Source organism: Helicoverpa armigera, chromosome 4 (genome assembly GCF_030705265.1).
Source record: "Helicoverpa armigera isolate CAAS_96S chromosome 4, ASM3070526v1, whole genome shotgun sequence".
Lineage (NCBI taxonomy): Eukaryota > Metazoa > Arthropoda > Insecta > Lepidoptera > Noctuidae > Helicoverpa > Helicoverpa armigera.
This window is the reverse complement of record NC_087123.1, coordinates 3641772-3703919: the sequence shown is the minus strand read 5'-3', so window position 1 is coordinate 3703919 and position 62148 is coordinate 3641772. Positions and strand designations below refer to the sequence as shown.

Sequence of the window (62148 nt, the reverse complement as noted above, 5' to 3'; positions counted from 1 at the left end):
CATGTTTCATATCTTTTAAGTAACTCTTTCAGTCTATCAACTTCATCTTCACTAAGTTGTTTGCCATAATTGAGTGTAAAACTAGGGTCAGTTTCGTCAAAATTCAATGAACGTATATTTAAACAGTCATCTGTACATACAGCTCGCGTAACGAGTGTGCCCTTCTTTAAGGTAACTGAACTATCACAAAAATTTTGAACTAATATTCGACTATTTCCATTTTCTATGTCGTATTCACCTGGCATCAAATAATATTCACCTTTTGGCGCACCACGTAAGGAACCACTAACACGAACCACACCTGAGTAATCTATTGTTGAGGTACACGGTAATGCAACCATTTCCTTAGGTGGTATCACAATATCGACCGTCAAACACAACTGTAATTTAAAAGTATGATCACGGGCAAATATCAATGAGTTTGTTGTTTTCGTTATAACTATACCCGGTTTCTCGGTAAAACTATGTCCAATTAAAACAGAATATTTTATGACCGTATCATCAACGATATACGCGTTGACTTCCTCCACAATATTTTGAATTTCGATGTTAACGTTAGAGACGCCTAACGGTATTACTATACTATTACCTATACCTCGCATACTCGGTAAATTCTTATCAGACCATGTGATTCCTAACCTCATTGCCTCACTATGACGGATCAACGTACATTGGCTCCCCAAATCTACGTAACCTTGTATGACTTCTCCATTTAGCTTCAAATACAATAAATACTTGCTATCGCCTGAATTGTTCGTCTCAACACGCATGACATCTTTGTCCTTGGGTAAATCATGTTTATTTGTCGAGTCAGAAGGCAACCTGGGACAGTTGATAGACAAATGGCCTAATCTGGTGCAAACGTTACATTTTAAAATCTTTTTTGTGCATCTAGAACTAAAGTGTCCAGGTTCATTGCAGTTAAAACATACAATTGGCATATTATTTTGGGGTTTGGGGGTCTTCGTTTCATTGCTATTTGGAGTCTGCCTATAATTATTGTTGGGTAAGGAAAAGTTAGTGACGTTACGTTTATCAAAATTTGTTCTAGGCCGGTCAGGTTCACGAGACTGTTGCTTGATTGATAAAAAGTATTTTAAGACTTGCTCCGGTTCGTTACATTTTGCTGCCTTCGCGCCTAGTCGTAATGACCTATCCTCAATTCCATATAAAAGACAGTCTACCGCACGTTTACCGGCTATTTCACATCGATTTAATAAATTAATTTTCTCATAATAATAATGTTCTAAAGAATCGTTGAATTTAACACGTTTCGATAACATCTCGGTGAGTAATTCGGCATAATCGTCGCTACTTGGAAATGATTCCTGGAGTTTAATTTTCCACTCGGACCAAGAGTAAGACATGGATGGGAGGGCCTGATACCAGGTCTTTGCAATCCCTGTTAGTTTTGGTAACGCATAATGTATTATCTGGTCATCACCCCACCCATAAAGCCTAGCACACTCATCCACTTTGTTAATCCACATAAGTATGGTCTGGTTCTTGTTCATGGGGTCGAAGTCCGGAATCACATTACCCAACATAGGAAATTTATTGCCCTGAGGTCGATTATTCGTTAAGGCTTCCACTAAATTGGCAAAAAACGCTTGCGTGTCATTATTAAGAATATTGGGGGTACTCACATGACTCGGCGCTGGAGGTGTATGTCGCTCACCACTGGATTCACCGCGGCTTCGCCTCCCACGTCTCCTACTCTGGCTCCGCCTGGTCCGATGTCGACGATTTTCCTCGTAGCTGCTGCTCCGACTTCGATACTGGTCACGACTGCTACTCCGATGTCTCCGCCTCGAAGATAGTTTAGGAGTACTGCGGACCACACTGCGCGCACATTTCGCCGAAACATCGCTCGATCGCTGCTTTCTATGTCTCCGCTCGCGATTACTGCTTGAACGAGATCTTGAGTTTCGGCTCCGGTTGCGTTGGCGTTTACGTCTATGGCGCTCGCTAATGCCACTAGTTTCCTCCATTTTTACTCAAAGTATACTCGCAATCTCCGTGCACACCAAAACACGTGGTTGATTTTTAAGTAATTTCTTCAAAATCGTGGGCGTAATAGGCTTATCCCACTTCTGAGATGAAGGATCAAGGCCTTATCTCAGAAATCAAACAAGGATCGTAGAGATATTAAAGGATTTATTTCGACACAACTGATTTGTACAATCGTTCAAAATGAAGTGACCATCTTTTCAATGTCAAAATGCCAGTTAGACATCTGTCATAGTGTTACCATAGCTAACTCATATTCGGTATTCAAATATAATCGGATATTTCTACTAATGTCAACTAAAGCTACTAAATCAAATATTTATACTCTATACACCTTGCGCAATATTTTGTGACAGTACCCACGTCTTAGGGCTGATTTTTCAATCATCAGTTAACTTCTATCTGAAGAATAAATATGGCGGTTTGACATATTTTCCATACAAAAGCTGTCAAAACGTCAAACATATACCTCAGATAAAAGTAATCTGGCGATTGAAAAATCAGCCCTTAGGTAATTAACCTTACAGTTAGGTGTTGGTCTGCACGATATGAAAACTTTTTAGAGAAAATTCATGAGTGTGTTTTTATAAAGCTGGTTTTACTGAGTTGTATGTTGTTGGATTAGAGGTACCATTTTCTGGTTCCTAGTGGAAAAATAATATTAAATTAAGGTATACAAGACACAAAATAAAATACTTTTTATTTCATCTTTAAAATAAAACGTTTTATAAATATAACTTTATTATAATTAAACGTGTATGTATGCACGGGGTACATACAATCGGTAAACTGTAATTCATAATTACAGCTGTGTTTGGTAATGTAACGCGTACTGGTGATTCAAAATATACAAAGCATAAATGTCAAAGTGACATCGTTTACTTTATCATTATTAATTATACTTTAAATCATAATTAATTGTGAGTTTTTGTCTTAACGAACAATGATAATTTACGTAATACAATGCGTACACAGACATAATTGGGTTTCACGACACTTTATGGTTCGTGTTCGTTGTTTATACTTCAAAATTACCTAATTTTTACCCTGTAATACTTCTCTCGGCACGCGGGTAAAACTGCGGGCAACAGCTAGTACAACAATATTCTATTCGCATACAAAAGCCTCCAGGGTAAACCTTTTACTCGAGCCGTATGACAGAAGTTAGTCATTGTTCGCTGCGGCGGCGTGACGTCATTTCACATGGCCGTTTAGAAATTGGATTTGAAAATGGAATGCAACTGATTTACATTTACAAAAGTGTGCTTGAGCGCAAAATGGTCTGCCATTTTGTATTTGTAGTTCGATTTCTGCCTCCTCGGAGAGCAAAATTATTTTTTAATTTCATTGCTTTATGCGCCTTATATCAGTGATGTTTTTTTTTAAGATATTGCGATACTTATGGCTAGTTTTAAAGGTTACTGATAAAGCCTATCAGAAACTTATCTGACGGATGGAAATATCTGGCAGAAATTATAAGTATCCTTTAACTGGCGGATAGCATTAACTATCAGATAACTAACTGAAACTTTACCAGTAATCAGTGAAACCGGGACTTAAAGTCATCATCATCCTCCGAGCCTTTTTCCCAATCATGTTGGGGTCGGCTTCCAGTCTAACCGGATTCAGCTGAGTACCAGTGCTTTACAAGAAGCGACTGCCTATCTGACCTCCTCAACTTAAAGTCATATAAACTTAAATTCAATAGATATTGATCTATCTAGTAACAGCTTTTGAGGCGCTTGTGTTCTAAAATCATGTTGAACTTCAACGTTTTCAGTCCAAGTTCGCGTTTAAGAGGTCATAAATCGGACTGTAAAACAAGTCGTAACTGAAGTTTGATTGAAGATAGAAGATATTAAAGTCGTAATAACCCTGGATGTGGAGGTCATAATGTACGTATAATATACAGTTCTTATCTAATAAGTTTGATGATCTTTTGTCATGGTGGCCTAGTGGTTAAATCACCAGCCTCTCAAGCATGTGTTCGGGGTTTGGTACAAATACGTACTTTAAGCTAAACAATATATCTATACTAATATTATAAAGAGGAAAACGTTGTTTGTTTGGTTGTAATGGATAAACTCAAAAACTACTGGACCGATTTAAAATATTCTTTCACCATTAGAAAGCTATATTATCTGCGAGTAACATAGCCTATATTTTATCAAGGTGCGGGCAGTAGCTCCCACAGGAAGCGGGTGAAACCGCGGGAAAACGGCTAGTAAGTTTTATTTTGTACTTTTTATGTATATCTTGGAACCCAATCACTGATTATTGATTAAAGCTGAAGGAAAGCAATTCGAGGGGAATTTTATAATTGAGAAATTTTGAAAGCTGAAATCGCCCTTAACAGTACAATTATTCTGCTGTATGAATACTTATAGTAACGTTATTACTTCGCTATGCAGAAGTTGAATGCAAAATGGAACGTAACTAAAGTTAGACTGGCAACAATTGAGACTGACAACTTTGATGTGGGTGTTGCCATTAATTCAGCACCAACTGTTGGATCTGATGTTGTATTCATTAGTTGATTAAAGTTTTAATAAAATGATCTGCTAAAGTGTATTTAGTATTAGACCTTCCGCTAGCGATTTCTTCCGCTTCTTGACAGACCTACTTCCCGCATCCGGATAAAAGTAGACTTTATATTATTCTGATATATGTATAAGCTGTATACTACTGACATGTTTCATTAAAATCCATTCGGACGTTTACGTGTGAAGAAATGACAAACATACACTATCAATCACACATCTATATTCGTCATCTGTTATTTCACTGTTTCTGGCAAAACCTATCAAAATTGCACAGTTAGGAATTTCTACTTCAAATATTGTCAAAACTAACAAACAAGACTCAACTGCACATGCACATGCACATATCTTATGGCTACAGAGGATGTCAGAGGGCACAGCTATTTGCTCGTCGACTATGTAATATCTAGAAAAAAAAAACACTGATATTATTCCAGGCAAAACCTATCAAAAACAACATGCTACACCGTAGGCATTATTACTTCAAATTTACCGTCGATTGGCTGACGCAGCACTTCCACAGCTAAATTCAAACATAATGCCGCCATTTTACGACTACCAATAGCGTAGTTGCAAGTTAAACAGTAAGTGAAGCACTTAATTGTGTGCAGGCAATAATTTAAGCCTAAACACACGCCGGCTCATTATTTACGAGACGCAAATTTGCTTTATCCGGACTATTTAATTTATGTACACGGTCTAATATTTCTTACTCCACCTGCTTGGGTGACACACGGATGGACGTGTCTTCTGACAACGTATATAGAAGGAGAATTGTTACATAGATAACTTTATTTACATAGATATTTACAATAAATATCATAAACTATCCTAGTAAAACAAACAACTAAAAGCGTCAAAAAATTTTTAAGTTAGACAGTAATTATAATCAATATAGACATCTTATCCAAGAAGAAAACTCAAGCCGGATGGGCGAATTTTATTAGGTACAGTGAGTGTGTTTATGAATAGTAGCGTATAGAGTATTAGAAAGTAGTGATGAAATGCACTGAAAATAAAAGCATATATGTATTTTCTTCTTGAAAAATATAATGTGTAAAATTTACTTTTGCTTTACTACAAATCGTTTCATAGTGTTTGGGTTTACTTTGGGAAGATACTAGATGGAGAAAAGCGTCAAAAGACATAAATTTTTCTTTCTGCAGACATTTTTGTCTTCCAAAATGTTCGTCAGTGTGTAACGAAACATATTAATTAGATTAAGACGCCGGTGACGGTTGGAATTCAACGTTTAGTTGAGAGCTGCACCGTTCAATGTAATTAATTTGCTCGTGTTATATGAACAGACTATCCTGTGTGTGTGAAATAGCTGAAAATTAACTATGGATATTTGGTAGCTAAGTAAAAAAAGTCTTTAGAATGTTCGTTTCGGTCATGTAGATTATTGGAGATATATCTACAGGTCAGATAGGCAGGTGCCCTATTCGCTCCATGATAAAAAATTGTAGTCAGCTGTTGAGATCAGGCGCAGGACCGACATTTACGTGCTCTCTGATGCACGGGTGAATCAATCACCAACTTCCAGACTACGGGCTGCTTTGTGAAAGTTTTAAGAAAACCCACAAAGCGGTTTCGGCTCGACCCGGGATTCGAACCCGAGACCTCGAGCCCAGCAGCCGCGCTTGCGACCACTAGACCAACGAGTCAAAAAAAATACACAGTTTGTTCTGATACACTCGTCATAAACAAGGCTAAAAACGATTCTGAATTAAATTAAGAACTCGCCGGAGAACCAATGTCAATAATGACGAAGTTGCTAAAAGAAAAGTTCGTTCAGAAGTAAATCAGCAGAACCTAGACTCGGCAAAATGCCAATACCTGAAACGGGAACAATAAACTGTTACTGTAAAAACAACAAACCTATGTGAAATATTCCTTATTTGATAACAGACGATTATTCAAGCTGATTTATAGGCTGCTTTCACATGGCCCTCCCCATGGAGAACCAACTGACTAGCGGAGATGTCACAACGAAAAATCTCCTGAGAAAGTAGCGCGCCAATATGTGAGTGTTCGATGCACGAAGAATGTTACTAGCTACGCCCTTACAATGAAACCAGCCCATTATGTAATAAAATCACCAATCAATCAACACTAATCTTTGATAGATTGGTTGGTTGGCCTTGACCTACAAGAACGCTCCTGACCTACAAGCCTTATGGCATCTCCGCCATATTTCCTTCCTCCGTGGCCCGACCATAATTCACGCTTACACCAGTATTACGATTGGATAGAGGAATTTCTTCTATCGTATTTACATTCGTTGCAAACGGTCGGATAAGTTCTGAACTTAGCCATTTGGGGATCCCTCTTTGCATAAAGTTTGCACGGGCCGGTCGGCTCCTGAGTCCGTTATAGCTGTATTGGGACCTCGGATGTGTTACATAGTTTTTGAAAGAATAGAAACTAGTTTTAGCTTCAACGAGAACAGTTGAAGTTGCAGTCAGTATCTAAGTTCTGGTTGGCTATTTTTAGACGCTCCGTTTTCTTAGAAGAAGATACACGTGGATCAGTTATGTGGGTTATATTGATTTAAAAAATAATATTTGCTGACGACATCGTGGCATAAAATAAAAGCGGTGGTTTAGGTAGATTAGACATTGCTTAAGTTTAATACATGCAATTAGCTTCTAGTAGAACACTAAATTATATTTAAGTATATGAATACACACCATTAAAAATATGCCATAAATTAATTAAATCGATATTCTGCAAACTCTTTTCATCAGAATTATTTATATCGCATAAGTTGGAAAATAATAATTATGTCGGATCCTTCCACAAAATATAATGTACGAGGATTATCCGTGTAGCACTTTGGTATTTACGGGACCCTATAATAGACCCACAAAGTCGGATTATACTAAGCCGAGTTTCAGTATATTGAGAGATATATTATTCATATTTTTGGGATAAGTACGTTAGTTCTTTATCTACGAGAATCTTCAGTGTGATCGGTAATGTTCAGTGAATTACGTATTTTGTATCTTAATTTAAAATATGTTTTTCAGATGCAATACAAATAATTTCCTTAAAATATGTACATGCCTATGTATTTAGTGTAAACATATAAATATGTATGTAATTTTTTTATTATCCGAGATTATAGGCATACTTAAAATTGCAGCCCTAGCAGGTCTATGTATTAGTAAATACCTAAGTAGGTCCTAAAAGTATATGGACACAAAGAATAATTAATTTAAAAGTAATTTAATTACTTACATTCAAGACTTATTTATTTATCTGATCACAGTAAATAATTTTACAGATGTATTAAGTATATTCTCAGACACAAATACAAACACTGCAATGTAAATTTATTTTAATCGGGTATTTTTACAGACAAGCAGCAGCGTAGTAGGTATATGTATATGTAGAACTCTTTACATACTTAGTGGTATTCTACTGCACCAACTAGGTCATCAAATTAACAAACCATTGTCTTAATCCGTTTTCCATTTATTCATTTAAAAGTATACATAACATTAATTGTACTTACATTTATGTTCGTTTGTAATTCGTAATTTTCACCCATAGGTATAGGTATGAGCTAAATAGAGAAAAATGTATATTATAGAGAACGCACACCTGTCAAAATCAAACGCTCGCTGCGAAGGAGTCGAATAAGTGAAATATCATATTTTGTGATTCTTTCAGATTCAAAAAATTCGACCGATTCGTCGCGCAAGCCTGTGAGGTATCTTACGTAAAAATAATTCTACGACCATGTTTTCTCATAAATGTTCATCATCTTGCGAGCCTTTTTCCCAACTATGTTGGAGTCAGCTTCCAGTGTAGATTTTTGTATAAATTAAAGTGACAATATAAAGTATTAGGACTACAACGGCCACCAATAGTATTTCCAATCGGAGTTTATATTGGATCCGGCACTCCAACTTCCGCGGTTGATCCACTTCGAGTATTAACATTCAACCGAGTTTCAGCTCGCACGAACATTAGTCATGCATTAGACATTGTTAGTAAGTTTCTGTACAATAGTTGCCATCAACTAAGTATTGGACATTGAGTTGTAAGTCTTGCTATGTACCTATTATCAAGTGACTTTGAACTTCTATGGTGCAGTGGTTGCAATGCACGTATGCTGCGCACGGGGTCTCGGGTTCGGTTCTCGGGTCTGGTAAAAATTACTTTGTAGGTTTTTTGGAACTTAAGCGCAACTACATACCTACATAATCTTTGACCGCACGCTAAAACACCTGCATCTACTTTTTCCGCGTCTTAGTATTGCGGCTTAAAATATACTGAAAGGAACACAATAGGTATATGTTATTGACAAAGAAATTAAGCTGCTAAAAGGACGGCACGTGTAAAATATAAGTAGATGCAAGCATTTAATACTGTCACAGGCAGCTTAGCAACACCCTCATAAGTGGTTACAGCGCACAGATCCAAATATTAATCTGCCCCAAAAGGTGTAAAATACTCCTTGGAGAACCCTTATATATCAGGAGAACGGTAAAAGTAGCTCAAGAGTGGCTTAAACAGGTAATAACCAGGATTTAATATCCGGCGGTTGGGCAACCAAACACGTAAACCCGTATATTTTATCCATATGAATCTTGTTTGGAAATTCAGTGCTTTAGAAAAGAGACCATGTTAAAATCCGTTTTGTAGTAAAAAAGATGATATGTAAGGTTTCATAAATCCCCAAATAAAATCAAGGCTCTATGCATTTTTGTAATATCGTTATAATATATCTTTTTTGTACGAACTTACACGGGTCTCAGGAAAGTCTTAATGTAAAAATAACGTTGCTATATCCAGCCAGACATATTAACAGTATGTAGAAATTCCTAGAGAACTTTAGTAATAGGAACTACTCAATAATGATAATAAGAAGTAAGGCACACAATATTACAAAGTTATTAAGATCACAACTTAACTAGCTACATTTCTATGACTATCCCATGAAAGCCTATTTGAAATAGACGGAAATAGACCAAAACTAAAATGTCACCATAAAAAATTCAAAGCCGAAAAAATGCACAGATATTTGCAATTCCGATTCGTAACGGAATAGATTCGGCCTGACTAGTTTAGTCAAGATAAACTAAGTTATGTTCGTAAGGTCAAACCCAGTTAGGGTCCGTTGCTAACTTAGTAAGTCCTATGACTTGCTACTGGTAAAGTGCGGGCTAAGGCTCTCTGAAAATTATTGGGAAGATATCAGACTATCTGTGTAGGTATAACTCATTGAATCACTTCATACTTTACTTACTACATAATAACTAACTTTGGTGGCTCGTCTGTTATATGAGATATGTACATGTCTTTATTTCATTTATATTTAATTACAATTTATTTAAGAAAAATATAGGTACAGTACTATAAAATATACTTTGGTTAACGTGATTGTCATGGTGTGGATTATTGTCATGTGCTCGAAATAAAGAAGATTCTAAATGTCTTGCAAGTATGTATGTCTTTTCGAGTGACGGTTCAGGGACACAAGCGATTCATATGCACATTGATACCCCGTTCCCTTTAAAGGGATTTGTTAATTCACATTTTGCATAGAAGTAGTATGCATGCCGTTTAGCGAGGCCCACAGACGTATGTTACGTGTTATTATAAAACGGGAAAGTATGCCGCTTTGTTTGAACTTCCGCGAGAAAATGCGTGTTAAACTAAATGTAGAGTGTAACGGTGTAGTAGAAAATGTTATTTTTTAATAACCACTCTTGCCATTGTTAACATTAACATTGTTCCTTAGAAAAGACACCTGTCTGCATTGAAATTCACAATTAACTAGCTGAAAAGACAGAAACTACATACATGGTTAATAAACACAGTTCTGGAACTTCCTAGCTAAATAAGCAAGTGTTACATAACATAATGTATATTAAGCATTGAAATGTCGAGTATTTTATGAGGAACGGTCTTCAACTTATCCCGAGATTTGGCCGGGAAACAGCATAGTAATTAAACTATGTAATATCAAGTACAACCGTTCGGGACGGGAGGCATTGTACAGTTTGTAGGCAAGGTTAACCATTCATTTATTTATATTTCAATTTAGATTAGATTGTTCCAGTATTTCATATTGATATCCACATTTACTTAATACAAATGAAGATGAAAATAAAGAGGTAATTTTAGTCATTGGCAGCCTCTCTTCTGAAGTTTTTTGTTTTGTCAGTATCTATGCATTAGTATTTATTAAAATGTAAATGTTTAAACACAGAGTGCTTGACATCAAACTAAATATACAAAGCTACATTCTTTGACGTTAATTTAGACACTGAAGTATAAAATGTGGCACAAAAAGTCCTAACAGCGATGTAAAAATAAAACATCTTAGAGAATAAAAAGAACAGCCTGAAATATTACAATTCCGCGAAGCGCGGAAGCTTTTAAAAAAATTTTACACAACACATAAAACCCTGTTGTAATTTGGCGGATAGTCGCCTAAAATGTCAGCAGCAATTCTACATAAATTACTGCACAAAAGGAGTCGGTGGCGAGCCGAGACGGCTGTCGTTCGACCGCGCACCCTGAATTACGAGCTACTATTAGTAGATGCCGCCAAGAATCGCTTTCATTAACAATTCGCGATAAAAGACCCCTCGGCTCAACGAAAGAGATTTGATGTGGAGCGTGTCCGCGTCACGCCTGCTTATTAATTAGGGTCCCACAAAAAGGTGTCGAGGTCCAGTGGTTGTGACGCAGGCTCCTGCGGCAAAGCCAGCATCCAGTATCCACCCGTCAGTGGGAGCGCGCGCTCGCGCCCGAGCCGTCCCGGCTACGTCGCCAGCCTCGTTCCGCGAACATCTAATTCAAAAATCGATCTTAATTCTAATTTAGGTTTTCTATTTTTTGTGTGATACTCTGTCGTGCCAGTACTCTCCGATTTTAATTGATGGATTCAAAACTTTTTGTTTTCCCATTATGTAACGGATTCAAACTTTAATTGCTGGTATGTAATAAATTATAAGTAATAAATATTCATGAGGAACTATTTGTTTATGCGAGTAGCATACATAATCTGAAAGTTTGAGGAATTTTAGCGAAGTAATTTATTATATTTCATGGCTCTTCCTGTTCAAGATGCAAATAACGAGCGTTCGTTGAACACGAGTGCTCTGGTAAAGTTTTGTGGCAGGAAAGTGTCATAATGCGTTTTTGGGGATTATTTTCAGGCGAGTCACGTCATGTTGCGGGCCATCAGGGCTTAACTGTAATCCTGATTAAAGTCATCGATGGCTCGAGCCCGAATCGGAAAAAGGGATGTTAAACACGGGGTTGTGAGTCCTGTTTATTTAAGGATGACATTGACGATGATTTAAGGCTTATGTTTATTCATACCTTCCTCATATTTTCAATTAAAACTAGCGTATTTAAAAGTTAGTTTGTACCTAAGTGGAACAGTCGGCTGAAAACTCATTTCAATGTATGCGAAATGAAAATTCAAGTAATTTCATCTAGCTTACGTAAATGTAGGAACGAACACAGCAGAGCATAATAATTAGACGTTCGTATGCAGTTAACCTCAGCTTCCTTACGGCCGCAGTAAAAACTAATAACCCATTAGTAAGTTCACTCCAAGGAATTGTCTTAAATGTTGGAACGACGACAGAAAAAAATATCTTAAAATTTTTGGAACAAGGCGCAGGAAGCAGATGTTTACAATCGGCCGCTTCGGGAAAACTCCCGACAATTATAAGAAGCTTGGCAAGGGTCCTTGGCAAGGATCGGCAGCTTGGCCGCTCGGTAAATACTTGGCGAGACTTTCCCGCCAAGTCATACGCCAAATTAGCGCTGCGTTCGTATTTTAATCATTATCAGAAACCGATAATCGATTTTAAATTATCTGCTAATTAATTTCGTGGTGGCGGCGGAATGCCATTAATTTGCTAAGGGGGGTTGGACGCGAGTACATTCCAGTTAAGAGCATTATGTTTAATTAAATGCTTCATCAGGACATTCCATATCCAGTTGATAATTGCACTATAGTATAGACCTTAACATATTGTTTTATTCTAACACAAGTATTTAATTATTCGACAGTCGTTATATTGGTCTGTCTGGTGGAAGCCTGAAAGTCTGACAAACAGTACATTTACAATGAGGTATTGACCTGATGAGATCAACTAGGTAGTCGTTTCGTGTAAACCCCTGTAAAGGCTAGGCAAATAATAATAATGAGGTTGTAGAACATAGAAAAGTAAAACAAATTGAGGTAGACAATAAAAGCGATTGCATAAGCTTCAGGTTACGACAAAAACTTCATGAAAGTGAAATGTATACAAACAAGAGCTTATCTGTAGTTGGTTTTATAAAAGCTTGCATACGAAATACTACTACTATCTTTGTTCATTCGATTTATACACGAGAACTTTTATATTTTTAAATAATTTAGTTTTTTCTACAAATCTATTAGTAATCGATTATTCGATCTAGGAATGAACCCTAGAAATAAAGAAAAAAGAATAAGAATAAGAAAAAAAAATTAGAACAATTTACCCTCACCATGTAAATTAACTCTTTGTATAAACAGTCTTCAGTAAACCTCTTATCTCGATTAGTTCAGCCGTTTTAGACTGAAAAAGTAACAACCAAAGGAACTAACTTAAAAAAAAATAAGATAATAGTGCTCCTATCACAGTTTTACGTAAGGATGCAGTCTTTCTGGCGTCATGACTTCAGTATAAATATTTTCATACATTTCTTGTACGAAGAACATTATCATGTAATATGCGTTGCGAGTCATTTGTCTGTTGGGCGTCGGGATGCCTATGGCGGCGTAGAGGGTTTTCGAAACTATACATCATGAGAGTTACGCGGTACTCGTAAAAATTATTCAGCAAAAGAAAACATTGGAACATGTTTTTTTGTCTAACAATTGCTTGTTTACTACGTATAGAGGTTTGGCTTCCTGAAGGAAGAAAAACCTTCTTACAAACAGAAAAATATCTAATACGCTTTTCCAGATTTCAAAATATTTTCACAATACCAGTAACACCAGAAAACAGAGGAAATCGAATAAGTTTAAATTACATTTCCAACAAAAGTGGCTATAGATATAGCCCACACAATTAAATAACAATACAAATAAAACATATGTATCCCGTAACATATACGATGTTAATTATCCCATTCCTCTTTTATTGAGAAAGGTATAAAGGATACAAGGATTTCATTTCATATAATATCCTTTTGTTCATAACAAAGTTTATAGCAATTGAGGGTCGCGGGATAGTTATAAAATGGGTACTTAAAGTTTCAACTGCTTTGACCTGAACCCTAATAAAATTAGGATTATATTGTACGATTAAATCGTTAGTTAAAGGTCTGGTACGTGAATGAGTTTCAAATACGTTTCAGAAGAAATATTTTGATGATTTTTGCTGACATTCGATTTATTAAACTCGTTCAGGTGTAATGAGATAGATATTTTTAATGAACTACAGATTTTATTTCTGTTAAAGGGAATATAAATTAAGAATACCTTTTTTAAAATTCAAAAATAAATATTACAAATACATCTAAGTTACATTTAAGTTGACTTTGAGAGTTCGATACTGCTTGAGCTTTTTCCAAGATTAAAATATTCGACAGAGCGTAAAAATCTTTGAAATAAAAATTTTACTTAAAGGAAAAACTTTGTTATAGAAAAATGGTGGACAGAAATAATTTTATTCTAAAAAGAAGAAAGCAAAAAAAAAAGTTTACAAAATGAGTTTAACTTTTATTTATATTTAGTACATATCCTTTTCTCAAAGGATATGTACTTATTCATATAGAGAATATATGAGTTATATTTAGCTTTTAAACGACTTTTTGCATATTTTACTATGCACTTCAATTTCAGATTTTTTCTTCATCGAAATAACACAGCAACAACACTGAAATTAAAACCCAAAGCAATGTTATTTTAAGTTTTCATCAAGACACTAACAAAGCCTAATTAGCTAAAGAGCCTAGATTAAGTTACAGCTGCTTTTTTCGTACCAATTAATAGTCCGCCTCACTTTTTGCGGAGAGGCCGGCCGTGACGTTCTTTTGTCGCAAATTGAGATTAATTTGTATTCTGAGGGTCTGATCTTCATGATCCTGGACGAGGAAATGAAATACAAATTGCTTTGCCCTTGTGAAATAATTACGGTACAATACGGGTATAAAATTGGCGGGCCGAAGCCGGCGAAGGGGTGGCTGGATTTGTACGGTTCTCAAAAAGATTAATTGGAGAAACTCCCTCAAGTATAAAATAATAATTAAGTACATAATGTCGTGCGTGTTTTCCCCGAAGAATTAAGTAAAGCTTTACCTCTCGAAATACCCGCATTCTGACAGTTGTTTGAGTCCCGTGTAATGCGAGCTTTTTGCATCAGCCGAGCGTAAATCGGGGATTCGAGCAGCTTTCGCAAAATTGTAGGTATATGGAAAACAATAACATTTTATTGGGGTATGGAACCTGAGACCACGTGCGCATTAATTAATTTGAAATGAAGGCATTAAATAAAAAATTAAACTTAATTTGATAATCAGTTACTTATATGCGGTACTTGCTGGGCCTATTTGTAGATTCCGTAGGTTAAGGTGTGAACTTTAGTATTGTCTTTAGAACGTCAATGTCAAGAAAGAAGATAAGCTATGTATCTTTTAATTTGTATAGGACAAATAACAGCAATAACGTATGAGTATTAGGGCCTCACAAATAGCCCGTTATAACCAGGATTTTAGGAATTTATAGCAAAATATAAAATGCCTGCAATCCGCACTCAGCTTCCTGGCTGTAACACTTGCACGGCAGGTTTGTTCTAGATCTCGATTTATGTGTGTAATATCCACCAGGACGCGGAATTCTGCCAAAACGATTGCACTATGATTGAAACTTTTATAACTTTTAATCATATTGCTAGAACCCTTATATTGAACGTTACGTTACGTTTTGTTTGACCATAATATACAAGGGGTTCGTGTAATCATTTATGGGATTCTCAAGAGAGTTGCTTTGTTTGGGATAGAAAGGTCTATAAAAAATCATTGTATGAAGGTTATGTTTCTACTGACTCTTATTTAGGTAGTAGTTAGGTAAAAAACTTTTCTAGATAATTCTATAATAAACATGGTAGCTATGAAAGAAGATCCAATATCCATATTTGTTTGTCTATTCTTAAAATAGAGTGTAGATTTAAGCAGATTCCACATTTCCATCCTTCCATTTCAACGTGCTAACAAAAATAGGAATTTTATTTTGGGATAAAAATTAACAATTCAGTTGGGAAATAAACTTCGAAACGTTTCGTACTTTTCGTTCGTACGTTAGGCAACTAATTGAAGGACGCAGTTTGAACATAAAAGCTCTTCCATGTTTAACACATTCTGTTTTAAACTTTATGTCCCGATCCTCCGACATTGTATCAATATATAAGACTTGGAACGAAAATACATTTTATTGTTACATATACACAATATTGGCATTATCATATAAAGTTGTTTTCATATTTTTAAAACTAGCCGTTTTCCGTAACAGTGAAATAATTTTTCAAATCAGTTCTGTAGTTTCGGAGCCTTCAGCTATTTTTTGTTTGTATTTTTTTTCTTTATTCCTTTGAAATACCATTGAATATCGTAAACCATTTACTCTTGCAATTATTCTCCTCAATATAATGTATCTTATATTCAAGAATTTGATACGTACGTTGTACATTTTCCCACACGTTTCTATACGACATCTACGATCATGAATCTTTCATCACTCAATCACTTTACGCTGGAGCCGACACGCCGTTATCGATGGCATTCTCAATTCAAATGTTTGTTTTTCTGACATTCTGTTTTGTGTGTGCCAGTGTTTTGTGACGTTGAATGAGCAGGATTTAATCAGTTAATTCGAATTTGGAAGGACGCTTTTTTAGGGTTCCGTAGCCAAAATGGCAAAAACGGAACCCTTATAGTTTCGTCATGTCCGTCTGTCCGTCTGTCCGTCTGTCCGTCTGTCCGTCTGTCACAGCCGATTTACTCGGAAACTATAAGTACTACAGTGATGAAATTTGATGGGAATATGTGTTGTATGAACCGCTACAAAAATATGACACTAAATAGTAAAAAAAAGAATTGGGGGTGGGGCCCCCCATACATGTAACTGAGGGATGAAATTTTTTTTTTCGATGTACATACCCGTGTGGGGTATCAATGGAAAGGTCTTTTAAAATGATATAAAGTTTTCTAAAAAACATTTTTCTTAAAGTGAACGGTTTTTGAGATATCAGCTCTCAAAGTCGTAAAAAGTATGTCCCCCCCCTCTATTTTTATAACTACGGGGTATAAAATTCTAAAAAAAATAGAGGTGATGCATGCTAATTAACTCTTTCAACGATTTTTGGTTTGATCAAAGTATCTCTTATAGTTTTTGAGATAGGTTGATTTAACTGTAATTTACGGAACCCTTCGTGCACGAGTCCGACTCGCACTTGGCCGGTTTTTGTTTATAAAAAAAGGTTTTGCTCATTTCGTATGGCATGTTGTAACTTTTTTTGGTTTGATGTACAAAGGATAGAGATAAAATCTGCTTGTTAAACACAGCATTTCTAAAAATCCTTTCATCAACATGTTGATACACATAACTTTAACTCGAACTGAGAACAAAGCTAGTACAAAGCCACAGAAATCTAGGATGACAAGTTTAATTCAGGAGCTAATCTAATTAAGCAGACCGCGGTGACATTTTTGGCACAAACAACGTTCTACATACAGCGTGTTGTTTGGCAAAAATATAACAAAAGACTAAAGATTCAGGCTCATACATTATGCGTTTTGGCATAATGCTCTCTACTAAAATGCTAATAATATTTGCATTGGCGGCCACATTTTGCGAGGTCTAATGCCCTGAATTACTGCGATTGCCCACTACGGCATTTGCCAGTAATATTGCTATTTTATGAACATCAAGCTGTTGTAGGCTAGTTAGTATGTGGATTACATTAGGCCATAAATGTGATGATGTATTGTTCTGGGAGATCGGGTTAGAAGAAATAATGCTTGTTTTTGGTATCCAATCCATATTCATTTATGATAATATTGTTGGTCTTGTAATCTGAATCGCAGATGGCTGAAGTATGTAGGTATGTAAATGGCGAATCTACGTAATTAAGAGTATTTTGAAAAAGAATGGGATGTATTTGAAACTACTCTCAGTAGCAATATTTTATTGTTAAAATTTCAATCATTTTATGAGAACTAACATAAAACAAATGTTGCCAATGTTATAGATAAGTTGAAACAAACACAATAGTGAACAAATAACGCTGATCGCGAAGTTTTTTCAATGAAAGAGAGTTACCGAGTGGAATTCTCTTACTAAGAAGTCGTGAGGATCCTTACTTTGGAAAGTTTTCGACGCAATACATCCGAAGTACGTGTGCGGAAGTTTATTATATATTGATGGACTTGTACCTAATTATATATTTTTATTACGAAATCGTGATATATTTTATGTTCTTAAATTCAAATTCTGAATAAACTTTCATCCAACCTTCGGCCGACAGCTTAGTCGGCTGTTTGCGGAGAATTTTAACGTACAGACACCAGCACGCCAACCTACTCGAATTGGTCTCAATTGACGTTTAACCTTTACATATTGTGATAAGGTTAAAAATCTATTGAAGAAATTTGACAGATTGAGGAAGGTTGATGTCTATACAAAGTCATTAAAAAAAGCAAAAATAAAAAACTAAAATCTTTTTCAAATAGTGTAACCGACCAAGTTAATAAAACTGTAAAGGCAAAGAGGAAAAGATTTTCGCTACAAAGTATCGAAGGCTTCTATTAGCTCCCAGGGGTATCGAGAGAGGCTGTTCAAATAGCTTGGACGGAGATATTTACAATTTATTAAAGAACAACCGAGTTGGTCGTTATGTGGTGTTTACTGGGCTTTTCTGTTATGCAATCGGGGTTTATAAGTAAGTTATGTTTATGTGTTTTAAAGGCTATGTAAAGTTGTGGCCTTTTTCGATGAACTTATGTAGGTACTTATGTTGGAATGGATGTTAATACTAAGTTAAGTAATTGAGACCTTTTTTGAGGAAATGAGACCTTATTAAAGATAGGATACGATGAGAATATTATAGTAATTATAATTGTGTTAGAATATTAATTAAACTGTGTATAATGAAACTTAAAATGCACTGTAGACAATAAGATTTTAAGTACGTTAAAAAATCACAATAAAGATAACTATCTCCGCATTTAATTAACTATTTAGTCACTGAAAAATGACAAGCCCAACGAACCGGGCGTGACCCGGGCAGCGAAGGCCCGAGTTTCGCAATTAGGCGTCGGTCGGTTAAGCTAGTGGGCTAATTAGGTACATCACTAGCTTATCGTGTGAGGAACAAGTTTGTTTGGGTGTCACGGGTCAGCTGTGGTTTGTTCTGGAACTTGAATGTAACACGATCGTTAGTAGATAAGTACTGGATATAAATTGATGTTAAAAAGGTTTACTTCTTGGGCTATGAAATACCGGCCCCATCTAATAAAAATATGTTGACGTGTAAAAGTGTTTATTTCAACCAGTTAGCAAAGCCAATATAATTTATTTATTAAACTTATAAAATAATCGCACTTAACCTCTTTCAAATCTCCACTATCGCTTTAAGGTCGACTGTGAGAGAACCCAATTCTGGGTAAAGCTCGCCATTGTACATAAACTTTTTGTGTTGGTATTGGTATTAAATGTGCCATAAAGAATAAGAATAGGACCCAAATATTCGTAATTAGGCGTCGGTGGGTTAAGCTAGTGGGCTAATTAGGTACATCACTAGCTTATCGTGTGAGGAGCAAGTTTGTTTGGGTGTCACGGGGCAGCTGCGGTTTGTTCCGTTCCGTATATTGGTGTATGTAAGGATTAGATTGTGTGTTACATGATCATTTGTTATGGTATCTACTACATGCACGTAGTTATATGGTGGTTATTGTGATTGCTAGATAATTTGGCCGATTGACGTCGATAAGATTAAAAAAATTATGTGAAAATCGCATGAGGAACCAATAAGTACATAATTTGCTGTAGCTTTTGCAACCTACAGGCTGGATACCTACTTATAGTTGATTCCGATTTCAAGGAAGGTATCACGATTGCGAAGTTTTTTGTTAATGAAAACACAAAAAAAATCCTTAGGATGTGTAGAATAGTATCATTTACTTTTGTTATACCTCAAACATTAGCTCCTACACGTTACTGAATAGACGTGTCAACAGGCTTACACACGTTCAGATAAAAGGTCATCTAAAACGACCTTAAAGAGCAAGCTGAATGCATACGTCAGATATCTTAAGAGCGGTTTATATACCGCTTAGGAACCAGGACTTGACAGACGCTTAGCAAGATTAATGACCACGCGACCCGACTGTTAGTGAAACAAACATCTACATTGGAGCTTATGAAATTCAAATGAATGATAATATACATGGATAAACAGAAATTTACTCGAAATAAATGTTCACGAGAAATTGTATAGGAAGACCTATTTTTGACCTCTCTATCGCTGAAATAGGTGTTATTGAAATAAGGTCCTATTTATATTTTTCCATTCATATCAGTTGATAGGTCATGACAACTGAATTTATTTATTTATCAAAAATGATTACCAACAGCTTTCGTACCAACAACTTATATAATGCATAAAAATAGAATTAGATACTGCACTGAAAATAGTTTATTTTCCACCTCATTTTCCAACCTACTTTTCAATACACGAGCGTTATATTACCTTTATTTCTGTTACTTCAAGTAAAAATAATCGCATGATATTTCTCGTTCCATATCGATAGAAACAATAAGATCTTCAATCTCCCGATAAATCAGGAAATGAGACCGCACGTATATGTATCTATAACAATAATAATTCCTCTGATCTTTGGCTCGGAATAATACTTAATTTCAACTATAACACGCATCCTTTGAACCGAATATATTGTTAAGATTATTGTCTTTGAAGTACTAACTTGAAACTAACAAGTATGTAGCCAATATGCGGTGTATTGTAAATAGTTAGTGTTTGAGCGGTCCCTTTGTGACTATCTCTGAGATAAGTTAATAGTTTAATACAATGTGGAGACATTGCAAATCTTAATTTAATTGAAGTAGACTAAAGTTTCTTAACTGTGTGGAATGTAAGGATATTTGCTTGTGCAAAACCGCTTAAAACCATTGGGGCAAATGAAATTGTCTTCTTACTTACATTTGTGGAGCCTAAGGGAAAGGAAAAAGTACTTTATGAGTACTTTTGTTACCAGTAAGTGTGCAATGAGCAAAACAAATATATTGTTATAAATGAACTTATTCAAAATATTGCAATATCTTGAATTTATGTGACAGATATAACACGAAATAATAAATTCATAAGCAATTACAATAATTGCCAAAATCATGTTTATTTAATTGTTAAATTATGTAGGCATGGCTTTGATAATTGTAGCATTTAATTAGTAATTTGAATAACGATATTACCAAAAAGGTATTTACGGTGTAACCACAGAACCAAAATTACATTAAAGTTAATTGGGGCTCTTCAATGTTCACTCTGCCTTTTCTGAAACAATGTAAAAAATATTTTTATATTTATGAGTATGTGTACACTTAGTATATTGACTACGAGAAAGTAAATACAGTGCAGAATATTTTTTACTGTCCGTGATTTTTTACATATACTTAGAAAAGCAGTGAACAGTTCGCTGCCAAATTCTGGGTTTCCTGACAGCTATAAACTGGGAGGTCATAAGTCAAGATTGGATAGGCTATTTCTAGACAAGCATGCTCCATCTTAGATCACATCACTGCTTACCTTACAATACACAGGACAATAAACTTCAGTATCTACCAATAAATGATTGTCTTAATAGACACCTTAAACTGACTTCCTTATCTTAAACTCACTGAAACTCAGTTACTGTTTTTCACCAGTTCACATTCACAGTATCCAGCCCAAGATGCTGAGTGATGCAAATGTTTCGCCCATAGACTACAGCGAAGCGCGCACACAAAGCGACATATTCGGCATAATCGTACAAAACGAGGCCTTATTATAATTTCATAACGTGCTCCCGCGATACACGAGTTTCCTTATGGCTCGGTTTGAGGGTGAAACGGTTCTGATGAAAAAAGGAGTCCGTTTTCTTTGTTATACTAATCGGAGTGGTACGGAAATTGCTGTCTAACCAAAATGTTTTTTTTTGCAGTTTTTGGTATTGTATACATATTTTGTGTTATTTAAAAGACCAAGTAAAAATTGAATAAAATGTTATAGTTTTAATTAAAATATTTCTCTTTACGGCTAAAAACATCGAGATGAGACACGCGAAATGAAGATCTCATCATAAATAGAACGTTGCACTGGAAAAATAGTTGTACTCGTGTTGTTCTACAATAAGTTGTATCTCCAAATAGAAGCAAAAATAGCGAGAAAAATATTTAAAACTATGACATATTTTGTAACTAATAATGATAACTATGTATGTATGAAAAGTACTGCACGTATGTAAATGTCTTTAACACACATTAACACTTTACAAAACTATTCTTAATGACTACGAGCTACGAGAATTGCTACGAAGTACTACGCCGTAGCATCTCTAGGTCTTGTATTCTGCTTATAATTTCGCCAGAGACAATTTTGCTTTGTCAACGCAATTTCGTGGCTCTGTCGACAATAAGATGTTAGCGTCAAACGTAAGCTGTTTTCAATTTCGTGAGAAGAATTGCTGATTTTGTACTGTCTCACCAAAAAGCTGTGTTTGCGAGTTCATTGTTGAAGCAATTATTTATTGTTGTTAAAGATTTATCTTTGAAAGATGAACTTAAGGGTCGTTAAATGTCTTAGTGTTTTTGAGAATTCTTGTGAAAAGAAATTAAGTACTACAAATATAAGTGTCTCGAAAAACTTAAGTTAAGGGTCTTCAAATACTTAATTGAATTTTTTTTTTAAAATATTTGAGCTTTTAATTTCCAGACTTTACCAAAATGCTTATTATGAAGTTGTAGAACTTTTTGCCTACATCATTGGACACCAGTGTGGCATCTCGAACTTTTGGGTTTAATTAATGATTTCGTAAGAGTGATTGGATGTTTTAGAAGCTACCGTAAGTTTATATTACAGCTTAGTCATGGCAATACCTTCCTTTGGATCAATATTATCTCAGTCATGGGACGTACTTAACTAACGGTGTCTTTCTATAACTGATCCATCCGTTGTTTGACGATTAGAGATGTTTGAGATACATAATTTATGTGAAGCTTATTTCAAAATTTAAGCTCGAATCGTGAAATAGCAGATAGGTCGATTATAGAAACCCGCAGTAAAAAGCTGTAGAATGTTGGATGTACAGTCAACTTCAGGTCAGTGGTAACAGTTTTATAGGAAAATCGTACTTATTACTATTGAATTAAGGTGCATGACAGTCACCACTGATGTGCGGTCTACCGTACAATCTTATTTGTATATGATAGAATTTTTGATGGTCAGTTTGAAATGATTTTGATTTTTTACTTTTATGATTTTGTAGGCAGCAGGTTTAAAGTGGAAACTAAAATCTGGTTTTCCTCTTCTACGATCCATCCCTCACATAAAATACCCCATAGGCATATATGTACTTCAATGTAATCCTTTAACTAAAACAAGGCTCTTATCATGAATACCAATAGTAAGTGCTTAATTTCCAAATCACATAGTGTTAGTACATTAGCATGTTCATTAGCCGGCGCATGCGTGCTGTGTGTTCTATCTAATGCTGAATACAGCGCGTATTTGTTCAGCCGGTCAAATTGAATGTCATTGAATTTGTGGGGTTTCATAACATTTTCAGTATTGAAGTATTCAGTGAAAGTCGGCTTGACAGTGAGGGTTTTTATTTATGGTAAAAATGAAAAGTGGGTTTTGAGACTCACATTCAGCTATTTTTGCAAGTGCTTAGCGAAGTATTTGGTCAGTTTGTATACGTATGTGTGCGAAAAATTTGCCATGAGTGTTAGCTGAATCGAGGGTGGGGGAAAATACGCCAGACTGAAAAAAATAGTACCACTATTGTTATATTGAAATCTGATTTTTTCAATTGAATCCATTAAAACGCTGATTTCATAAAAAATCTAAGCGTCTGTAATCTAATTCAGTTTACACTTCGACAGTCATTTCAATAAAAACCAAACATTCACATCAGTATAAGCCGATTAGAAAATGATTACAATGGAAATTCGAAATGATAATGACGTACTTTCGGATATTTATTTGATATTTTGTTTTATCAGCTATTGGCAGCGTCTATTACTCGCGACATTGAAGGCAGTTTCATCTTCTGTAAGGTAATTTTATGTACCTTATTTAACAGAACATTAAATCGTGTTCGATTTTTTATACTTTTTATTGATTGTTCGTATGATGTACTGCATTATTTTAAGATTTATAATCAATAAATAATAAATAAAACGCCCTTGTCATCAACATGAACAAAAAACAGACAATAGAACAAGAAGTCCCCTTATTAATCTCCCCAACCAATATTAGCACTTAACATTATTTTACACGGATACAAAGAGATAAAATGATATTTTAATTGGCTTCATTAAGCGTCTATTAAAAGATACCTAATAACCAAATTATGATGGTCATTAGGTGAAACGTTTTAAGATGGCCGAAGATACGGGAATAATCGTAACGTTTTGTTAATTAGCACAATTTGTTATAACCGGTAATAAGACGATTATTATAAGGATTAGTCTGAGCCACTGAATTTATTAACGCTATTTAATCAATCTTTCAAAGGCTTCCAGAGTCGTATTTTATTGAATACTGGTTATAAAAATCGTCGAGAAAAGTCGAGAAGAAAGTTTTCGTGGCAAAGTTTTTATTTTGATATCTGAAGTTTAGGCTATTTTTTGTTGCACAACATAATTACTAAGTACATGTCAATATACAACAGTCAATAATATCTTGTTAAATTCCATACATTAAACAGGTTAAGACATTGCTACAGGACACATAAGGCCGTAACCAAATCGACCAACACAGGAGCGTCTGAAACAGCCTAATAGCCTATAAATTCCCCGGGCAAGGGTGAACTTAGGCCGGTACATCACGATCGTTCCACGGAGTTTATCATAATGAAATGGTGGAATGAGCTTTTTACCGATGCCAGATGGGAAGAAAAAGAAGGGAGGTTCGAATTTTAAATGTTAGAACTGTGAAAATGGCCAGTAAGCATTTTCTCTCTGTGGGTAGATTGACAAGTAAGAGTGGTCATGTCTAGTCGAAGAAAAAAAAAATGATTGAACAATCCAGTGGCTGTTTATAAGTATTGGGTTATAAGAATCCATGAGTGTTTACCATGAGAATAATAAATAGTTTAATTCAATTCGTGCTTGGACGTTAAATGCGGGGCGCCATTAAGTTTGGCGAGATCTATGGTAGGAGGCAGCTTTAGAAATTAGAACAGTATTCAAAGGATAAGTAGGAGACTAAAATGTTAAGTATACATGTTCAGTACCTTTTCACAATACAATTTTGTATCTGATGTGATTTGAAAATGTTAAATAAATACTACAACTATTGTGTAAGCTAGATTGTGTAGCGCTTTAACTGTCTGAATTTCAATGAGAAGCTGAGGAATACAGTGTTTCCTCTGTTTCAGTAAATGAACAAACGCTTGAACGTAATGCGACACAGTTTTGTTGCTTTGAGAGCGAACAAATTGTCTCATATTCTTATAATGGTATATTATGAATGTGTTATGTGACAGTACATTATGTAGGTATAATATACATAACATAATGTACAGATATGAATCTGTGTGTAATATTGAAATCTGATTTAATACTTTGGAGACGGTTGTGAGCGGCTCCAAAAATGAGCTAGTTTACTAACAAATCCCGTCCAAGACAGAAAAAACACGGCCAATTGCGAGTCGGACTGCCGTACCCTGTGGCATAAAATATTTATTATATCCTAGTTTCCAGTATTTTTTAATTATAGCAACGGAAATACAACATCTTTGAAAACAGCTGTCTAGCTATAACTCATGGTTCATGAAATAGGTAGGTACAGCGTGGTGACTGACGGACGCCCGGACGGACGGATACATGAACAGCGAAATCTTAATAATAGTTTCCCGTTTTACAGACCTCTTAAAATAAATGCCAAACCGCTTATATTGACTGTCGTTAAATACCTATTTGAGAATACCGATATTAATATCTAAAATATTGCATACATGTACCATAGTACAGCTAACTCATTTCAGCAGAATAAGAGCAGGTGAATTACGAAATATTCTTTCATGAATCTGAAGCGTGTGAATTTAATTCAAAGCAAGAAAAAGTCTGAATAGTCTGAATGTATTTCAGGAATTTGTGTGAACGTGAGTGAGCGCCCAGATTTCTTTATACGATTCTGATTTGTGTGTGAAAATGTAAAATGTTTGTGTGAAACTTTTCTAATATGGCTACATATTATGTTTTGACGTGATTTTAAATTAGCGGGAAGGTTTGATTAGACAACAGAAGTCACAAAATTGTTTGTCATTGATTTGCTCTTGTTGATTAATCGCCGGAAGGCAAAATATTATTAAGTTCACTTTTCAACCGAAATATGTGTAATTTATACTATTTTAAAAAGTAACATTAGAAAAAATGTGGCTAAAATGAGAGATTTAGATAAAGCTTATTCTTGGCTAAAATAAGAGTGGTAATCTCTCATTTTAGAAGAGGAGAATAAAATTAAACATTAAATAAATAAATAGCAAAACCAAAAAAACGCGACAATTCAGTTACAAATCGTTTTAATTCAACACTGAACAATTGCGTTTCAGGCGTTCAATTCAGTTGCGTTTATTGCGCTGAACAACGAACTACAAGAGATATTGTTTTAAACCACTTTTGCAACGTTATTGACCTACTAAGCTAGGTTTTGGCAGCGGGTTTGCCTCTTTAGAAGCTAAATGACTCGTAAATTATGCTCTTGGCGAGAAAAGTAATGGACGTTTCGCTTTTTATTCGGTCGAAAGTACCTTATTTGGCGACGTTTTGATTTCCTTATGGACGCCTGCTATCGTGATTGGTGGCAACAATCGAAAGATCGAGCGGTGTAGAGACAAAATGGAACGGCCTTTGCCTAGTAGTGGAAACTAAGAAAAAATAATGATACGTTGAGATATCGCTGCCCTTTGGGTCTATTTTTCTGAAAGTTATATGGTTTGAGTTTATTAACATTTGTGATTTTAGTATGACATGTAGGGCAAGATATTCACCATATTTCTAAACAAAGCTATAGTAAAGAAAACCACAAAACACCAAGCTTAAAAGCACACATCATAGCTCAAACGTTTACTTGCAAGATATTTCTGCGGCGAGCGGGCTAATAAAGAAGCCACGCGTTCGCTTTATCGTCCCTCTGAGATCAGACGCCGATGCCGCCAGACATTCGCGCGAGCTCGCCATTAACGCCGCCCGGGTTCCGCACTCACTTGCCGATATCGACGAGTCGATTATCGACAGTCGAACGTGGTTTCTTGTATTTTATTTCTTATCTTATGTAATGAAGTTTTAATGTGTAAGTGAGACGTGATTTAAAACTGTAAATATGGTTAAACTGAAGAAAACGAATGAACTTTTCTGTTGACGAAAAAAGGTGTGTCGTACAGTAAATTAAAATACAGTGTTTTTTAGATAACACAGATAAATTTTGATTTGATTTTTACAAAAATGTTATGTTTAAACTAATTTTATAAACAAAAATAACACAGTAAACGTTACCTATTTCCAAAAAAGCAATAAGCAAAATTACGTTCCATTCTCCATTATATTAAATTACACACGAAAATTCAAGAAGAGCGAAGGCTCATGAGATTACAATATGATAAGAGCCGAGATAAAATTATGAGATATATTATATTCAACATCAATTTCTTTCATCCTCGTCTTCGAAGAGAAATCTACGAGAACGGAAGTAAATTTCGAAATGGCTCGCTCTTTCGGTACTTTATCTTTTAACCTATTTCGCGAATTGGCTCTGAGAAGGCATACATTTAAGAAAGGCTTTGAAACGTTTTTTAAATTACGATTGGCTCATTATTCATGTGGATATGTAATTTGCAAGGAGGAAGGAAGTTACTTGTGAAATTACTTTATAGAGAGAGAAGGATGGAAGAAGAAGACGTGCAGTGTCCCAATGAAATTGGAATAAGCGCAGGAGGATTATAGTCTAAACGATGATTTATAAAATGGGTATCTATATTTTATTGCTATTTACCCTAAACCTAATTACTTTACGAAATCCGGAAGTAACTCTGTCTGTGTGTAGTGCTGTAAATGAAAGAATGGATATACGCTACTTTTTTCCGGATATAGTTTCTTTAGGTGGGTGGGAAGTAACATAAAATTGAAAGTTTTTATTTTAAGTAGTCGTAACCAACTTTACCTCTATTAACGAACATAAAACCTTAAACACTAGCCTCAGGCAAAAACATCTCTATAACACAAAGACAAGATTATGTAAAGCAGTCATCCCTTCAAGACCTAAGTACTAACACATGTAATATTACTTCGTACAAGTCGTAATGGCTTGCTCACGAGTACTGTTGAGCTAAACGGTTTACCTTCAGAGCACACTGCAAACTTTTAGTCGGCCGATAGTTTGCTTGGGCTCGTGAATCAGTATGAAGATGAATGGTGGTACACACACACACATAACAAAGATCAGACATTTAGCCGGAATTCGGACCAACGTACGACCTCGTTGGCGCAATGGTCACCATGCTGGAATGCCGAATTAATAGCCCCGGGTTTAATTCCCGGTACGATCAACATTTGTGTGATGATCATCATTGTTGGCTGTTTTCTGGGGTGTTATTGTATGTATTTTTATAGGAATACATATATGAAGTGTATGTTATTTATCAGGTGTGTTAGCTCCCATGACACAAGCAAAAAATTGCTTATCATAGGGATAACTAAACATGCGCGAAGGAGTCGAGGTATAAAAAAAAACTGAAATATTTGATTGGAATCAAGAAAGTTTTAGATATTTTATAGATTTAAATATTTTTTGTCTACCATCGGATCAACAGCTGTTGGCCGACTAAAAGTCTGCAGTGTGTGTACCTTACCTTCAGGCGTCCAAGGTACATAATGTTGGTTGTTTTTGTTAAACGCTCGCCGTCTAGTTTTGCTATACGAGTGTTTACCTGAGCGTTTAATGCTCGTAGTTCTTGTGTTTTTGTCATTTGAAGCTTTGTTTTTGTCATTTAAGTTGGTATGTAATTGTTGTTGTAAGTAGTTTGATAGTTTGATGGAGGTACAGATGTTGATGTATTCTGGAATGAACGATGAATGTATGCTAATAAAATGCAATCCGTACGAAACTGTATTACTATAGTTCTCTGAAAATTATGAGTATCTAAAACTTGTGCAAAAAAAATATATTATCCACTCCCTATTATTCTAGATTATAGTCAGCACAGCAATTCTTCAAAATGTGTATTTAAAATAGACTCTTATTTTGTCTGCCTGTTCCTTATAGTCCGAATGACTAAAACTCTTCATTAACCTTAAATTATAAATTGTGTGCCCATTTTTAAATACAAAACAGTTTACTTAACAAACGTTCGCACATTCAAATCATAACTTCACTCACTTCTATTCATCACTATAAACTAAAACACTATAATAGGTGTCAAAAGATACCTCGATTTAGTCCTTTCACGTCCCATTCACACGTGCTCACAAAGTACCACATGATATACAATAGGGCACAGGTTGGTTAAGGCGTGGTAACACGCACGATTTACGAGTACTATAGTCCTTCCCTGGTGGTACATTGTGGGTACGGCTGTAAATTGTCGTAACAGTGCGTTTGGGTAGCTTTGTGGTGCAACGAATTAGTGGCACATGTTATTTATTGTATAAGGGCAAAAGTGCACGAACAACATAATCGACAGTTTTCCTTAAAACAATTGTTTACTTAGAAAACGGATGTTTTCAGAAAACTGTATATTGCCGATGAACTTGGGCCCGAATGCGAGCTTCAAATAACATCTATGCATTCGGAAGAATGTAAGTAGGTATACTGTGCATGTAGTCCAGAACACAAAAACCTATATGCTGTGCTAATCCAGTAGAGTTTATAAAGTAATGGCATATTCCTTGGTATATCAGTCGATAAGGAAAAACTCATTAGAAAACTTGTAAAAGTGGTTACACACACACGCACACAAACTTGAAGGGTGCGCCTAGCCTTCGGGTATCGATTTACTATCTTGTTTGATACGATAACTAAATTCTTCTTTCAGTGATATAGTAATACTTCTCATTACTTAAATGGATCATAATATATTCCATTCATATACAGTGGTACAGAATGACATCTCTATTCAGTAGCGTAATGTTGGTTCTAAGTATGTAAAATACTAGTTAGTTCAGCTGATCACGTATCTTCAGATCATAATAACTTAAACATCAGGACGTTGTTATCATGAATACAAGTTGAAGATTAAGTATTGTGGCACTAAACTGAAGTGGGGACTTAAGTTTAATGTACAATACTCGGTGTCGCGTAGTTAAGCTGGGCCATTAACTTAAATAACTTAGTTTAAGGCCACCAGCTGCAGCTATTTATTTTTAATTGAACTATAAAGACTAATGAATCGAATATCTTATTTCATGTTTAGTATCGGGTGCAATTTGAAATTAGTTATATGGTGCATAAACAAAGGAGAACTTGGGATTGTTACGACTGCGTGTCAATGGTAAACTTGATATTTCTCTTTGACTTTGACGAATTATGCCATAATTAAAATATGTGATTTCTATACTCATAATTCAGATTTTCTTTAGGATCTATGTATTTAATTCCATAAATCATTTTCCTTTAAACAATGAAAGATACATATTAAGACTCCTTGCCTCGCATTTAGTTTAAACTAAAAGACTTTTATATTCTGAAAGACAATAAGTTGAAATAAAATTTCATATCAACTAACACAACAAATACCGTTTGAAAACAAATCCTACCGACCCGAACTCCAAATATTTTTGTAGGTAACTTGATATCTCTACCCATAAGTTTTCCGAACGAGTTTGTCCAAAACGGCGCGTGTCCACATCGTACCAGATTTACCACAAGGAAGACAAGATAGATAAGGAGAGGGAGATGTCAAAAGGGTAGGTAGGGGGTAGGTCAGGCGCCTTCTTGTAGGTCAAGTAACGTACGGTAGGCGTGATCAGTTACTAGAACTCGCGAGGCGTTTGAGTTCCTCAAATCAGTACCAATTTACCTAAGATTGGTCTTAACTGATTGGTGATTTGTTTTTTTTTTTTGTAAAGATCCTCGTTCCCCGAACACACGCATTTTGGCGCGCTACTTTCTTAGGAGATATTGCGTTATGACACCTCCACTAGTCATTTTATTCTCCATGGCACGGGCCGACGTCCCTCCGCACGGTCTATATGAGTGAGTTCCATTTTCCTATCACGTACGTACTTTATTACAGGCGCTATCTACAATTTGCTTTGTAAAATATTTCCCTGATGTATTTTGTTTAACTATTACGCCATATGAATATACGTTGTTGTGTATTGTTTTTCAATTTGAGAGGTTTTGGTCTTAATATACTTCTTTACAACAAGCAATAAGCTTCTGGTTTATAATGATAGAGAATTAAATTGTTTGAATAGCAAGAATTAAGTTTTATTCAAGTAAATAATTTCCCAACCCTCTTACCACTTAAAATCTCAACCTCAAGGTCTATACAATTCACAGTGCTAACAAGCAACCAATTGATACTGGCATAAAAGACAAAACGGCAACTCAAACTCCATTCACAAGACATTTGGCACGAAACACCGCCGTTCAAAACAAGGCCGTATAACACACAACCTCCTTCGACATGACAGATACGAAAAACAAATGACTGCAAAAAATATGGCAAAGGAGGTAGGGACCTTAGAATGTTTGAACAACCGGAGATGCCATCGTCTCTGCCAAAAGGCATCAGGCCGGTCATACTCGTATGTACTTACTGTGTTTATGATAGAGTTTGTAATTTTTTTCGTATGCGTAAATAATGATCGTTGTGATCAAAAATGCATAAATTAATGAGCTTAGCTATTATAATTTATTTCATTGTCCCGCCCATCACGCGTAATTTTGAAAGATATCGTATAGAGATTAGTGCTCAGGGCGGTTCCAGTTGGTTAAACCGGGTAAAAACACTCCCCTTTCACAAATTGTGAGGAATCCGTTTTATCGTCCAGTGATTTGTTGGAAGGTCCCTCAATTTGAATTTCTTTCTCGTCTCACGGTTTCGTCTCGTTAAATTGCAGATTTCAAGATTGCTCGGCGTCCTTTTGCGGGCTTTCTTAGCTCAACTCTAATGTATCTTTATAACTTTTGTATTCAATTAACACTGGGCTGCCTGGGAGATCTTCAGTTTTGGCTTTCATTCGATATTCATGAGATTTGAATAATGTTTTGGTTTGAAGTACGCCTTTCTTTTCTTTTATATCAAATCTCATTGTTGTAACTTATAGATAATTATGTATCGAAGTGCAATATTGCACTATTTACCTTATAATATGTTATTTATTAGTGGTGACACATTATGATCGCTATAGATACCTACATGCGAATTAGTAACCTACGTAATATCTATTTGACAGCAATGTCAATCAGTATGATTCTGTTATTACAGCTCCTACCAGGAAGAGATGGATCTGTACAATCTATATTACACCATCCCATTCTAATAAAGAATTTATAACTTACAAAAGTGTTCTTATAGTTTAGTACTTATCCTATTTTGTTGATTTATATAAACACTTTATTTCATAATAAAGAGTCTAGACTACATTACACGAAAAAAAAAAACAAAATAAATCACATTAAAACTACATTTTCATAGTTTCGAAGTTCTTTTGTTTCCATAGCAAGAACTAGAACACTAGTATTCATACTTAATACAAAAGTAAGTCAATATTTTCTAAGCAAACACGAGAGCCGGCCATTTATTATGCTCGTGCTCTAAAAGTTAACTAAGCATGCTCTGAGGTTAACTGGAATTTGCATAAGAGTGTGAGAGACAGCGAAGTAGCTTTAAAGATCGTATCTTTTTATCACTTTATATGTGTAGAGTCAAGATAGTGTAATTGAGCAGAATGTGAAAGGTTTACGTTTTATATCAAACTCCAGTTAAAGGCAAGGAGAAAAATACTGATTTTAATGCTATTTTGTTTTATGAATCGTTTACTTTTTCCATTGAATTTAGTTAGTACTTATTTAGCAATCTGTGATTTACAAATGGAGAATTTCAGAGGTAAATATCATGCTAAAATAGATTGTCCTGTCTTGCAAATTAATTATAAAAATAAAAGAATACCCTTAACACCAAATGGTACTTTTAAGACCAAATGGTACGGCTTTTTTAAGTTATCGACTTCTACGCATACTCGTACATGCTACCATTTTCCATCAGTGAACAGTTTAAAAGCAAAACCACGTTCAAGACAGACATTAAAATCTTAAAACTTCCAACCTTCTTGCTAACCCAGTTTGTTAAGACATATTAAAATCTTAAAACATCCATACTCCATGGTAACCCAGTTTGTTAATCCCGCCCCAGTTATGATAGACGCCTCACCGTCTCATGGCTAACGACTGGCATTACCATACGATGACATAGCGAACTGGGGAGATTAGTTCAGCTATTATCATTATGTCTATTATTCTCCATTGTTCTTCTTATTTATATAGTTTCTTAGTATTTTAGGAACTGTCTAAGATAGACTTGGCTTGATGGTTAGGAGATCTTTCTTATATTTGTAGCTTTTGTTTCTCTTTATAAAAAAATTTGTTTGTTTTGTTTGACACTAAATTATTTTTCTTTCTACTAATGTCTTTATGAATTGGATCTACGGATATTTTTAGCATTTTAGTAACGCGTTGGTAAGCTTTTCTGTGTTGTTTGTTACTATTGTTATTTTGTTCGTTAATATCTATCGTATGCCGGTTTATCTAGAATAATACCAGTTTTCTTTGTAAAGAATAGACGAACGAAATTAGGCCAGCTTCAAGAGAAAAATATGTAACATCGAAATAGTCGTCACAATTACTCGTATATGTGCTAATGGTGCTGTCCTTTGCAATCACACTATTGTATCTTTGTGCTATTTTTACTAATGGACACAACTAGTTCAAGTTAGAATAAAACAAAAAATACGCTCATTACAACCCTTTCATATAACAAAAGTCAGCTACTTTGTTCACGTAAAACCCGGCTTAAATAAACTTGTTTAGCGAATAGTAAAAGTAATGTATATAGAGTAGGCTTATGAAACATTCATGGGGCTCCGTATTTCACCTTACATTCAAACTGCCTTCACATTTGGCGAGAGAAAAACTATTGACTTACTAAATCTAACGCCGGGAATAGATTTTTGTTAGAGGCAGACATGTTTGGGAATTTTCTTTTGAGGTTATTTTGAAGGAAAATAATTATTTTTAGTCTTGTATTATGTCGTAACTGGCTTTCAGTAATGCTTTCAAGATGAATCGGAGCAAAATAATCAGTAACTATAAAACAAATGCTAGTCAGCCTACACAAAACACGATTTGAAACGAGAAGAAAACGGTCTCCTTATTATTTCAATCACTCTAATTAATCCTATTAGCTCTCAAATACCCTTTCGAACAGGAGATTCACTACACCTATTACCACTACACAAGTACCTATTCTAAAAAATATTCAGATACATACACATACGCGCACGCACACACATTGTCAATTCGTTATTCACTGCACCCTCACAAACAAACATAGGGTAGAATATATCTGCGTGAAACCCTGTCGGGACGCTAACAGGTGCAGAGTGCAAAAATAAACATTTTAAATCGGTGCTATCGAGCAGCCTAGTCGGGTGTCTTTGAACTCTGTCCCACGTTTACTTATGCACACACAGTCTAAGTTAAATGGAGCGACGTATAGATTCATACCTGTGGTTGGTAGGCACATCTCGGTATAAAAAAATGAAGTAAAGCTTGGATTGGTCTGTAAAACATTAACATTTTTATCCTGATCTGCTCAACCCGTACATCGACGTTCTTGCTCGGTGAAGTATAAAAACTGCTATAATATAAATAACTCTTTAGTAGATACCTACTTCAAAACATTAGGTAAAAAGAAAAAGTCTGTTTACCTATAGATACTCATTTACTTACTATAGATTTGATACCAAGATGCATTGATACCTTTTTCGTTCAAATCGGACTACTAGTTTCCGAAAAATACACCTTACAACAATATTGTGAAGATAAACTCCTGTACTAAGATTACACCTGTATCGTATCGAATTGAATCTCAAATGCACTTCTAAATCTGCATCCAGACGTGACAAAAATACTTGTAGAATGTAGGGCATACATTTTATGTGTGTCGGGATCGAAGCTGTGACCCCTTGGCACAGAAAGAGGCTTAGCCACTGTGCCAGTCTATTGGCAGTGGCAGTATGTAAGCTCTCAACATAAATTGGTTTAGATTGAAATAATAGAGTGATACTGGACTAACAATATTATGGACCTAAAGAGTTTGGGTGCTCGTGCTAATCGTGAAAAGTAATGTTCAGGTTTAAAATGTTCTTTCGGTGTTACATAGCTTATTTATTGAAGAAAGGTAGGTACTGTTAACTACGGTTTTATGTATTTGAGATTGGATTGTATAAAAGCTCTTTAAAGGCCATCGAGGATGATGAAACCTACAAACATAAATAAAATATACAGTAAGAGATATATAAAATGAAATACTACTAAGCTTATTTACTTCAGTAATACTATTACTGGCAAAAAAATATTTTCAACGTCATGTCTCTTGGGAAATACCTGAAAAGACTCGAGCACTATAAAGATCAGATCAAAAATTAATCAATTGTCAAAGTCAAGTAACATAAAAAAAATATTAAAATATAGTACTAAAGAAATGTTGTGTTACGAAAAGCCTTTACCTAATAGAAACATAGTGCATAAGCATAAGGTAGACTTTTAGGTACCTGCAATTTAAATGGTTATCGAGCAGTGTCGAGCATTTTCTCAACTACATTGGGATTGGCATCCAATCTACAAAAATAACACCACGCATTAAACAGTTATTAAGAACACTGTAAAATAAATTAATTTAAAAATCTCTTACCTACATATATGTGTAAATTCGGTACATTTCCACGTGCAAAAAGTCAGTCTGTAGTAGTTCTTTCACCATTCAGGTGTAAGTTCAGGTCACTAGGTCGAAAAGAGTGGCTCTACGCGACTCGACGGATTAAAAATTTCCCACATTTTTAATATTCAATTTTTGAAAAGTACTTAGTTACCATATTTCGTGAGAGTGAGCCTTTAACGAGCTGGATAATGTGTGGTGTGTTATTAAACGAAAAACTGTATTTTTATGCTGCTAAAATTACTGTATTTTTAGCGTCACCGCCAATTTTAAACTACGCCTTTTTGAAAGCACATAATTTAAATGCTACGGCAGTTTTATAAAACCAGTATTTTATAGGTAATCAACGTATGTAGATTGTCATTTGTTTCTAATACAAAAGTTTAATTTAGTACTTTTTTTAAGCTAACATATGTAAGATAAAAGCTATGTACAAATTGATGTCATCTAACCGACTCGAAAGTGCATAAACAGAAATCCATCCACCTTGAAATTCTACACTAAAGCCACAAAGAGTTTACACAGATAATGGATCCATAATAAGTCAAGATTAGCCTCCTATTGGATGCAATACCCCTCTTCTAAAGTGAACCAAACCAGTTTAAAATGGCGGCGACGGCAGTCAGGCTAATGGCGTAGTCAAGTTCCGAAAGGATAACCCCCTAAGTGTTTTCTTTTTACTTAGCCATTTCAAAATGGGGTTACGAATAAGAGTATCCGCATACTACTCAATTCTAGTCGGCCGATAGTTCAAATCAAATCACATCAAATAATTTTATTTCCAGGGTTCATTGGCATATAGAGATATATACCTTAAAGACTAACATACATATTATATTGTACAAAATTGTTAGTATATAAAAACTTAAAACTATGTTAGTAGCACTTTACTATGCACCATGTCACTGTGAGGTTGTGTGTTGTTGGGTGCAGTTGGATTGGGCTCATAATTCAGTATGAAGATGAGTGAAAGTACGTAGGTAAATGCAACTACAATCAGGTCCGATATCAGACAGCCTAAAAGCTATATTTAAATTCACTATTTGCTAGGAAAAAAACTTTTTTCGAACTACCGGGCCAACAGTCGGCCTACTGTTTAATCTACAGTATGCGCGTAGAGTAAAACCTTTCCACGACCGCACTTAGGCTTTTTATTGCATTCCCAGGTTGTTTAATCAAAGCAAATTGTTGGAAATATTTCTTTCTGTCGAGATAAAGGTCCACTTAATCAAATTTTCTGTCCGGTCCTTAACCTTGTTTTAACTCATTTTGTTCCTAATTCACTTAATCGTCGTTCTTGCTTTGTATTTATTTTCACAATTTACGTTTTGGTAAAGATTTTCCTGCCGACCGTGTTATTTTTGGTGCGGTCTTTTATTCCAGAAATCGAACGTTTTCATATTTTATTACATTAAACCTCTTCAGTAATTTGAAAAAAAAATAAAAAAAAAATAACATGGACTCATGTACGCAAGCTATAAATCGAGATAATTGTAATCGATTCTTTATCGAAATGTTCCGAATGATCCAAAACATTAGTTCTAGTATTATCGCACATGAGACGGGAAATCGAACGATAACGATATATCGTCGAAGTGCCAAATAGAATCTTATGTACATTTGTTTAGGACGGCAGCTGGGCCCATATTAGCTTTCGGCTGCTCTTAATGCATACAATATAAGTTGTTTGAAGGGCTTATAAGGTTAATATTTGAGGTATCGAATTACTTTTTCTGTTTTAGTTATGATTGGCAAAAGTTTTGTTCCGTCGTATATGTTTTGTTATGAAATATACTTGTTATGGTTTATTGCCAGTTTTATTCAGTTTATATTTTATTGGCATTTATTAGCAGTTTTTAATAAATAAAAGACTCATCATCGCATTTTTATCTCCTCAAAAGTTAATAACCTGCAAACAATTTCATGTGAATTTATTTTGCGATTTTCAAACGTGTAAATGTTCGCACATCCCATTTATCTTAACCAATTGGCTATCCACCCGAACTAACGACCTATAAAACATGTACGGCCTGGGAACATTCCCAGCGTATCTATATGTGAAGTAATACCACCCAACGGGCTGGACCACGGAGTAATCAAAGATGATCAGAGATGCCATAATTAAGGTAGGTCAGGCGCCTTCTTCTAGGTCAAAACGATCAGTTACGAAATAACTAACGAGGCGTTCGGGTTCTTTGAGACATTTGTCAACGATTTTAGGTATTACAAAAAATCGGGTCCAAAAAAGGCCTGTAAGAGCGAGAAAGTAACGGTCCTCGTTTTCCGCACACCCGCATTTTGGCGCTCTACTTTCTTAGGAGTTTTTCGTTTTGGCACCTCTGCCAGTCATTTTATTCTCCATGGGCTAGACTCACCCCATACATTTTCCACTTAAGAAATATATCAGCACTACAACAAATGCATGAAAAAATATGGTTGTTTTTCTACATACACGCAGATAATATAAATAAGATGAATGTTTATTATATTCAGTTGCCATGGTTACCCCGGCTGAAGAATTCCTCTTACGATGTTATGAAATAGAGAGTCGGTCTATGATAGGATAGGTCATTCTAATAGATGCGCATCATAATGGAATATGAACGTATAAAAATCTCAGTATATGGTTTACTGGGTTAATGGGAGAAATATTAAATGGGAGAGCTATTTATTCTTGTCAATTAAAGCGATGGTAATGAAGCAAACATGATAGCACAATTTATTCACTTGAATAATTTCTGTGCATGGTCCAGGACAGATAATGGTAGTATAAGATAAGTGGTCTGATAGTTGGATGACAATTTATTTGAAGATAGACATGAATTCAATCAAACTTACCGATACCGATACCGGTTCTACACAGATCTTTGTAATGTGCGCTGATCTGATCTTTGTACCTTTCATATCCGTACACATCAACTGGCCCGATCTATCGGTGAACTAAAAGTTTGCAGTTAACGTGGCCTTTGAATAATCATAATATCACTAATTCTTAAATATTGTCTAAGTGATTTGGTCCAAGTTACCACGACACAGTATCGAATCACTCGGCTCATTACTGAGTCATTCGCGTGTGGTAAGTGGTGTACCACACTAGATAATGTCTCGTTACCATGCCAAGTAATTGGAATAATGGCAGCTAATGTTACATTGAATATTTATTGGCTTCAGCAGTTTTCAAGACAAAGTTCTGATATTGTCGTGTTAGGTCATGTTTAGATACTTTACGTCTCGTTTTACTGACAAACATGTCAATGTCCATTTTGGTGTATCCAGGGACCATCATATAAGATCAGTCATCAATACACGTTTGATCTACAAACTGATCAATCACGACTTCTACTTCTGTTTCCAAAAACAAAATCTATAAACAATGTATTAAGATAATTGACTGCTTAACAATTTCACATATAGACATACGTATTGTATATAACAGCACTATGCAACCGATACCAATACAATAGGTTTAGCGAAGTAGGAAGTAGCACTGTCTAGAGACAGATATTACAGAATACATATTCGAATAATACCTATGTTCAAACCATTATAATGTAGGGGTAATCGTTAAACCGACACTTAAATTCCTGGCCTTTGGACTGGCCATAGCTACTACTATGAGTATTAAGAGCTCTCTTCCATGACATTACTGTGGGGAGAGCCTCGTTAACCCTTGTCTGCGCTGTGGGACATTTGTAAAGGCAGATTATTTCGGAACAATTTGTTTAGTGGACGTGGACTATCTACGTGACATGAGGTGTAAGCATTAAGGTAGGCAAAAGGTACATTTTTCAAGATAACTTCTTTCATACTAGTGAAAGAAGTTCTCTTAGAGGGTTAGATGTCACACGCTATGTTTAAATGATTTGTAATAATGTATTGTTAGAAGAGGACCAACTTGGAAGTTGAATTGCACACAATTGTTCATACATCGCAAAATTTTTTGGAGATGGGAAATAAACAGAAGACATGCCCCTCCAGTGGGAAAAAGTGTCAGACTTTAACTTGAACCACCTTTGTTCCTTAAGGATATGTTTGTGCACCCGGGATGACTCTTTCTCTTATAACTCTTTCTAACATTCCCAGTACTACTATTGGGACCTGGAATTTACCATAGTATATAATATCCATTTGAAGCCACTTAAGAGCACATACTCATAGGGTATATTCCTCCCATAACGCGTTATTTAAGGCATTACACTGCGGTGTCGCTCCATGCGGTAACCGTTCTAATGTGCCAAGTAATTGTTAACTTAATTGGCATAATGCTAGTTCGTGTTACGCAGAATGTGCCAGTTAGTGCCACTAATTGGCACAGAACGTCGTTACGATATGATGGAAGACTTTGACGTTCAAAGCGATATTTTAGCGCATTATTGCATACATTTTGTGGGACGAGTAGCTAGGGAGATGTGTGGGTGTGCTTTGAACAGTAACTAATGAAGTGATATCGAGAGTGAATGTCATTTGTTTTATGTCATTTAATGCAAACAAAAAACAATTGAAGGCAAGGATGGAAAGCTTCAATAACATTATTCGATTTCGGGACCGTACTATCTGCAAATTCATGCTTTCAATTTGTACTTACGTAAAATTATAAGTAAGTCCTTTATTTTTATAAATTGAATACTTTGTTTGTCTACTCTTAAAAAGTCTATTATTCTCGAGTGTTGACTTCTAATGGAAGTTATTAACGGCTTTATTTACCAGCTTTTCATGAAATGGCCGTGATATAAGGCTGAAGCCTAGTCGTAACTATAATGGGTAACACTAAAAGCGTCATAAAGTCGGCCAAAAATGGCGCGTAGATGAGACCGAGTTTCGAGATAAGTCATCATACTTGTAATATCAGTATAATGTTAATGTTGGCTTTTAATACACTGTTTTTCTGGAGAAATACTCCGCTTTATTACAACTATTTGTGCTAAAGTATAGGTATTTGGTTATTTGTCAATTTCTACATAGTTATATTTTTTGCTAACTGCAATTTTGCCGTTTGAATTAAATAGCGAAATATTTTGGACAATTTTTCCAAAATATTTCGCTATTTAATTGAAAACTGACGCGTAAGCAAATTAAAATCATCAAAAATTACCAAAATGCTAAAAATAAGATGCCAGATTATTATTGAAATGAATATTACCATCTTATTTTAAACATTACAGAAAATCGTTGCATATTAACTAGATGTTCAGCACATCTATTAAAAGTCTTACAGCCACGGCAGTCTGAAAGCGCCTTTCATTCCACCATAATAGGTTCTATTGTACCCAGATTAAACACTTTAGTAAAATGGTTCATTCAAAATTAGATCGTCTAGCATGAAATTCAGTCTAATATTAACAAAGGCTTTTGTAACCGTTTGTCTGTTTTGCTTCTCTATGCTAATGTAGGGCAATTTATTCTAGCCTATCTTTTGAAAGGTGTGAGATGGAATAATAATTGAAAATAGGCTGCTTTTGTATTTTTAATAGTCTGGGTAGGTAAAAGTGTAATGTTTATAACAATATTGAAACTGTTACCTATAACTTTTGACTATTTATTTTTCTTTCGTAAATGAATCATAGATCTCCTGATATTTTATATTTATTTTCTAAACGTATCTACTTAAGCCAACGTGACAAAAAAGTTCAGTATCATAAATGTCCTCGATAAAACCATAAAGTAAGATAGAATCTTGAAATTTCTTTGTAATTTTCCTCTGAGAGACAGTCACCTAACTTTAACACACCTTGCCAAACATGTACCTACGTACTTGTAAAACTACCAACCTGAAAGAAAAACATGTCCATTAAACGATTACTTTTGAAATCGACAAGTAACCGTGTTAGCACGACCACATAGCTACCGTGGTTGTGACGTCAGCTGAAACCGAACCACAAACGTTTGTTATTTTTAACACGATCCGCAGAAATAATGCTGAATGGCCACTATTGGCTAGTTGCGAGATTTCAGATCAAAGCAGCTATTGGTTACTGAAATTATTAATTCTTTTGCGGTACAAAGGGGCAGTAGAGTGTCGTGTGGGTATAAATTACAGTTGAAGGAAAGATTTTTAAAATATGACTAGTTTTCTTTCTCTTATGATTATTTTAGTTGTCCTGATCTATACTTTCTCGAATAATTAGGATTACCTCTGGTATATGATTAACCAAATAAAGTCACTATATTTTGACTGCTTCTAATGATTGTATAATGTGTCTAATTTTAAATGTGTGTATGCGTCTTTTGTTGCGCAATAAAATTTACTTTCTTACTTTCTAATGATCGTAAAACATTAGAACTGCTGAATGTCTGGTTAGAATGAGCCAACCATAAATGATGAACACAGTTCGTGACTGATGACGTAGCGCTGACATCATGACGTCACATGAACCGTAGAATCAATCCATACACTGATTTTCCCATTCAATTTTGGAGACACATATAAATATATTATTCTACTGTATTTTAACTACTCGACATAATTAAGATACAGCAAAGGCAAATAAAACGCCACATAAAATCTCACCTTTTGAAATTCAGCATCAACCCCACAAAAATTTTAATATCACACCACCATGACACGACACCGTAAACCTTTAGTAATTCTTTACGCCGTCAATTGTAAGGCAGCGACACATAACTTGCGAAAGATTGCTACACCCTCATCAAATTTGATATTGTAGGCCACATCAATAGAGGTTGCTCTATGGTAAATAGGATGCGGCGTGAATATTAACCTTTTTATTGTATTCTGCTTGCGTTTATTGACAGGGAATTGAATTGTGTGAGTGCTATTTACATATTATAATTTTGACGAGATGATTTTGGGTCCTGACAATTTTTTTGGCATTAATTTAGTTTCACACGTTTTATATGAACGTAAGTTTAACTACTTCAAATTCCTTCCCCAAAGAAGTAATTTTCGTAAAAAACACTGCCCTATTATTTGCCACACTAGGTAGAGATTACTTCTCAAGTGGAAAATTCATGAACTTCACGCGTATTATTAAGTACTTATTTTCAAACTACGCAATTTGATCTAAAATTAATATCTATAAGATCATGAAACTTCACATTAACGCAATAATACCCATCAAAGATAATCCCCGTCAATAATAGCAACACTAAGTTCCCGTATGTTGGCGTAACAAGTTACCAGGGAAGCAGAGGTTTACTGGACGTCGAACGTAAAGGGATTTCGCATCGACTGCAACTGAGTTAGACACCCGATGAGTGCTGTGTCATAGGAATTATGTAGAAGGTTCACTTCGTGGCCACAGCTATATACAAATGTTTTTCACTAACAGTAACTTGACAGTGTGCTTACATTGACGTTGAGCTACAAACTAAGCACAACTTATATCTTGTGGATATGAAATGCACGATTAGTTAATTTTTAGATACGTTTTTACACTGTGGATATTAAGGTGCAATTTAATAACGACTGCAATTTATAAATTTTATTGAGAAATAAGGTATTGATTTATCTAGGTATCTATATATTTTGAAAAAACTTGTAGATCAAATCGTCTTTAGTAAAATCTTATTTGATCTCGGTTCTCCTACAAAACTTTATTTCATGGTGTATAATTTACAATTACACAAGTAGTTAAAAATAAACAAGCCTATAGAACAATTTATTGTAGTACTTCTGTACCTTTACTTTTGTATTGCCACATACGCAACTCCAGTTTGAACTATTCATTAGTACGGCGTTTGACATGCTGTCGGCTTATACATGCGACTCGTCACTGCCGGCGTAATCACATTAACTGGGTTATTTTGCTTGCATTTAATTGAGAACACGCGTATTCTAGCTAGAATCGAACTATCTCTATTTTCTATTACTAGGCCATTTTTCAAACTTGGAATACTTATTATACTTTGGTAATGTCAGTAGTGTTTTGTTTTCTAATTTGTATGTGACAGCTAACGTTCTTTGTATGTTTTCAGATAGTGCCAAACCTTGTCTACAAAATCCAGTGCTTATTGAACTCAAGTAAACTGACGTTCATCAACTGATACAAAAGATATTGAAGGTCCAAAAAGTGCACGAAAATACAATCACAGAAAATCTGCAAAAGTTCGCAGCCGTTGGCAAATAGTGTTCAAACTGAGTGACAAACGGCACGGTGTAATAAAATAAAGGACTTAAGCCCCATTGTAATGTCAGTGAATAGCAACGTCATTGGTGCAAAAATGCAATGGGCCGGTGGGGGGGCGGGGGGCGTTCTGATTGGCTGTCACAGTGATTCATTGCATTCGATAGTAAACTTCCATTAAGAACGAACGTCTGAACGCCAAAATGTCAGCAGGTAATTCTATGGATGTTGTGACGTGATGTGTGTAAATGTATGTGTTCAATGTTGTAACTCGATGTTGTACAATAATTGGAAATAGCAATTGGCTTTTTATATATTATTTAAGAAGTCCAAAATTCCGAAATTACCAATTTTATTTTATGAACAATCTTTGTCGTTGATTAAAAAATAATCAATCGACACAGATTCCACTTGTTTTGTCTTTTTACTGTTATTTGCAATGTTGTTTGAACGATATTAATTTCATCTTTCAGATCACGAAACTAATAGCAAAATAACAATAGGTAACTATTCGCCTATTTTTATGTTCATGTTGAATTGTTTTCGTGATTTTCTCACAGGGGTCATTTCTCAAGCAGGGTCGGCGGTGGCCATGATCGGAGCGAACCTTCGCTTCGGTTCGGCAGGGGCTACAAACTCCTCGGTGGTGAACAATACTCGCCACTGCCCGCCAGGGGGCGCAGCGAGCGCTGCAGCATTGTTAGCACTGTCCAGTTTGGGAATGTCTGCTAATCTGGCACTGATGGCTGTCATACTTAGCAAAAAGCAGCTACGAAGGTGAGTTCGCCTCAAAATAACATTGAAATGAAATTGTCTGTAGGGAAAAGACACGCTTGTACTGACAGATCTTTATGAATACCTATTCATATTTTGATAACTGTAGCTATTGAAGAATTTTTGTGGGAATTTCACAAAGACCTGAATAAGAATATTGGAATAACATTAAAGGACGTAAATCACGATAACTGGTTCCATTCGAATATCCAAGGCGTCCAACAACAATATTATCAACGAAAAGAAAGACATAAAAAAGCAAACATAAATCAAGCCGCAATACTTTGGAAGAAATAAAGGCCATAAATTTTAGGCAACACAGAATGAGAAAAAGGAAAAAATGAATGTTTATCATTATTCAAATGTTGTTTATTTTACGATCCTGCGGTTCATTTACAACCGTCGCAATATGTGCTTCACGAAGACGTTACAGAGGCAATAACGTTAAGGTTATATTATTTGATACGACACGTAAGCTATGTTCGCATTATATGTCTTATTGTCGGCTCAGAGATCGCCACCGCAGATTGGGCACGTCTGTATTCGCCAACACGGAATACTGCTTAGCCGAGAATACTGAATCTACATTTTATATTGCGTCAATCTGATAACTGTTTAGTTAGGCTTTCAGGATTTTATCCAATTTCAAGTTGAATCTCCAAAATTAACTTCGGAGTTGACAAAATTGGAAGGTTCGCACATAATTAGATAATATCAGGCTTTTCTTGTTAAAAGGTTTCTTATTTGTGAATCGAAAAAGTTTTATATAAAAAGAACGTTGTATAAAGAACTTCCATTAAAAGTTCACTTCATTTTGCTAGAATAAACATCGTTTCGCTTAAATAATGTAAGGTCTGATGAAAAAGTAAAATAAATATTTTCAAGAGACTCACTGAGAAGAATATTCTGCTACCAGAAAAAGTAACGTAAAAATCTATCCATCCATAAGATTTGTGAAAGTTCTATCTATAAATAGAGAGGTCTGGCTAGGGCTGCCATCTTGAATTCCGCCAAACCCGGACAAACATTAAAAAAACCCGGACATTTGGCGTAAATTGCATTTTTTTCCCGACCGAGTACGATTTTTTAAACAAAATAATAGCTAATTTGTAATCCATTCACTATTAACACATACTTAAATTCAATGAGGTACTTCCTTACATGAAAAGTGTCCGGGTTTTCCCCGGACGCTTCTTGAAAACCCGCCCGGACGGGGTCAAAACGAGGACAAATCCGGGGAAACCTGGACGGATGGCAGCCCTAGGTCTGGCTGATGTTGATTCGGACAATGTTTTCTAAAATAAGTCAGCAGTGGAAGTCCAATCGACAGACCAAAGAACTTATTAAGGATTAATTTCACTAGATATTTTCAGTTTCATAAAGCTAGTTGCAAAATAAATAAAACATTGACCACTCAATCCTAACTCTTAAAAAACGTATAAAATTCTGATTGAGCAAAAAGTTATGTGAGTTCATTCTGAAATCCACTTTGAAAGTACTTACGAGTACTAAACACATATTTATTTTAGTCTGCTCTGCTCCCAATTTTCTTAAGTACCTTTAGCCCGAATCTAAGATATAAAGGCTACAGAAAATATGATTTACACTAGAGGGTTCAATTCTAGCGAAATCAAATTACCGTCAGACTATCGGTAGTAATTCAATAAGATAGGATCTACTTAAATATATCGGATTGAAGGTGTCTTTAGGTAAAGCTGGAGCTAAAACTGTAGTGATTTAATAAGGCTTATTGATTCATAAATCTATTAGTGTGTGTCTGAACGAATTATTTTTTGTTTCTTTCAAAATAATGAAGATGGACTATCTACTCTTATTTAATTTCTCACACCGAGAGTCCTTGCACAGCAAACTTTTAGTTGGTCGATAGTTTGACTCATAGGTGCACACATTACTACGATGAGGTATCCGGGCGGAAACTTTTGAAAGAAAAGAGAAGTGAAAGAGAAACCAATTTGAAATATTGTATCAGATTCATTTATAAGGAAAGGCTACAGCCTACTTGGGATCTGAGTGGGCGGAGTTGTTCCCAGGGGAAGCGAGTGAAACCACTGGCAAAAGCTAGCTATCTTATAAAATTCTGTTTGACTTTCAAAGCAAATAGGTTTTGGGACCGATTGTAAAGGTCATTCCAATGGATAAGGGTTTAATTAAGATCTGTCAGATTGTAGAACCGTATGTGTGTACAAACAAACTAAGGTTATTGGTTGGATTTAATTTAAATCTCTGACTCGCAATCTTTGCTTAGAGGCATGTTTAATTAACATATTAATACGCTTGTATTCCCAGTTGATGAAGGCTGAGTTGTATAGCATACTGTCATTTTGCAGATTATACTTTAGGTCCTTGTAGTAGAATTGAGGAGGCCACAGAGGCAGTCACTTAGGAAAATATTGAAACTCGTCCTTACTTGATTAGACTGGACACTACAACATAGTTGGGAAAAGGCTGTGTTAGGTAATAGGAGATGGAAGAAACCTCACAGTTATCAAGGAACTCCTACAATGTTAAAGAAAATGCAGATTTAAAAATTTCATTCAGTGTAGGCCACCGGGCGCGGATTACGGAATGGCTTAAGAACCATTTGCCAAGCATATCTAAGCTGAAAAAAATATACTCCAGATTTAATTTTGGAACTACCTATAGATAACTTTTCACTGTTTGTTACGGAAAACTGGTCCAAGAAGATTGGTAGACCAATGTACAAAGTATTTTGGACGAACTATTCTAGTCTTGTAAGCCAGCCGACGTGGTTACATGTACATTTGTACAAAATCCAAGTCTGGGGCGCTAGATCGATATTTTCTGTAACTTTTATAGAAGCAAGGTAAGATGTATCGGAGTTAGTAATTTGGGAAGAAGTTAGAAGTTATTTTTACATACTGTAAAATAAACAGTTCTGGCACAATATGTGTATGTTACGTGTTATAAAATTATGGTTCACTTTTATATACATAGATATTTACAATACAAAAAAAAACTATCCTAGTAGAACAATAAAAAAAAAAATTATAGTGTTGTTACTGTTGTAAAATTTTCAGATCTCAAATCGACGATTTGACCAGTAGGTAGCACTTTTACGGCTGGTTATTATTTGGTTATCAATATTTAAAGAGTTTTAAATGCTTCTCACCTTCAGAATTATCCTTTTTCGGTTATGTTAAACTTACACGAAATATTTTGGGCCGTACTAGAATGTTATCAAACATCGAAATCTAATTGGCAACAAGTGACTAACATGTTAATGAACAGACTAACATTGTTGGCCATAAAACTAGTTTGAACAACATTTAGTTAGGAAAGGTGCACACTATTGTTGGTTACAGTGTTGCCAGCAAAATGGCCAAGTTAAAGTTGCCACATGTTGATCGTAAAATGTTTTGAATTTTAGAGGTACACTCGTATGTTGTAAATGTTTTACATTGTAGCGTTTTATTACGATAATGTGTCTACTTGGTGTTTTATTGGTGAAACATTGTTTATTGAATATTAGATAAACGGAACTGGAAGGCAATTGAAAATAGGTTTACATGTAAGTATAGATATATCAGTTACGTTGGTATGTATAGGTACTTACAAGAATTTTAAAGTTCAATTGAGTTTATTTAATACTCTTACCACCTAACTACACGACACAACTAATTAAATTACTAACTAAATGTCTGAAGTCATCAAAGAACTATAGGTACGGTAGACCGCACATCAGTGGTAACTGTCATGCACCTTAACTCAATAGTAATCAGTACGATTTTCCTATAAAACTGTTACCACTGACCTGAAGTTGGCTGTACATGTTTAGTTTTTTAACGTTCAGAGAAAATTTAAAAAAATAAACATAAACTGCCTTACCTAAAAATACCCAGTCTCGCCTGCAATACATATTTACGTCACAGATTCGAAGAAAATTTCCCCCTCCCCCCCGAGCCTCCGACCCCAGCCCTCGGGTCCTAAGTATGTGACACTTTGTATGATTGATAAATCGCTTATCGATGTTACGTACCTGTTTCTTGACAGGATGAATTATATCGTTTACGTCATGAGGAACGTTGGTCATAATGTTGGCATCAAGTTGGTGTATTTGGTCCAGTATTTTTGTAATGTTGTATTACATGGGAAAGTAAAATGTATGTTATTTGTAGTGGAGATGACTTTTAAAATAGTACGAGTTATTTAAAAATGCAATTAAATAATAAATAAATGTTTATTTCTCACCACAAATTGTCTTCTTGTTGGTGATGGATGACCAATCATTTCTTATTGAATTTTTAGATTGCTTGTAAATTGTATGTGGCAATCGCCAACACATTTTAGATTATTTTTGTAGGTGAACCCAATTTATTCCCAGAATCATTAAACCGGAAGGCTCATGGAAGAATTTAAGCGGCCATTGTTCTTACAAGTATACATTCTAATGTTTAAGGTCCATTTCTAGGCTCCGTACTAAATGGGTTCTTAACCCATAAGTTCACCATGTTATACGTAGTTATAATTGAACAATCTAGAAGCACCTATAGAACAAACATGTTAGCAGGTACAATGAGAACCTATTCGCTCCAAGATTGCTATTCAATTAAGTCTGTCAGTTACCTGAAATAGGTGTTACACTAGATGATTCAATTTAGTGCTAACACTATTCCATTAAGTGTTCATTCAGAGCGGTCTTATTACAAAGGGTATGCCTGAACTGAATATTTGATTAACAATATGTTATATGATTTTTCTATGGTTTAGCTTTTGTATATACATCGTGGATTATAATACAATACGGTATTGTTTCATTGTGATAAGAGATTGTGTAGAATGTGTATATAAACATTTTATTTAAAAAAAATGAAGTAATTGAAGAAATGATCACGATCTGTATAATAATTATGATTCAATTTAGTAATTCTTCCTCATTTAAGGGATGGTTCCACAAACAAACGAAGTCTCTGACATTTATTATATGCACCTTTTGTCAGAAAATCTAACCTAATGATGTGTAATTATAAATTTAAAAAAACCCCCGACCCAAAAAAAGTACGTAATAATTATGACATAAGGTTAAAAACGCTAAACCCTATAAAAAGCAAAAAATAACTTTTATCACTACGTAAACTAAATTTTGTCGTGTCGGGGGACCGCTCTAATTCATTACTTTAGATAGGTACGTGTTTTTTTTAAACGAATGTTGTAATCAGGTAGGTATCATTTGCTTTATGTAAGTATTTATGAAGGTAAAAAGCGGTCCCCCGACACGTCAAAATTTAGTTTACGTAGTGATAAAAGTTATTTTTTGCTTTTATAGGGTTTAGCGTTTTAACCTTATGTCATAATTATTACGTACTTTTTGGGTCGGGGTTTTTAAATTTATAATTTAATTTTATTTCATGCTTTTAAAGGAGCTCCTTAATTTTCCTTCTTTCATTTAATTTATTTTATCTTAAGATGGGGTCGCTATATGAGATGTCGAGATTTCGAGAAACAATAAAGATTAACCTTTGGACATTCTAGATTTTCAGCAAAATATAAATCGGTTTATCCGTTTCATTCCGGCATTCCAGGGTTTCATCCGCTACATCCCATTTCCAGCATCAGGTTCTCGTCAATCAGAAACATGAAGAGAACTCGTCAAGACAAATTCAACGAGCCCAAACTCGATGGGTTTACTAAAAGGCAGTTCAGGGTTACGTCTCCTACCTTCGTGCCCTAACAGCAGACCAGCTCAGTGGTTCCAAAAGACATTAGTGTTTCAAATTTCAGATCCCACATATACTTGCAAGTAAACTGAGCGTGTAACATTCCTATCACATCTAGCAAACGAGCTGATGACCTTGAAGACCTGAACCGATTTCCACCAAACATAGCTAAGAACACTCCCGACTGACATACCTTTTAAACAAAAAAAACCGCATTACAATCGGATCATCCGTTTGGGAGCTACGATGCCACATACACACACACACACACACACACACACACACACAGACACGTCAAACTTATAACACCCCGTCGTTTTTGCGTCGGGGGTTAAAAACAAGCGGTCATTATTATAAAAGATTTTTTGATGTTATTTTGTTTTTTTAATGTTTTAACTTATTGTTTTGTCCCAGGTGGTCTCACGGTCTGCTATTTCACCAAGCGATAGTAGACCTAGCGCGGGCAGCCATCTTGTTGCCTCTAGGCATCGCCGTATTCCGCTGTCAACCCGTCTACAAATGTTCCTTGGTAGAAACCGCCTTTTTACTTCTGGTAAGTAGCGTTTTAATATACAAAGTAAATGTAAAGTTGACTTCAAAGTAATGGCCATTTCAAAGGAAAAGGTTGTGTATCTTCGTGGCATATATGTACATTTTGTGTATGTGTATGTGCGTTCGGTAGTCAATGTCAGACACAGAAGTTGATATTTTTTTTCTTGAAAATTATGTAAATACTTGAAAGTCAAAGGCTTTCATTATACATAGACCTATTACAGGTTCTTACGAAACTCAATAGGTGCTCCGTTTAAATGAGTGGTTCTTACTAAGACTACATTACAAGAAAATAAGTAGTTGATGTCGATCCGAAAGAAATTAATGTTGATCCACAGCTCCACAGTAAATATCACGTAATACCGTCCACCCACAAACAACCATAATTACGCCTGCCTAAATATAGAAAATAATCCCATCTATTTGTGTTTTCTCTCTCGACGTGACAGCCTTCGGTCACACGTCCGCCACGCAATTTCAACGCGTCAGCGTGGATGAGCCAACACAATGTAAAACCGACCGGCCGACCGACCGTTAGGAATTAAACAGACCATAGGAGTATAACACACTGTCAGTATCAGCTGTTTTTTTGGTCCGCTGAATTTGTGCCACGGTTAGTCAGCATTTTTTTAAAAACATTGCACAAAAATGCAGGCTGGATTTTCTGGGACGGTGTGACCTATGCCTTATGTAGGCATGCAGGGGCAAGTTTACGAGAGTTTTTGTGCAAGATTATTAGAGGGCAGTTTTATTAAAAATACTTTGTATGACGTAATTTTATAAGCACACTATTGAAAATCTTATAAGCATATCCATAATATTATATGATTATGAACTTATGTAGCGTAGTAATTTATTGTAAAACGTAATCGACTGAAACAAATTAATAACAATAATCTCCTGTAAATCGGAACGGCAATAAGCAAAACAAATCACGTTCCTATTTTAAAAAGAGATAATTTCAGCCAAGGTTGGGCTTAAAAACCCTTTTTAGGATAAAATTATACTAATTTACCTAAAAAAGATACGGTATGTACCTAATTCCATTAGAATCAATAATGTATTACGTTTCGTTTTACGTAAACGTTCACATTTAGAAGCAAACGATTCACATTGGTGGCTGGTATTTGTGGAAATGTTTGCGTGGAAATGATTATCTCGATTAATGAACCATGACTCGATCAGGCGACCATGTGGCCCCATTAACTTATATGAGCCATTCTGTATTCATTGACCATAACTTTTTATCATTATAAATGTCCTTTATGTTATCAGTGATGTGAATTAGTGAAAGTAGCATGCAAGGAAGCTTTTTTATTACTTTTGGTTTTGGGGTCCCAAATTATTACGTAATGTTATGTTATACGGACATTCTAATTCAAAAGAATTGAAAAAAAATTGAAACAAAACTTCAGATTGATTTTTGAAAATAATAACTTTAGGTTACTGAAAATTGATTTATAAAAATCTTAAAACTGTCCCTTTATCAAAACAAAAAAGTTACTTTGGTCCAAAAATAACTGTTCCAAATTCACCAAACGACGTTCCAAAAAGATTTTGTAACAAAAACACTGAAGTTAAGTGTCATTAAAGTCGGATGATCATCAATGGAATGCATAAGGTATCAGATCTTCTTAACAAAAGTACCATTGTTCGAGACTAGAGCAGTTGGCACATAAAAGTGATTTATCGCCACTTTAGTTCAGTTGAGAAGGACGAGAAAAAGCTGAGAATAATCTTCGATGCTTAATTTTGATAGAAACTTATAAGTAGAATAGTTGGACTGTTTGTTAACTAATGCGTCTGGTTTTCTCGAGTTATTACGTAGATTAGATAAAACTTCAGGAGTTACTCAGGGAAATGTATTTTTACTAATATTTATGTTTGAAGTAACTAGAATCTATGCTTTTGTTTTATCTCTTTTTTGGCTAGCGGGAAATACCAAAAATACCTACATACATTCGAAATATAATCCTTTATTCCAAAATATATTGGACGAACCTTTTATATAAATACGAAACTATAACCGTACGTTTTTGAAATTGGAACGGTATTGTTTTGCTTAACCCTGACTAACGTTTAGAACATTTCAGGTGACAGTGTCAACAGTGAACATGCTCACTACAGTGCTCAATGATAGCCCAATTTTCCCCGAAAATGAGGAAGAGCAGGCTGATTTATCAGCCCCATTACTGATGGACAGCCCACAGGTAAAATATTATCTAGTCGTCCCCTTTACGACCACTGCCGTAACTTTAATTTGCCCGAGGAGAAAATTTCAAAATTGTCGTTGTAGATAAAGAACGTCCTTTCTTTTCATAATTCCGGCAATATTACAAATGTTCGAATAAAATTGTCGGCGTATTTTCGAATTGTGTCAACCAAAAACTTGGAATTGAATTTCCGTTTTGTTGCAGTGCGTCCTTTTCGGAACATTCATGATTTGGTTCGCGTCTATAACGATAAATCTCGGGCCTACGTTCTTATCTGGGGCTTTGGCTGCCAGCGCGGGCTCTTACGGGTCTTACGGGCCGGCACCGTCGTGCCCACTGGTTCGAGGACCCTTCAGGCATTACGTACTAAACGCTCTCTGGATAGGCGTTAACGCTGTCTGCATCGGATTGACACTTTTCCACTTGAAAAAGCTCCACCGGGATCTCACGAAGGTTTGTATATCATTAATCACACAACACTCGACGAACACTCTCGGGACCCTATAACAGATGGCATGGAGAGGTTAGTTTCACGAGGAGTAATAATAAAAAGTAATGCTTTGTTTACATTGTTTGCATCATCCCATACTCACAAAACCAACTTCTCCATGATCATCATTTGATTGCGAAGTATTTGTACCCATGACATGTCACCCACGGCTTTGTGAGAGATGGTACTAGCTAGAGCAGTTGTTTTGAATGACATGTAACCAGTTCCGTAGTGTATTGCAGTTCACAGTTGCGAGAGACGCAGAGCTAGAGCGCTCCAAAACTCGTTGAAACTCACGAAGTCATCCGCATAATTCCAAGTCGCTGTACAATATTGTGCATATATCCTAGTCGTACGTTGGCCGGTATAGGAATTTTTGTTGGTACCTTGCCAATATTCCTCGTGGTGTACCGCAAATAAGATTTAAATTTTCGGAATGGCCCCACTCGGAATGGACGATCGCTTAGAAGTGCACCGTCTATATAAATTGTAAACAACAAACCACGCTCAATGCTTGCCGTTGCCAAAGTGCGGTTCAGATTTAAGTATTCGATAAATTTAAATCTTATCGCATGCAGGCTAACGTAGAAGCAGTACGAGTAGCTGGTTTAGTGACCACGCTTGTCAGCATGGCAGGTGACAACAGGCGGATGGATAACCTGCCCAACAGCGTCGGACCCAGGGTAAGGAGTGTGATGCATGCTTGTCTCATCTGGTAGTCCTAGGCAATGGCATTTCCAGCTACTGTATATTGTTCTGTTTGATCTGTCTTGCTGTGTGTCTCTGTTGAACAATTTTCAATATTGAAACTGTTTTTTCTATCAATATTACTCGAATCTATGTTATGTAAGTCTTTTTCAATACCGTTTCAAAGCTGATAAACGAATTTTAATCTATTTACTTAATCTCCGAGACTTCTAAATTGTATTGGCTATTTTTTATACTTTTAAATTCTTTGATCAAACTAAATTAGACTTTCCTCTTTAAATCAATTGGCTTTTCGAATCTTAGGCTTGACTGCGAGCAATACACCGTAAATTCATGTTCTAAAGTAAGTTTTTCTTGTTCAGACTGTGGATGGCACACTATCAGACGGCCAATGCCGTCCATCAGGGAGTAATAACCTGCCTCTGGGAGGGGGGCGTCGGCTCCGAGGATACCTGGCGCGGGTGGAACGGGAGGGGGTCCGAAGGGTCCGGATGTTCCTGGTCATCACGGCGGCGTATGTGCTGTTCTGGGGGCCTTTGTTCCTCATCACATTGCTGCACCACCCGGCTTTGACGTCGCATATAGCTTATGAAGTAAGGACTTTAGATTATTATCGTTTTTGTGATCATTTTGCTCAAAGTTCGCCCATAACTTTATAAAACGGAATAGGTGACCCTATTTCGGAAATAATAGTAGGAAATCTACTGTCTCGTGTCATCTGCATTTAGAAATCAAATTAGCGAATACTCCAATGTCCGTGCAAAATGGAACCTGACTGTTTTGTTCCAGATGTATTTCCAAATCACTCTACATATCTCGTACGTGCACGCCGCGGTGAATCCGCTGTTGTTCATGGCTCTGCATCGAGCTCTGCGCCGGGCGGCGTTGCAGCTGTGCTGCGGCTGCTGCGTGCACTGGAGTCAGTTTGTACTGGCTTTGACTGCTGCTGGTAAGGCATAACGAATATGGAAGTAGAGATAGACACTTATCGAAGACTGATTTCTTGACATTCTTTTGTTATTTTGTCTTCGTAGCTCAATCGCCTTTAGCACCAGCGTCGTTCTCGCCAGCGGCCGTATCGCCCGAACCCCCTCCCGCGCCGCCGCCGCCGATGGCCCCTCCCGCCCCCCCGGCGCCGGCGCACTCCGCGCCTGCGCCTCACACGATGATGGTAATTACTTCTTATATGTAAGTGTTGACACCGTAATACGTGGTTTAACTCACTCGCACAATCCCGCACGTCAACTCCCTAGACCCCGCGAGTCGTAGACTAAGATTGCCTGCGAGCTGAATGCATGACCAGGATGAGAAACGTTGTAACGCATATTTTCTCTACCGTGGTAGTGGCGTCCTAGTCCTAGCTGCCCTACTCATAGTAAAACGAATGAAACATCTCGCTCTCAGAGTTGGGAAGTTGAGGAGTGTGACGCTGAGAGTATGTCGAGTGCGCGTGTGCAGGGAGACGAGGATATGATGGGGGAGGCGTGGAGCGGCAGCGTGCGGCGGCTGCCGCGCTCGCCGAGCCCGCTGCTGCCCGCGATCTGAGCGCGCCGCGAGCCGCCCCGGCCGCCGCCCGGCCGCGCCGACGCTCCCGACATATCGCGCATCGCATCATGCTGTACATAGCCATCAGAACATTGACGTCATCACTCTGTACATACAGTTCTTGAGGTGTATCTGTCTCAGTAGTTGTGAACCTCTCAAATCATTGATGTATAGAAAGGGTATTTATGAATATTACGAAATTATTCTTAAGATACTTTTAGCTATTCGGTAGTTTGTGTGTGGTGAAAAGTAATTTTTCTAACATAAGTCTTGAACTGTACATTGTGTAATTTCAATTCTATCGTGTAAGTAAGTCAATATAGAAAGCTAAATTCTAAATACACGAGATAGTAGAAGAAATATATTAACGGCACTTCCAGATACTTATATTCAGTAGTGACCAGAACACAACTCGATATACTATAATAATATATTTTTGTGAGCATAAGTAGATGACGTAAAATTGTCATTAAATGGAACACCAAGTAGATAGGTATAAAAACAAAAATAAAACTGTAGTTTAAGAAGAGAACTTACTATTGTGTTGTTGGGTCTATTTTCTAGATAATTTATTGTACTTATGTAGCTTGGAACTAACTTGCCAACAGTTAAAAGAGCCAAAGAACTGTTTAAAGACTGAATATTTTTTGTATTAATTTTGATAATTTTCCCTTTTTCAAAGCTACCTACAGCATTCTGTTATAATAATGCAGTTTATAGTAGTTAGTCTTAAATGCGGAGTTTTCTTATTGATGTAATTATTGTGCCAAAGCGTTTTATCTACTATACAAAGAATCCAAATCCAACATATGTATAAATACCTACTTATGAAAATCATGTGAGATAGATTGTAAGGTTATCGAAAACAGCGGGACTTCTTACGTTCATAGTTAATGTTTAACAATGATTTAAAATTTAAGAATTAATATTTCATTCATGTAAAATAACTTACTAATTTTGAAATTCTATTGATCTTTTCTTGTTTATTTCTAGATGTTATACAATAAAACGGAATAATAAACAAAAAATAAAATGAAACGTAAATAAAGTCGTCCCGTTTACAATTTATAATAATATACAATTTTATTGATAGTTAGGTTATATTTATTATAAATTGATGTATTAATGATGGTTGTAAATTAAGTAACTATGTTGTAAAATTAAAAGATATATGAACTAACAGAAAAGAGTATAAAATGGTGTTCTTCAAATTATGATAAAAAGAAGAAAATAAATTATTACGAATAAAGTGATTTATTAAATGTTTTAATTCATTTATTACTTGTGCTTATTTTACCCACTTTCCTCATTTTGAAACGACTAAAAATCATTATTAAGATTTTGATAACGTGAAGAAGTACGTCAGTATGTAAAATCGTTTGATTTCCGATCGAAAAAATACGAAAGCAATTCAACTTTGAGAAATACTTCCAAATTGGAATCCCTCTCGGCAAATATAATATGTTTGAATAAGCATACGCGGGAAATATATTTCCCTTATTCTTATTTTTGCTGAAGTAAAACGTACGCTGAATAAGATTTCTCGACAAATCTCCGTACTAACCACGGACCAAGGAAAGATGGGTACAAACAAATATATGACGTGGTCGCCGTAAGGAATTTCTTCTGTTATGGAGGATAACAAATAAACCGTCCAGAGAACTCTTTGCAGAATTATTTATTTCGTCCATTCGTAAATATTTATGCCATTATGCAAAAGATGAGTATTTTTTTTGTGATTACGCTATTATGCAAAAAATGTAGGGAGTACTTATATTTGTGATGGTAGGATATTATTAACAGACTTCCCAAAAAGGAGGAAATTGCAGTCCGAATAACTTTTTTTTTTTATTAAATCTACTAAATATAGGTTCAGTCTCGCCAATGTACACTATATTTACAAACTTGAACTACTGTAAAAATAAAATACAATTTAAAACATATATAAAAGAACATTGATTAGGCGTTGATATATTCCTCCGCATCCCTGTCTCGCTAATTAAGTATAGGTATCTATAGGCCTTTAGCTTCTGTATACAACCTTATATTAACTTCTGTATATTACCTAGAATATACAACAATACCTCGCATTGATATACAAAAAATCGTATTTTAATAAATTACGAACAAATAATAAATGGCATTTCAAAAATCGATAAGAGAAAGAGGTTCTGCTATTGCAAATCTTATATCGACGAGTAGTGTTTTTCACAACCCTATTCACTTATAGGGGTGAACTCCCATGCTCCCTCCGCGAGCTCGAGTGCAACCCCTGGAACAGGGTCGTGGCCATGACCTATATACAAACGAATTACTGTTCGCGTGACACGTAGTGCCCTTAACTAGGGAATGTATTAACTGTGATCTCTTAATTTAGCGAATAGGTGTAGATAAGGCTGCGCGTTCCTTTATAAAAGTTACAGCTTTAAGTGTTGTTTTCTATTAAGTTATCCCTAATTCGATAACAAGGTTTTAGTTTAAGGTTATTGCACTACACCGTATCATACCACGTTCATGCTAGGAACGAACGCCAAGAGATCCGTGCAACATTGATACGCATACGAGAATTAAACAAATTCCTATTGTTTTAGTGGATTTTGCATACGGGTATCATACAGATCACCTAGGGACTAAATATTGCCATATACAGTATGTATACGGGTTCAGAATACTGCCCATTCCTTAAGTGAGTATAGTAGAGAGGATCGTGTTACTTTTCGCACATAACTCACTCTGACACCATCATCATATGGTGTAGTGGGCAGAAACCTTCATATTAATAAAGTTGGTACATCTCCGCTCCTCATTATGACACAATATTGCAGTACATTTGAGCGTCTATTGCTCAGACCGCAGGCTCTTTGAGACAATAGAGGAGCTACGACAGCGCATAACTCAATTTGAGCTCGCACCTAACTGTTACAAGTGCTTGGAACACCTTCATAAGTTCTGAGAGCTTGGTATATTAATGTATAATTGTATGTGTGTATGTCTATATTGTGACCTTTGGGTATGTGGTTGTGATATGTGAGCAACTCCGTATCAGACTCCTAAGTCCGACTTCGAGTTTCATGCGATATCAGAAATTGTTGTGAGAATTGGTTAAAACTTAGTAATAGTAATATATTGTTTGATGAGAATGGCATGCAGGCTATTTTTATCCTGATATGGGAAGTAATTCTATCGGCTCTCATTTTATTACACTCAATGATTATTACAAGACAAAAGAACGGATCCAACGTAATATAAAAATAACTAAGTTCCTATAATGAAGATTGAAACAGTAACTAGGAAGGTATCAAATACATAAATAATCACCATTTACTTTTGTGAGATAAAGAAATTTCGGAACATGATATTCTTGAAAAATATCGTAATGCCTTTACCTGCCTGTCAAAACATCAAAGATTGGTTTACTGAATAAATAAAATAAGGCGAAGTTCTCAGAAATATCTTACTCGATATATTTTATATCTTAGAAATGTATGAGAAATATTATATTGTGACCTTTACAGAGATTATCGGAAGGAGTTGTATTTTTTCTCTGTAGTTAATGTTAGAACAAGTCAATCATGAATTACTTAGGGTTCCCTTGATTTAATTTTCTTGAGAGTATGTAAGTGCACTCACTCACTTACTTTAATTAGGCACTGTTTCTTCTGGCAGCGGCGGCCCTAGCCATTGCGAGGCTACGTGCGGCAGGTCTATGCGAGGCCCTTTGTCCTACGTGAAAAGTATGTGTTGCGAGAGTAAGCCGGTGTTTTGATTTAGCTAATCGTCATGTTTGAGGAGAAATGCTAAAGTTAAACAAATTAATAACATTTTATTTTTACTACAGTTTATATTTAAAGAATCACAAAATTAACAAATATTAAAATGATCTGATGCTTGCGACTTTTCTTAAGACTAAAATCTTTAATTAAAGCAGAATAATCGAATGAATGAGCAACGTCATTTTCGATCGAAAGAATAGCAAAGGCTGAAAGTCTATCTTGTGACATCGAATTCCTTAAACATGTTTTAATAATTTTAAGCCTCGAAAAACTGCTTTTTCGATATTATTATTTTGTTATTCGAATTCCCAAGACTATTTCGGTAGTGGGATAAATTTCAGTTAAATTATTTTCTAATATATATTTCAACACCGAGATAATATTCAGCTCTTCGTATAACTGATTCAGGGCAGTCTCTAGCTCATGTAGCGCCCGGGAATTTTGGAGTTTTGGGACATAAAAGTACTCTAATAAAGTTAGAAGGAAAGGTACTGTCAAGTGAACAGCCGCGAGCGTAGCGAGCGCGAATTTTTTAAAATTCTTTGTTTAAGGACTTTCAAATTAAACTCGGAATTAAGCACAAATAAAAAGAATCCGTGACTGGATCGAGAGCCAGTTGTTTTTGTTACTTTGGTGTTCCAACTTTTTGTTAAATTGAGGACTCAAAAAGTAAACGCAGAATGAATTAGAAATAAATAAAAAAATGCATATTTTGTTTCTTGGACCAGATATATAGTTTTTAATTATATTAGTGTGGGTTGTAGCGCGAGGCCCCCCCAAGCGCGAGGCCCTGTGCGATGGCACAGTTCGCACACCCCTAGGGCCGCCACTGTCTTCTGGTATGATTCAGATGGTAGCTTTTCATAGTAAATAGTTACTTTCTGATTATATATCTTATTACATATATTTAGTAAATATAAAATAAAGGAACCCACTAAATGAAACCACTGTTTTGTCAACAAAACTAAAGATAATTAAAACAAGTTTTTGTTCATTAACAGCGGTACCCAAAAACAATCCTTCTATCTGATCTCGAGTAATCAATTCTTGTAAGCCGATTAAACGTTACATCTGCAAAAACCACCTTAGTATGTACCAAATTAGAGACGACCCGAAAATATGTAGAGAGATAAATGAATTGAATATAACTACATCTATAAGTTTGGGTTTGCGAGATTGTTCGAAAGAGTTCAGACCTTGGTACATAAAGGGCTTAAGAAGGAACACGATGGGTTTTAGTCAGTAAGAGCCTTACACTCCCTCATGCTGCTAACCCACAGTGGGATTGATCATGTGACGATTTCCCATAAAAAAGTATATTTAAAACTGTGTACCGCTTAGCTGAAGTATCGTAGGACTTCAGAAAGTAGAGAAGTCGGTAAAAAAACAGAAATTAATTAGTTTTTACGAAGTTTGTCTAGACTTTTAAAGGGCACTTGAATATCTAGAACAATTCTAATTTTGTATATAGTCTGGGTACTTATATTAATTGTGTTTTATTTCGAGATCGTTTTTAAAGGGAGATTTGCATTTTAGTATTAAATGCTCAAATTGCAGCTCTTGCTGAATACAACTAAACTATAACCAGGAAGTAATTTGTGCGTGATTTACTTTGCATTTCCATAAAATTACCGAGGTAATTTGTGTCGCTTTTAATTAGAATTTCTGCTGAAATATTTTAAGAAAATTCGTATCATTTCAACATGTTCGGATGAAAATATTTCATTTTAACGCGTTATCCAAATTCTTTCACGGTTGACTTTATGAGATAAGACTGTAAGATTAGACTGAAATTAACTCTCCGGTCTCCGGTCATTCCGTCTGTCTTTTTAAAAGTGGTTATTTTATACAGCGGTCAATATCATCACCATTCAGCCAATTGCCGTCCACTCTTAAACGAGGTCTCCCCCAACGACCGCCAATCATCCACATATTGATACAGTACGTATATTGAGCCGTACAGTACACATATTTTTTATAACAGAAAAAATAAATAAGTAGATTGAGCAAAAACGGGAAAAAAGAGAAGAGCTCGTGGCTAAGTCAAAGCCGCGCGGATCGATCGATCATAAGGTTAAGCAACGCTTGGCGCGGTCGGTCCGTGGATGGGTGACCATCTTGTCATAATGAGTTCTTCCGTGTTTCGGATGGCACGATAAACTGTAGGTCCCGGCTGCCATTTAAACATCTTTGGTAGTCGTTACGGGTAGTCAGAAGCCAGAAAGTCTGACAACCAGTCTTACCATGGGTATCGGGTTGCCCAGGTAACTGGGTTGAGGAGGTCAGATAGGCAGTCGCTCCTTGTAAAACCCTGTTACTCAGCTGCATCCGGTTAGACTGGAAGCCGACCCCGACATAGTTGGGAAAAGGCTAGGCAGTTGATGATGATGTAGATTGAGCAAAAACCCATATCATTCTTACTTCCACGTATTCCACCCTAAGCCCTGCACCTTCACCCCACTTCTCGTTGCGCAAATAAATCCGATATCGGCATTAACAGATCCATTTTCTATACAGCCTCAGCTTCGTAAATTGA

At 35.7% G+C, this 62148-nt stretch overlaps 1 protein-coding gene across 10 annotated transcripts; it reads left to right on the top strand.

Annotated features, from left to right (window-relative positions):
* The first annotated feature begins 11269 nt into the window (after window positions 1-11269).
* On the top strand, window positions 11270-57058 carry LOC110378303 (uncharacterized). 10 transcript variants are annotated; one of them, XM_064034492.1, is made up of 12 exons: window positions 11270-11508; window positions 43713-44074; window positions 44335-44364; window positions 44437-44638; window positions 50746-50884; window positions 52977-53093; window positions 53301-53549; window positions 54165-54269; window positions 54657-54887; window positions 55084-55243; window positions 55329-55482; window positions 55699-57058. In XM_064034492.1, the coding sequence occupies exons 2-12, from the start codon at window positions 44065-44067 to the stop codon at window positions 55766-55768; spliced, it is 1467 nt and encodes a 488-aa protein (XP_063890562.1). In that variant the 5' UTR covers window positions 11270-11508; window positions 43713-44064; the 3' UTR covers window positions 55769-57058. The 10 variants fall into 10 exon arrangements, with proteins under 10 accessions (XP_063890562.1, XP_063890558.1, XP_063890563.1 ...); XM_064034488.1 differs by having other exon boundaries at window positions 44440-44638; window positions 55329-55465; window positions 55699-57057; XM_064034493.1 differs by having other exon boundaries at window positions 55329-55465; window positions 55753-57057.
* Window positions 57059-62148: the final 5090 nt, after the last annotated feature.

Excerpts from the sequence above, each read along its gene's own strand:
- LOC110378303 (XM_064034487.1), top strand. Across the intron at positions 44,365-44,436 it reads TAATAGCAAAATAACAATAG|CAGGGTCGGCGGTGGCCATG; the intron begins GTAACTATTCGC and ends TCATTTCTCAAG. Across the intron at positions 44,639-50,745 it reads AGCAAAAAGCAGCTACGAAG|GTGGTCTCACGGTCTGCTAT; the intron begins GTGAGTTCGCCT and ends GTTTTGTCCCAG.